The 68,394-nt window shown below is 38.4% G+C and overlaps 11 protein-coding genes, 1 non-coding gene and 1 pseudogene across 12 annotated transcripts; 9 read left to right on the top strand and 4 right to left on the bottom strand.

Annotated features, from left to right (window-relative positions):
• The first annotated feature begins 2,268 nt into the window (after positions 1–2,268).
• Positions 2,269–2,375, top strand: LOC125602356. Its single transcript, XR_007334800.1, has one exon. It is a non-coding gene; the product is annotated as a small nucleolar RNA R71 (small nucleolar RNA).
• Positions 2,376–19,160: 16,785 nt separating this feature from the next.
• LOC106350339 lies at positions 19,161–20,147 on the top strand. Its single transcript, XM_013790240.3, has one exon. It carries the CDS (start codon positions 19,161–19,163, stop codon positions 20,145–20,147), a length of 987 nt encoding a protein of 328 aa, XP_013645694.1.
• A 6,056-nt stretch (positions 20,148–26,203) lies between these two features.
• LOC125602350 lies at positions 26,204–27,511 on the top strand. The gene has a single exon (XM_048774032.1). It carries the CDS (start codon positions 26,204–26,206, stop codon positions 27,509–27,511), a length of 1,308 nt encoding a protein of 435 aa, XP_048629989.1.
• Positions 27,512–29,943: 2,432 nt separating this feature from the next.
• LOC125602344 (OVARIAN TUMOR DOMAIN-containing deubiquitinating enzyme 11-like) lies at positions 29,944–32,724 on the top strand. The gene is made up of 10 exons (XM_048774025.1): positions 29,944–30,196; positions 30,466–30,686; positions 30,855–30,928; positions 31,125–31,179; positions 31,273–31,347; positions 31,750–31,823; positions 31,907–31,955; positions 32,167–32,251; positions 32,334–32,390; positions 32,517–32,724. Exons 2-10 carry the CDS (start codon positions 30,483–30,485, stop codon positions 32,558–32,560), a joined length of 717 nt encoding a protein of 238 aa, XP_048629982.1. The 5' UTR covers positions 29,944–30,196; positions 30,466–30,482; the 3' UTR covers positions 32,561–32,724.
• Positions 32,725–33,624: 900 nt separating this feature from the next.
• LOC125602345 (protein PAT1 homolog 1-like) lies at positions 33,625–35,526 on the top strand. Its single transcript, XM_048774026.1, has 5 exons — positions 33,625–33,937; positions 34,346–34,512; positions 34,577–34,633; positions 34,799–34,874; positions 34,955–35,526. Exons 1-5 carry the CDS (start codon positions 33,886–33,888, stop codon positions 35,509–35,511), a joined length of 909 nt encoding a protein of 302 aa, XP_048629983.1. The 5' UTR covers positions 33,625–33,885; the 3' UTR covers positions 35,512–35,526.
• Positions 35,527–38,853: 3,327 nt separating this feature from the next.
• LOC125602346 (OVARIAN TUMOR DOMAIN-containing deubiquitinating enzyme 11-like) lies at positions 38,854–41,641 on the top strand. Its single transcript, XM_048774028.1, has 10 exons — positions 38,854–39,112; positions 39,380–39,600; positions 39,771–39,844; positions 40,041–40,095; positions 40,189–40,263; positions 40,666–40,739; positions 40,823–40,871; positions 41,084–41,168; positions 41,251–41,307; positions 41,434–41,641. The coding sequence occupies exons 2-10, from the start codon at positions 39,397–39,399 to the stop codon at positions 41,475–41,477; spliced, it is 717 nt and encodes a 238-aa protein (XP_048629985.1). The 5' UTR covers positions 38,854–39,112; positions 39,380–39,396; the 3' UTR covers positions 41,478–41,641.
• Positions 41,642–46,292: 4,651 nt separating this feature from the next.
• On the bottom strand, positions 46,293–46,775 carry LOC125602349. Its single transcript, XM_048774031.1, has one exon. The coding sequence runs from the start codon at positions 46,773–46,775 to the stop codon at positions 46,293–46,295; it is 483 nt and encodes a 160-aa protein (XP_048629988.1).
• Positions 46,776–47,198: 423 nt separating this feature from the next.
• On the top strand, positions 47,199–50,799 carry LOC125602342 (protein PAT1 homolog 1-like). The gene is made up of 5 exons (XM_048774023.1): positions 47,199–47,511; positions 47,923–48,089; positions 48,154–48,210; positions 48,375–48,450; positions 48,531–50,799. The coding sequence occupies exons 1-5, from the start codon at positions 47,460–47,462 to the stop codon at positions 50,534–50,536; spliced, it is 2,358 nt and encodes a 785-aa protein (XP_048629980.1). The 5' UTR covers positions 47,199–47,459; the 3' UTR covers positions 50,537–50,799.
• LOC125602343 (protein JAZ13-like) lies at positions 50,691–52,238 on the bottom strand. Its single transcript, XM_048774024.1, has 3 exons — positions 52,096–52,238; positions 51,922–52,009; positions 50,691–51,828 (listed from the first exon to the last, which is right to left on the bottom strand). Exons 1-3 carry the CDS (start codon positions 52,167–52,169, stop codon positions 51,619–51,621), a joined length of 372 nt encoding a protein of 123 aa, XP_048629981.1. The 5' UTR covers positions 52,170–52,238; the 3' UTR covers positions 50,691–51,618.
• Positions 52,239–58,003: 5,765 nt separating this feature from the next.
• Positions 58,004–60,676, bottom strand: LOC125602348 (putative nuclease HARBI1). The gene is made up of 2 exons (XM_048774030.1): positions 59,400–60,676; positions 58,004–58,009 (listed from the first exon to the last, which is right to left on the bottom strand). The coding sequence occupies exons 1-2, from the start codon at positions 60,528–60,530 to the stop codon at positions 58,004–58,006; spliced, it is 1,137 nt and encodes a 378-aa protein (XP_048629987.1). The 5' UTR covers positions 60,531–60,676.
• Positions 60,677–61,343: 667 nt separating this feature from the next.
• Positions 61,344–62,488, bottom strand: LOC125602347 (glutathione S-transferase T3-like). Its single transcript, XM_048774029.1, has 3 exons — positions 61,841–62,488; positions 61,515–61,592; positions 61,344–61,430 (listed from the first exon to the last, which is right to left on the bottom strand). The coding sequence occupies exons 1-3, from the start codon at positions 62,486–62,488 to the stop codon at positions 61,344–61,346; spliced, it is 813 nt and encodes a 270-aa protein (XP_048629986.1).
• A 1,944-nt stretch (positions 62,489–64,432) lies between these two features.
• LOC125602341 (endoplasmic reticulum-Golgi intermediate compartment protein 3-like) lies at positions 64,433–67,067 on the top strand. The gene is made up of 11 exons (XM_048774022.1): positions 64,433–64,559; positions 64,874–64,969; positions 65,064–65,146; positions 65,254–65,329; positions 65,418–65,485; positions 65,591–65,681; positions 65,859–65,968; positions 66,068–66,151; positions 66,451–66,597; positions 66,790–66,898; positions 66,975–67,067. Exons 3-11 carry the CDS (start codon positions 65,087–65,089, stop codon positions 67,046–67,048), a joined length of 819 nt encoding a protein of 272 aa, XP_048629979.1. The 5' UTR covers positions 64,433–64,559; positions 64,874–64,969; positions 65,064–65,086; the 3' UTR covers positions 67,049–67,067.
• A 568-nt stretch (positions 67,068–67,635) lies between these two features.
• Positions 67,636–68,361, top strand: LOC125602340 (annotated as a pseudogene).
• The last annotated feature ends 33 nt before the right edge of the window (positions 68,362–68,394 follow it).

The raw sequence follows: 68,394 nt of genomic DNA, 5'->3' as shown, positions 1-68,394 counted from the left end.
CTAAGCAAGAAGCATTAAGTTCATTCATTTCTAATAAGGTTGTAGTTGGCTTCAAAGACTGAGTTTCAGCAATCAACAAGTTTCAGGAAGAGTTTTCAAGGCTCGAAACATACAAGTCTTTTTGAGAGGTGCAAAAGCTAGTCAAGTGCAACGTAGTGTTCTTTACAAGGCATTCAAATCATTGCTCCCAATGCAAGTGAATGCAACCTATATGCTCTAGACTCTCCTAAAAATGCAAATGATGCAAACTAAATGATTGATTTTTTTTTTTTATCTATGCAAATAGGTATGCCATGCATGACTCAATGAAACAACATCAAAGCAAACATGATCAAATACTTGGTACCTCCCCCAAACTTGAGTGACACAGTCTCTGTGTCGTCAAGTAGAGAGAGAGATACCGAAAAGAAGACTAATATGCAAAAATGAAATGGTATATACAAGGGAGTGTGGTGGGTTACCTTCTATAGGGAATGAGTAGAGGGAGATGCTCCCTCCTCGTCGTCCTCAGGTGGTAACTCTTCAAGGTGCTCATCAGCAGGGGTGTCCATCTCTTCAATGTAGAAGGCTTGCCCGAACACAGTTGGTTTCCTCATTTTCCTCTTGATGTCAAAGTGGAGGATGTTCTCTTTACCCAAATGGAGATCAATCGTGCCTTCCTTCACATTAACAATAGCTCCTGCTGTAGCTAAGAATGGCCTTCCTAGAATCAATGGATCTTGAGCCTCCTCACCCATCTCAAGCACCACAAAATCTGTAGGTATCTCATACCTTCCAATCTTCACAGGGAGGTCCTCTAAGATGCCCACAGGGTACTTCACTGAACGATCAGCTAACACCAGAGAGAGTCTACACTTCTTGTACTGAGTGAATCCAAGCTTCTTTGCAACAGACAAAGGCATCAAGCTGACACTAGCTCCCAAATCGCAGAGACTTTTCTCAAATACCATAGGTCCAAGAGCACAAGGTAGTGTGAAGCTTCCTGGATCCTCTAATTTCTCTGGAACATCAAGCCTCTGGATGATGGCATTGCACTCATGGGTAAGATTCATCATGCTTTCCATCTCCTTCTTCTTTGCAGCTACAACATCTTTCAGGAAATTGTTGTATTGAGGAATCAACATGAAAGCATCGATGATGGGCATTGCAACCTGAGCTTCACTCATTTGCTTCTCAAACAGAGCTTTGTATTTCTCTAGCAGCTGCTTCTTGAATCTACCAGGGAATGGAAGTTTGGGTTCATAGGGAGGAGGAACAAAAGAACTTTCACTTGCTGGAGTAACAACTTCACCATCCTTTACTGTCTTCTTCTCCTCTCCAACCTTTCCTTTACCTTTGGCTTCCACTATCTTCTCCAAGATCTCGTCATTGATCTTCTCATCAACAATCACCACTTCATCATCTATGTTGATGGCAACCCCCTCACCTAATTTCTCAGCATCCTTGGTGAGGGTTCTAGGAGGTAACTGCTTACCACTCCTAAGGGTGATAGCTTTGGCCTCCTTGGGATTTTGGTCAGACTTTCCAGGTAGAGATCCTTGCTGGCGATTCTGGTGAGTGTTCATGGAAGCAAATTGATTCTCTAAATTCCTGACTGTAGAAGCAAGGTGTGAGAATTTGTTGTTGAGCTCATTGTAGCTCCCATCAATCTTGGAATGAAGGTTCTTCAACTCATAACCAACTTGCTTCTCACTTCTAGTCTGAGACTCCAAGATTTGCTTCAGTAAGGTATCAGTGCTGCTCTCTTGAGGAGCAGAGGAACCAGACGAGGGGTTTTGCTGAGGCTGATAGCTGCCTTGCTGGTTGTTTCTTGGCGGATAGCCACTCTGCTGGTTGTTGGAATAGGACTTCTGTTGGTAGTTGTTGTACTGAAAGTTGGGTTCTTTCTTGTACCAGCTACCATTGTTGTTGATGAAACACAGCTCTTCCTGACCTTCCAAACCCTCAACTTCATGGACAATAGCTGGTGTCTCTTGGCTTGGGTTGCCGACAAAGTGCAGCTGCTCTTGGGTAGCTTTATCAGCAAGGAGGATGTCTATCTTATCCTGTAGAGCTTTCAACTCCTTCCTCGTTTGCTTATCCTCAGTTCTACTGCTTCTGTCGTGGTCTCCACTGTAGACTGCATCACTCTTTACCATGTTGTCAACCAGTTCTTCTGCATCCTCCTCAGTTCTCCCCAAGAAGAACCCATTGCTAGCTGTATCCAGTCTGGCTCTGTACTTAGGAAGAGCACCACGGTAGAATGTGCTCAGCAAGCTCTCCTTAGAAAAGCCATGGTGTGGGCATTGAGCTTGGTAGCCCTTGAATCTCTCCCAGGCTTCACTGAAGCCTTCCAAGTTCTTCTGTTGAAAGCTGGAAATCTCGTTTCTCAGCTTAGCAGTTCTTGAAGTAGAGAAGAACTTCTCCAAGAATGCTTTCTTGCAGTCATCCCAAGTAGTGATGGAGTCGCTGGGTAGAGACTTCTCCCACTGACGTGCCTTATCCCCCAAAGAGAAAGGGAATAGCTTGAGCTTTAAGGCATCTTCGGACACACCATTGGTTTTTGACAACCCACAGTAGCTGTCGAACCTGTCCAAGTGATCAAATGGATCCTCTAGAGCCAAGCCATGATACTTGTTGTTCTCGATCACGTTGAGGAGTCCTGATTTGATCTCAAAGTTGTTGGCTGCCACAGCGGGTGCTCGGATTCCCAATCTATGACCATGAATGTTGGGGCGGTCGTAAGTGCCAATGGGTCGAGCTGCTCGCTGTTGGTTTTGAGGTATGTCTCCCATATCAGTACTCAATCTCTGCAAGTGAGCCTGTTGCTCTTCTTCTCTTCTATTTCTAGCACACTCTCTCTCTAAAGCTCTGATGTCTGCAGCTATTGGAACTAGGTTTGATGGACCCCTGCTCCTCAAGTTCATACACCTGTAGATTAAAGGGAGGTGAAGAAAGAGAATCAGTAACAAAAGAAAATAAAAATGACTTAGTCTCAAGCAAGTGACTAAATCTCAATGTTCAAATCTACTCAGAATTTGGCAACGGCGCCAATTTGATGTTAGGAGTTTTCAAGGCTCCTAAGACAAATGTTGTAGTATAAAAGATTGTCGAACCAGTTCTGAGGGATATCAAAGCACTGAGAATGCAAGTACTCACTTAATCTAAGTGCAACCAATGATTTAGAAGGGTTTTAAACTATGACTAAAACTAGAAAGCAATAACAGAATGATACTTTCTTGACTAAAGGAAAAGAGAACTCATGGGTATAGGGATTAGACCTTGGGTGATCAAGTATCGAACTAAGGATGGCAGATGATCAATCAAACTATCAACCTTAAGCCTAGACACAATTCTAAGCAAGCTCTATGTCTAGATGAATGCTCATTTGCTAACATATCTCAAACATCAAATGTCTTTGGTTGAATAATATGAAAGCAATCATTACTAACAAGTCTATTAGCTATCTTAGTACCTTTAACAACAAATGTCTTTGGCAAAGTATACTAAAAGCCTAGGAGAGTTGTCTCGGGCATTTCATCGAACACCTTTCGGGTGAGAAATGCCTAAGGATCAACAACTGAGTGGCCAACTCAGAAGATGCATTATGATTACTCTACTAGCAAGGAAATATGAATGATCTACACTAAAACATCCTAGCTCTAACCTAATCACCCTTAATCTCCCTAACCCATGAATTCAAAAGGTGATTACTCACTAATCTCCATGATTCCTCTTAAACCCATATTGGATTTCAGATTAATCATGTAGAGAAATAGATAAGAAATCAACAAGAACACAAGAACATAACAATCAAAACCCAAGAGATGAACTTCTCAAGAGAGTTCTTGTGTCTTTCTCAATAGATCAAAGATAAAAGATAATCTGCCACTGGTGGCTACAAAAGATGTTTAAAACATAGGTTTTTCCAAGTGCAAAACGTCCAAAATAAATTGCAAAAAGGTCCTTAAGAAATCATGATTTTCGGCAGCAAAATAACGCGGAGCGACTTGCAGGTGTCGCTCCGGGAAGTCGCTCCAGGGCCGATTTTTGGTGTGTCCGGGCGAGAGGTCGCGAGCGACTTTGGTGTGTCGCTCCAACGGGTCGCTCTGGATCGGGAGCGACCTTGGTAGGTCGCTCTGAGAGGTCGCTCCAGGCTTCGCTTCGTGTCGTCTCGCCATAGAGACGCGAGCGACCTCGGGGTGTCGCTTTGGGAGGTCGCTCCGAGAAGGGTGTGAGATGCGAGCGACCTCGGTGCGTCGCTCTGGGCAAGTCGCTCTGGGCTTCCTACGGGATGAATATGGCGAGCGACTTCACGGGGTCGCTCTAGCTAGGTCGCTCTGAGAGGTGCTTTGGAGCGACCTCATGACGTCGCTGCGGAACCTCGCTCCCATGCTCTGCTCGTCCAATGATCACCTGTTTCACGTCCTTTAAGCTCCAAATGCATCCAAATGTCCCCAAGAACTCCATGTGGCACTCCAACACCTAATGAGGACAATGAATGCAAAATGCAACCTAGACATGGCTAAATCCTAATCTATATGATGAAAATGCTAATGGATGAATGGATAAAACAATGCAAATATGCAAGATATCAATGACAAAGTCACCGATTTGAAGGTCATGTGCTGTGGTGAAATCTTTCCAACCTCCGGTGAGTGTCCTGCCTTCTTGTATCACTTCCCAAGTTTGATCTGAAGCGTCCGATCTTAGTTTCCATATTTTCTGGTTCGTCTTCCCTTCTATGTGCTTTGAGAAGAAGCCAAGTGGTATTGTCTGCAAGAAAATGCAAAGTTAATCAAACAAGAAATACATCTAATCAAGAAACGAATGTAAACAAATAGAGAGAGTGAGGTTCTCATGACGCCACTGTGGAAACCAGGAAGCAGAGGCTTAAAAAAATGAGGTTCATATGGATTCGCCATCTGCAAACAAGAAACGAATGTAAACAATATCAACAATGAGTTTCCAAGCAGACGAAAACCCTAATTCAATTTTTATCCCCAATTCGATTTTAAACCCAAAATCTATTTGATCCCCACAATCTCGAACCGTAAATCGATTTACAACTAAATCGAAAAACTTTATAATAACGACGACAACAACAACGAAGCGAATCGAGATGAAGAAAAACTAATCAATTTAGAACCCAATCCCAAAACCTCAATCGATTTAAGACTTAATCCCAAAACCTCAATCGATTTAAGACTCAATCCCGAACCCTAAATCGATTTACAACTCAATCCCAAACCTTAAATGTTGTAGGCACAGGGGGGGTAACCCACGAATTGATAAAATGGTGGAACCAAGGTTTAAACCTGAAAACCAAGAGAGCCGATTTTTATGAGTTTTTAGAGTTTTATAATGCAAACAGAAATAATTATGAAAACGGATGAGATGATAATGATAATGATAATAAAATAAGATAAATAAACAAAGAGAACGGATAGATATGGCGGAATCAAGCTGCTGGATGTGTATCACTCTCAGCTTGATTAGAAGATGAACTGAAGTGGATTTGCGGAGGAAGGTTTGATTGAATCTCTCAATCTGATGGAATGATGGATCGAAGTGATCGACTCTCTCAATCTGTGTACTGAGCTTGTTTGATTTGTACAAATAATCTAGACTCACGAAATCAATAAGACAACAAAGAATCTCTCTTTGAATCCTAAAGACCGATATTTTATACAAAGAACAACTTTGATAAAACTGAATAAACTTTTTATTAACTTGGTGATTAAGTGTGATCTTTACAATGGACGTCTAGGAGCTTATATAATGCTCAGAGACAAAGGTCCTAACATTCTAAAACAAATAGAAAAGGAAACAAATCAAAACTAAGAAAGAAATCGAAAACTAGCCGTTGGAGCCTTTTTTGGGATTTTGGCTCCAAGTAAAGAATCTGATCTTTCTTGAACCTGGATGGTTTAAGGGGATAATAGAGCTTCTTTGGGATCTTCCGGGTGGCTTGGAAGGTTCTGATGTCGTGCATAAGCTCAAAGAAAAAGAGCTGTTGGAGTTTGAATGCAAGAGCTTCCAAATAAGGCAAGTTGAAGTTAATGAGGATCCTTTTGATCCTATGTTGGCTGGTGCAAGGTATGGACTTGTAGAACTCCTCTTGGGCGTGTATGATGTCTCCTGATTGGTTGAAATGCTCTCCTGGTCGCCAATGTCTGGTTTGAAGCTGATTGAACCGGCTAGCTTCCAATTGAGGCAAGTGTAAAAGTGGTTTGGCCGGTTTTGGAGATTGGATCATAACTTCATAATTCCGTGGCCATTTCTCCTGATATTGGGCTTTCTGGAAAGCTGAGAGATTCCTCTTGAATCCTATGATGGGCTTTGATTCAGGCCGCTCCTTCCTTTGGCTGGAATCTCCTTCTAAAGTCGGGTACTCGCAGATGGACGGACTGGAAAACTTCTGACTTGTAAAATTCATAACTTCTTTCTCTGTTAATATTTTGGCTCGATTCCAATTGGCCTGAACTAATTCTTGAGTGTCAAATCCATAAAGATTAGCCTCGTGATTTAAACCCTTCTGGTTTGTAAGATATGGTATTGTTAGTGCACGTATGTCCTGGTTTGCGCCTTGGCTGGTTGAGTAGGGCTTTGGGTTGACCTCCGGTTCAGTTGCTGATCTGATGACCACATCATCCCCTCCCTCTTGACAAGGTTTCGACCTTGAAACTGTATAATCTGCACCAAGATAGAGCAAGTCAGCTTTCATTCTCTTTTGAGATTCTAAAGCCTTATCTTGGCATTGTTTTGGTTTTGCTTCTTTAAGCAGTATGGACTGCATTGTCTCTTGAACAATCTTCTGGTCCATCACAAGAGTCATGCCTGGTGGTTCTTCTTCTTTAAATTCTTGCTCCTTAAGTCCTGTTACAACACCTTTTGACAAAGACAAGTGCATTATACAAGAATTTGGAACCAATAAATCATATTGAATAAAACTATCACTTTTCACAGATAAATCTGTTTTCTTTTCTAGTGATGTCTCTATCAATACTTGTTTACTTGGACAAACTACAGCAAAGTGTCCTCTTTCATGACATCTATAACATGTCTGATCTTTTAATTTCTTAGAGTTAGAAGACTTACATTGGCTTGTTGTCTCTTCTTTCTTTGGGCTTGGAATCTCTTTATTCCTTAAGTCATTGACAGCTTTTGATTCCAACAAGGATGTTGAGTTCGTGTCTTTCTGGACCTCAGTACCTGTATTAACATTCTTGGACAAAGACAAGTGATTCATACCAGTGGGAGATGATTTATAAACAAATTTATCAAGTATATGACTTACCTTGGCTTTTCCTTGAAGAATTGGTTTGTCTGATTTTTCTTTGTGTCTAGCCAATGCGTCTGGGCTGAAAAACTTCTTCTCCTCCATGGTCTTTGGGACCTCAATAGGTTGGTTTTGATCATAGAAAACCGTGGGCTTCTGGTTTGGCCGAATCTGGTCTTGATGGATCAAACTTCTATGACCTTCTTTTGGTACATCTTTTCTTGCTTCTTTGGAACCATGAGTTGGATACCTCCTTGGATATAGTTTCTGGATTTCAGAACTTGTAATCTTTGGTACAAACTCATATCTCATGACTTCCTTAAGAGCTCTCCATGTTTTGATAGTTGGCTCCTTGTAAAACCATCTATCACCTTCTTCTTGTACCCACCATTCAAAGGCATCATCTCTAAGTTGTTCAATGGCATAAGCAAGCCTATCTTCCTTCAAGATGTTGTTGTAGTGAAACCATTCGTCAAGGTTCCTCTCCCATATTAGATAACCTTTTTTCCTGAAAATGTAAAGAGTTTAATTTTATCAATAAAAGAGTTATAATTAAAATGAGAATTAACAACATGATGTTTGTGGGTTTGAGAAGTTGGGGTTTGATTGATCCTTGAAGGATCTGGTGACTTGGGCTCGACATAGACAGCCTCTGGAGCATCTCCAAATCTCCTTTCTCCTGGCTGTGGACGTTGGCCTTGTGCCTTTTTTCTTTTCCTCAGCTGTGCAATCAGATCAACCTCTTGCAAAGCTGTCAAATGTTGGTTCTGTTTGGCCATCTGACATTGGCCGTGTGTTTCTCCTACCATGGCTTCCTGAAAACACTCTCAAAGATCAAGTGAAGAAATGGGAAGGTCTGGTCGAACCAAAATAAATCAAGTGCACAATGCAATTTAAACTAAACCGAGAATATATGCAATTATGAACCGAAATGAAATAAAGTATGCAAAAATTATTTTTCTTTTGGTTTTCTCAATGCAAACACGAAATGAATCAATATGATATGATAATAAACATAAATGAAAAGAGAATATGGAAAGTAAACTAATGCTGATATTTGTTTTTTTTTAATTTTCTTTGATGCAAACAATTAAACCACTTATGCAAAAGATATAAACTAAGCTTGAAAATATTTTTATTTTTCTTTTCTGATGCAATCACGAAATGGACCAACTAATATGATATGAAACAATAACTAGGATGATTTCTTTTGGATTTTAAATTTATGGATGAAAATGAAAAGGAATCAAATTCAAAACAGCACTTTTTATAGAAACTAATGAATGCAAACACTTTTCTTTTGGGATTTTCGATTTTAAATGAATTAAACAAAACTTTTTCTTTTCTTTTTCGTGGCTGTTAGCAGGATGAACAGCAAGAACACAAAACAAATGCAGAAACAAAACTTGAAACAAAGAAACAGTTTTTATGGATTTTCGGTTTATGATGAAAAACAAATGCAAACAAATATGAATGATGAAAGGATAGAGTGACCTGATTCAGGAGCTTGAGCTCTGATACCAAAATGTTGTAGGCACAGGGGGGAGGGGGGGGGGGGGGGGGGGGTAACCCACGAATTGATAAAATGGTGGAACCAAGGTTTAAACCTGAAAACCAAGAGAACCGATTTTTATGAGTTTTTAGAGTTTTATAATGCAAACAGAAATAATTATAAAAACGAATGAGATGATAATGATAATGATAGTAAAATAAGATAAATAAACAAAGAGAAGGGATAGATATGGCGGAATCAAGCTGCTGGATGTGTATCACTCTCAGCTTGATTAGAAGATGAACTGAAGTGGATTTGCGGAGGAAGGTTTGATTGAATCTCTCAATCTGATGGAATGATGGATCGAAGTGATTGACTCTCTCAATCTGTGTACTGAGCTTGTTTGATTTGTACAAATAAACTAGACTCACGAAATCAATAAGACAACAAAGAATCTCTCTTTGAATCATAAAGACCGATATTTTATACAAAGAACAACTTTGATAAAACTGAAAAAACTTTTTATTAACTTGGTGATTAAGGGTGATCTTTACAATGGACGTCTAGGGGCTTATATAATGCTCAGAGACAAAGGTCCTAACGTTCTAAAACAAATAGAAAAGGAAACAAATCAAAACTAAGAAAGAAATCGAAAACTAGCCGTTGGAGCCTTTTGTGGGATTTTGGCTCCAAGTAAAGAATCTGATCTTTCTTGAACCTGGATGGTTTAAGGGGATAAGAGAGCTTCCTTGGGATCTTCCGGGTGGCTTGGAAGGTTCTGATGTCGTGCATAAGCTCAAAGAAAAAGAGCTGTTGGAGTTTGAATGCAAGAGCTTCTAAATAAGGCAAGTTGGAGTTAATGAGGATCCTTTTGATCCTATGTTGGCTGGTGCAAGGTATGGACTTGTAGAACTCCTCTTGGGCGTGTATGATGTCTCCTGATTGGTTGAAATGCTCTCCTGGTCGCCAATGTCTGGTTTGAAGCTGATTGAACCGGCTAGCTTCCAATTGAGGCAAGTGTAGAAGTGGTTTGGCCGGTTTTGGAGATTGGATCATAACTTCATAATTCCGTGGCCATTTCTCCTGGTATTGGGCTTTCTGGAAAGCTGAGAGATTCCTCTTGAATCCTATGATGGACTTTGATTCAGGCCGCTCCTTCCTTTGGCTGGAATCTCCTTCTAAAGTCGGGTACTCGCAGATGGACGGGCTGGAAAACCTCTGACTTGTAAAATTCATAACTTCTTGCTCCGTTAATATTCTGGCTCGATTCCAATTGGCCTGGACTCCTTCTTGAGTGTAGAATCCATAAATATTAGCCTCGTGATTTAAACCCTCCTGGTTTGTAAGATATGGTATTGTTAGTGCACGTATGTCCTGGTTTGCGCCTTGGCTGGTTGAGTAGGGCTTTGGGTTAACCTCCGGTTCAGTTGCTGATCTGATGACCTCATAATTAAAACCCCTCGATATAACCCTAAAAAGATATGAAATCAACATGCAACAACAAAAAATGCAAAAAGAAAAGGTGAAAGCTCCGATTTACCTTCAGCCTTCTCGGATCGCCGAATCGCCTTTTGTTTCGCGAGAGCTCGTTTTTTTTTCGTGATGGAGAAAGAAAAGGCAAAATGATTCTTTGTTTTCTCTCACGTGCAAGACACGCCCCCTCCGCCCCTATCACCGGTTGCCACGCGTCTAAGGATTAAGTCCTTAAACGCCTTAATTAGGGACTCTTTCTTAGCTAAAGTAAACATTATATTAGTATAATACTCAAATTTACCTAGGTTGGACCGCTAAGTTTCTCTCATGTTCCCGCGTTGGACGTGCTCTTACAGGTTTTTGTTTCGTTGGCCTGTTACTTTCTTTTGTCAAGCCCATCCCATGCCGTATCAACTTGGTCATGATGAAACGCCGCATTTTCTTTAAGAGTTAGCATGAGGTAGTCTTCGCATCTCCAGAGCCAAACGGCGACTTCGGTTGTGCGGCGGATCTTTCATATTCTTCCTTACGATAACCGATCTATCATCTTTAAACGCTTCATTAATCGATCACCCACGACCTAGATTCAATGCGACTTTTTTGTTATGCAAGGCGGTGGAGTTGGACTATAAAAAAGTCATCACTTCGAAAACCCATAATTCGTTCTTATCAAGCCGACTGCTCGGTATCGGCTCCTCTCTCCTCATGGACGGAACCTTCCTCATGCTTCACTCAAGCTGTTTGATCACGAAAGCCTTATTTTGTTTGGCTGGAGACGTCAGAGAAAAAGGCCATTGGAAGAATATTCTCAGTATGGAAGTTCTCGCCGGAGAAGGAGAAACACTGGAATGAAGCAGGCTCGATTAGCCATATCTCAACTGTTTACCGGCTGGACCCATCTTTGGGTTGCTTTGTTTCCATCTCTGAAGGACTTATCAGTCCATGGCTGTCAAGAAACTCCTCACGTTCCTGAACTGGATTTAACCCATACCCGTAAGTTATCGAATTGGGTTTGGAGTCAGTTTAATTAACATGAATCCAGTCAGATGATATTGTAATTAACTGGTTATGTAAGAGATGCAGAAAGCCAATGAAATGGAGTCTAGAATCATGTGGAGCCATCGGAGAAACATAGTTCTTTTGTTTGTGTCTTTAGAATCTTGGAGAGATTGAGCTTAGGACATGTAGAAGTATATTATTGATAAAGAAAAACAACCCAGTGAACTTTTTTCCTGAGTGTTAAGGTAAGCTTTTCATTGCTGATACATGAATGAATGATTTGCTTTTAACCATGACTCTGTTTTGAATATTTTTTTTTTGTTTTAATCCATATAATCAGATAATAAAGCTGTGAAAAATGTTTCAAGCGGTTATGGTTTTGAATATGACCCAGATATGTACATGTATATAATAGTTGTCTCTTTTCAAGTTAGAGTTGATTGGATTTGATGAATCATAGCGACTCATTTCTGTTTGAATTCAGGGAACTTCTCTGGATGGGCATGCTTTAATGTTAAATTTTCTGAACACAAATGGGGGGAGACGGTTGGGAAAGGTTCAGACAATTATCAACAAAAGTACGTGTGAAAAATGTAGCTGTTGAGGGAACGGAGAAAGAACTAAGACAGTCAGTCCATTTGGCAGGTAACAGCTTCTGGTCTTATGCATCATCTCGGTTTATGATTATCTTATACACAAGTTACAACAGTTACACGAGGATGTGACACTAGCCTCTGTCAGAATTAAAAGTATTGTTAGATTTACTATTCTGAAAACATCAACGGTCCCCCACTCTCTTGCTCTGTTTTCTTAACTGTGACTTTTTGCTTTGTCATGTTTTGGTAAATGGCTGCTCTCAGCTGTGTCTTTTTCGTTGTCTGCAGAGTTGAATATAGACTAGCTAATGGTCATGTAGAGCATTCTCCTGAATTCTTCTATGATGGTTCTATGTTGAAGGTATAACAAACTCACACTACAAGAAAACAGCGTAATTCTGACGAACATTCTGACGGAAAATGAGATCCTCGGAATATACCGATGAAATACCGAGGAAATCATATTCCTCGGAAAACACCGACGAATATCCGAGGATATATTATAGCCGTTAGAGAGCCGTTGGGGGATTTAAAAATTCCGAGGAAAGAGCCGTTGCCGTCGGGATTCCGTCGGAATTTCCTCGGTACTGTCAGCAGCATTTCATCTATAAATACCCGCACCCCCATCCTCTTCATTCACTCCATTTCTTCATCCTCTCATATACTATATTTACACACGAATTTGATTGAAAAAAACATGTCTTCTTCAAATTATTATCGTTCTTGGATCGATCGACCTCATTTGGATCCGAACACGAGATTGCTTACGGAAGAATACCAACGAGGTATAACCGAATTCATGGGGTTAGTTCAACGACAACCGGAAGCAGAAACGGGTATGTTAAGATGTCCTTGCTCTAATTGTAAAAATAGAAAGATTATTAAAGAGTGGGATGTTTGGACTCATCTATATTTGAATGGGTTTACACGAAGTTACAAAATTTGGTACCATCATGGAGAAACTGATTATGAATATGGTAGTGGTATTTGCCTTTGACGGAAAGGTTGCAGAGGTTGCATGTGTATTAATAACGCTTATTTACAAATTAAATAATTTTTTTAAATGTTACAAGTTTGTTATATCAAGTACCCCCGGGTTAGGAACAGAGATGATCCATGAGTCACTGTTACATCACTCAACCCGAGAGGCCGAGTTCAGGGAAGTTCTGAGCTGGAAGACCCACTACAACCAAGCACATCCGGCAACTTAAGTGCAGCAGAAGATTTAGCTGCAGTTGGCCTTGTAGTCGATTTAACCGACTTTGGAGAGGAAGCCGTCATTCACGTAGAGGATGAACCAGAATTTTTATAAACACTATTTTATTATTTTTTGTATTTATAAAAAGATGATTTCATATCTATAAAAATATTTATATTTACAAAACTAATTTTGTATTTATAAAACATTTTTTTGATTTATAAACACTAATTTATTATTTTTGTATTTATAAAAGCTATTTTGTATTTATAAAAAGATGATTTCATATTTATAAAAATATTTATATTTATAAAACTAATTTTGTATTTATAAAACATTTTTTGATTTATAAACATTATTTTATTATTTTTTGTATTTATAAAAGAGAAAAAGATTAGGATAGCACCAAACCAAGTTTTTGTTCCCAAAGTAGCACTCAAGGCTCAAAGTCACAAAAATAAGTTTCATTAAAGAGGTAAATATACACTTATACCCCTTGGATTAATTAATCCAAATCTTAGGGTTTAGAGTTAAGGGGTGGGGTTTTGGAATTAGGGTTTAAAATTTAATAAAAAATAAATACTAAAATAAAAAATAAAAATTTAAAAACAGTTTAAAAAAGTATTTTTAAATTATAAAACGAAAATTTGAAAAAAAAAAAAAATTCGAAAAAAAAAATTTATAAAAATTTCGAATCTGAAAACATATAATCTGAAACTATAAAAAAAATTATTTTTTCATTTTTTTCATTTTTTTATTTTATTTATTTATTTTTGTTTATTTATTTAATTTTAAACCAAGGGTATTAGGGATATTTTGCCCCTTAATGAATGTCATTTTTGTGACTTTCTCTTTCTAGTGCCATTTTTGAGACATAAACTTCAAAAGGTGCTATTATTGACAATTGTCCTTTATAAAAACTATTTTGTATTTATAAAAAGATGATTTCATATTTATAAAAATATTTATATTTATAAAACTAATTTTGTATTTATAAAACATTTTTTTATTTATAAACACTATTTTTTTATTTTTTTGTATTTATAAAAACTATTTTAAAATATACAAAACATTTTTTGTATATAAATTCGATTTTTGGATTTATAAAAGATGATTTCATATTTATAAAAATATTTATATTTATTAAAACTACTTTTGTATTTATAAAAGGAGAAATTATATGTTTACCACTTTCATGGTACCACTTTTCATTTTTACCTTCACTAATGAGACATTTTTAAAAATACCTTATTCATTAATTGGTAAAAGACTATTATGCCCTTATTATTTATATATATAATAAATCATTATTTAAATAAAAATAATAATAAAATAATAATAAAAATAATAATAAAAAAAAGATAAAACAAATAAAAAAATGTAAAAAAAATTTTATGTTTTCGAATTATACTTTTTCAAATTTGAATTTTTTTTCGAATTTTTTTTTTATTTTTTTTCAAATTTCTTTTTGAAAAACAAAAATTATGTTTGAAACTATTTTTTAAATTTTTTTATATATTTTTTAAGTATTTATATATTTATTAGAATCATAAATTTTACATTCCAAAAAGAGAAAAAGACCAAAATAGCACTAAATCAAGTTTTTGTTCCCAAACTAGCACTCAAGGCCAAAAGTCACAAAATAGCACTCAAGGGGTGGGGTTTAGGGTTTAGAATTTAGGGTTTAGGGTTTAGAGTTTAGGTTTTAGGGTTTAGAGTTGAGAAGTGAGGTTTTGGGGATAAGATTTCAAATTTTGAAAAATAAAAAAACTTAAATTTTTTAAAAGATAAAATGCTATTTTGGTCATTTTAGTTTTTGAGTGCTATTTTTGTGATATACACTTAGAAAGGTGCTATTTTGGAGATTTGCCCTTCCAAAAACCCTACCCCACCCCTCAACTCTAAACCCTAAGTCTAGATTAGTTAACCCTAAGGGTATAATTGTATTTTACCCTTCATTAAAAGTGAGGGTAAAAATGGTTAGTGTAAACATGAAAAGTGGTACTATGAATGTGGTATTTGTGGCAATTTTCCTTTATAAAACATTTTTTTGATTTATAAACACTATTTTATTATTTTTTGAATTTATTAAAACTATTTTGTATTTATAAAAAGATGATTTCATATTTATAAAAATATTTATATTTATGAAACTAATTTTGTATTTATAAAACACTTTTTTGATTTATAAACACTATTTTATTATTTTTTGTATTTATAAAAACTATTTTTAAATATGTTTTTCAATTAATATTTATTAAACCAATTTTTAAATATGTTTTCTATTTCAATTTTAATTTTATATTTTCGAATTTCAATTTAAAAAAATAAATTTTTAATTTCTGAAAAAAATAATAATTTTGGAAATATTCCGAGGAAGTGTATCCCTCAGGATATTCCGACGACAACTTCTTCGGAATATTCCGAGGGACATAGGTCCTCGGAATATCCCGACAGATACACTCCCTCGGAATATTCCACGGCTAATGTTTCTCGGAATATTCCGACGGCCGAGGTTCGTCGGAATATCCTCGGAATCTTTAATTCTCGGTATTCCTTCGGAATTTTTCGAGGAAATTTTACTTTCCGACGAAAAATTTCCGACGACCATTCTCGTCGGTATGTCCTTGGAATACCGTTATTCCGAGGACATACCGACGATATTTGTCGTCGGAATCCCGGTGTTTTCTTGTAGTGTCATATCCCCTGTTTTAAAACGTGCCGCCGAGGACCGCAAAGTCGCCGGAAAATCGTTATCCGGCCATCAACCGTGGCGAACTAGAGAAATTCGCTGGAAAACTCGGATCTCACAAAAAATCTTAAGTTATTGCTTGTTTTGGCCTAAGAATCGACTAATATACATACGGTTTATGAAATTTACGAGAAAAAAACAATAAAAACGAAGAAAATCGATCTAAAACTCGTCAAAGTTACGGAGCCGTCGAGCTTGAAAACGCAGAAAGCCTAATAATGTAAAGAGGAAGACGATATATAAATGACATAATTACCCTTCATTTAAGTTAAACTTTAAATGCAATTCTGCTTTTTCCCTTATTTGAACCCGGGTTGCAAGACATAAAAGGTGAGCCTCAACCACTACACTAAGTAATCTTCTTTGTATTGTTTATAAATGTATAATATATAGCTAAAAATAAATCGCCGAATGAGAAAATCTCCGATTTTCTCATTCGGCGCTAGGCCCAAACCGAGCGCACGCGTAACGCCTAGCGAGTTTCCGAACAGGGGTCATATCTCAGTCAGCAAACTTTCTCTTTGGAAACCTTCAATGTTCAAACTTGGGTTTGATGAGACGCTTTTTAAATACCATATCCAGATTAGTATTCAGGCGTTTAATGATGAAGATACTCAAGGACACCGAACTATTGGTAACATGACTCAACTCAACGACGAAGAGATCACTTCACATTAAATTGGGTATGTTATAGCACTTAACTTGATGATCCGTTTCTGTAGGTTTGTTTCTTCACCTTCGTGAAGCAGAGATAACAGACTCAATAAGGACAAAACATGATGATCCATTTCAAAGAGGGTCTCAGTCTTCCAAAGAGGGCAGTATACAGGTTACGGTTTTTAAATATTATATATCAATCTCAGGTAAACTGGCTCGAAAAAAAAACAAGTCTAATTTGATATCTGGTTTGGTGTTAGTTTCATGTTTCTCGATCAATAAAATTCAAAGAATTTAAAATATATTTCAGTGCATTTGAGAGAATTTAAGTTTTAGTAAACATTATATAAACAAAGAAAAAATCTTAACATATCTCCACATTCAAAATAAGATCAATTTGTAATCACATTAATCTCCTTCAACCACCGATGAAAATGTTCAGAAGCAAACGAGGATGACGATGAAAACGTGTTACTACTAAACAAAAGCTAACTGGATTTCACTCTCTGTGTCCACTTAGCTTAAAAGTTTTACAAGGAGGAGACACTTGGCAAGCTCCCATCTTCTCCAATCTGAAACCACAAGTTTGAACTTGAATTCTTAAGCGTCAAAGGGTCAAACAGAGAAAAATCAAAACCAACTTTGGTGAAAATGATGAACGAAAGATAGTTTTGAACATACAACAAGCCTGAACCTGATTTGTAAGGCAGTAAAGGATCAGACAGATCAAAACCTTCACTCTTGGGAAGAAAAAGATCGACACTTTTATTGTTGAAACAGACCGAATTCTTACAATAAAGAAGATGAGACTAAGAGAGGGTTCTCTCTGAGTGGCTGGAACGAGAGAACCTATGGAGAGACCGTGCAAGTTGCAACGCAATCTCCCTTAGCTCCAACGGCCGTCTTGGGGGAAGTCGTTGATGCGTATGGCAACGATGAAGACGGTGACACCGATGACCGGAGTTAGCCCGCCCACTTGGTGTTTCCTCTGTTCTTCCTACTAGGCATTGTTTCTTCTTTGGTCGTATCTAGAACAAAACATAGATTTTTATGAATAAATAGATCAAAGACAATAGATTAAGAGTGATAACCAATAAACAGACAAACTCTGTAACCTGCAAATCTTTTTGAATTAAGAAAAAGTTAAACCGTGGAAACAATCCATTTCCCGAGTATCCTCAAAACGTTATTATCTCTAAGAACAATAATGTCAGGAGTTATGGTGGTGTGGTGGGCAAGACAGCTCCTTCAAGATGTTTTGCCTTTTATCCTCCTGATCAAAATCTCAGACCTGAGAGGAAATATATCAAACGTATGATTGATCAATTGGTATACTAATGTATTGATTTGGTTTTTAAAATATCTTAACCATACACTTCTCTAATTCAAACTCTTCTGGCAAATCAAATTCACCAGTTTTGTATACTAAGAAAACAGCTTCGGAAACATACAAACTCACTTATATCACATCTAACTCTCTTCATGTTTAGCTCTTGCAATCACTAATCACTATGTACGCATCACTTTCAATTACAAAACTAACACACAACAAACAAAACCTTAAAAAAAAAAAAAAAAAAACAAAAAAAAAAAAAAAAAAACAAAATTCTTAATAACTTAAATAACAAGTAGGTGTTACGAAAGTCAGCAACACTTTCGTGTGAGAGTTGATATGGAGCCCATATCATTTAAAACTCACAGTAACAATTGTCGAAACCTCTTCTATATAAGGAATTGTATTGCGATCATTTTATGACGCCCCTTTCGAATAATAATAATAACTTCATCCTTTCTCGTTTTGGTATTCTACTCTCTTCTTTTCTTTTCGTAGTTTTCTATATACTATAATTATGATCTTCATGCAATAGATAAGAAAGACGTTTTACGTATCTTAAAATAAACAATACATAATATAATTATAACACGTTATCAGCACGATCACTCTATTATTATAATTCTTTCTTTTGATTATTATGTTCGGAGTGGGGCCTCCATTTTATTTGTTTATGATTACCGGAGTGCGGCCCTGCCGCCCCGCCTTTTATTGTTAATTTTACAATGGTTGCTTAAGGCACCATAATGGCTGGTATACCGCCTAAACATTTAACTTGTTATTTTATATTTGAGTCCATTATCATAATTTATTATTTTACAGATTTGATCACCTTAATATTTTTGCTTTCAAATTTGACGGATAATTTCACCACCATAGATAACTAAATACATTTAAGTAGGCACATATATTTATATATGTGTTTAAATTGATAAATTTTATAATTGCTCACTGATTGTTTATGATTAATTTTTTATCTTGTGTTTTTCTTTTACCTCCAACGGTCATATATAAATTTAAAAAAAAAAAAAAAAAAAAATTACTTTCTAAACGGCTAGTTAACGGCTATGAACAGTGTTTTTATCTATAAATATACTCATTTCTTACTCATTTACTTCATCCAAAACATTTCATCTTCTCTAAAATATTTTCAAATCGCTCCATTCCGGTTTTTCATTACAAAAAAGATGATTCGCATATTTTTGGTTGTATGTGCAATTCTAATTTTTGCTTCTATGTACGGTCTTTTTATTGGAGAATTTGCTCCTGAAGAATTTACGCTCAATGTCGGTTTACTTTTCTATGCGCTGTTTCTCCTTGTAATTGCGTGTATTATTAATATAAATGGTTCATTTTAAAATTATGAAATTCTAATATATTATTTGATTTTAGAAATCCAATGGCAAACATGGAGAAGCTCCAATTCCCCGCTCTAGACATCACCGGCACCAACTACATTTCATGGGTTACAAATGTCGAACTTCATCTTGAATCTCTTGGTCTATCCGAGACCGTTAAAGAGATTAATACTTCAACGCCTCAAGAAAAGGCTAAATCGGTGATCTTCCTTAGAAGACACCTTGATGAAAGTATTATTTATGACTATGCCAACATGAGAGATCCTAAAGAGCTATGGAAGTCTCTGAAAGATCGTTTTGATCATCAGAAAGACATAACACTTCCACTTGCTCGGGATGAATGGCAGAGTCTGAGATTTCAAGATTTCGACAAAGTGATGAATTACAACTCGGCTGTGTTAGGGATTGTGGCCAAATTGAGATATTGTGGTGAAACAATCACCGAATCTCAAATGCTTGAGAAGACATACACCACATTCCATAAGAGCCACATCACCCTACAACAACAGTACAGGTTGCGGGGATATACCAAATTTTCAGAATTAATTGTGGCGCTTCTCATAGCAGAAAAAAACAACGAGCTTCTGATCAAGAATCACATGACTCGTCCAACTGGTTCAAAACCGTTTCCTGAAGCAAACGCGTTAGATGCAAAGAAACCAGTCAAGGAAAATAAAGCCTATTGGGGTCGCGGTCGTGGTCGTCAAAACTACCGTGGACGTGGACGAAAGTACAATCCACAAGATAGGAAGTCATTCCAGTGGGTCCGCTCTGAGCAAACCCCTAAGGGAAAAGAACACCAAGGAAATACCTCCCAGAAGCGAGAAGAAGCTTGTTTCAGATGCGGTACTAAGGGACATTGGTCTCGTTTATGTCGTACCCCTGCACACCTTTGCGCTCTATACAAAGAGTCCGTCAAAGGAAAAGAAAAGGAAGTAAACTTTGCGGAACATTCTGAGGGTACAACGCACCTCGATGCGTCTGACTTTGTGAATGATTTCGAGGAGACCGCTATCCCGGAAGCCTAAGTGCCCATCATGTGACTCTTGAAATTCCACAATTATACCATAAATAATTGTTGTTTGTGGAAGATTAATGTATAATTATTGTGTGCTTTTCACCTTCTTATGTATAATTATTGTGTGTTTAATGTTTGCTAATGATGTATAATATTTTATGAATAATATTATCTTATGTTAATTCTTTTTGTTTGTCTCAGAAATGGACATTACAAATGGAACATCAACCAAGATCAATGCTAGAGATATTTGTATACCAGATAGTGGAACAACGCACACTATTCTGAAGCACAGAAAATATTTTTCTGAACTAAAACCGACAAATATCACTGTTCATACAATATCGGGTCCTGCAGACTTGATCGAAGGAATTGGTAAAGCCCATTTCACGTTACCCAACGGGACAAAATTCTCGATAAATAATGCACTATTTTCTCCAAATTCTAAAAGGAATTTGTTGAGTTTTAAAGACATATATCTTCAAGGATTTGATACTCAGTCTGCAACTGAGGATGGAAAGAAGTATATGTATATTACTCTTGAGAAATCGGGAAAACAAAAGGTATTGGAAAAATTACCAAAACTCTCTTCTGGTCTACATCATACATATATAAGTGCCATTGAATCACATTTGGTGATTAAGGAAAATTCTAGTGATTTTACACTATGGCATGATCGTCTTGGTCATCCAGGCACTACAATGATGCGAAAAATCATCGAGAACTCACATGGTCATTCACTGAAACCCCAAGAAGTTTATCAAGGGAATAAAATGACATGTACTGCGTGTTCTCTTGGAAAGTTGATTATAAGACCATCGCCAACCAAAATAGATAAAGAGTTACCAAAGTTCCTTGAACGAATTCAAGGCGATATTTGTGGACCTATACATCCACCTTGTGGACCATTCTATTATTTTATGGTAATGATCGACGCGTCGAGTAGATGGTCACACGTTTGTCTATTGTCCTCTCGAAATATGGCATTTGCGAGATTTTTATCTCAGATAATCAAACTAAGAGCTCAGTTTCCTGATTATCCGATAAAGAGAGTTAGACTGGACAACGCTGGTGAATTTACCTCCCAAGCATTCAATGATTATTGTATGGTAACTGGAATTGATGTTGAACATCCTGTTGCTCATGTTCATACACAAAATGGTTTGGCCGAATCATTAATTAAACGTCTGCAACTGATTGCAAGACCATTGATTATGAAATCTAAACTCCCAACTTCTGTGTGGGGACATGCTATTTTGCATGCAGAAGCATTGATTCGAATAAGACCAAGTGCATATCACAAATACTCTCCAATACAGTTAGCCTTTGGACGAGAACCAAACATTTCTCATCTAAGAATTTTTGGTTGCGCTGTATATGTGCCGATTGCACCTCCCCAACGTACAAAGATGGGACCTCAAAGGAGGTTAGGGATATATGTTGGTTGTGACTCTCCATCAATTATACGATACCTAGAACCACAAACTGGTGACGTATTTACGGCACGTTTTGCTGATTGCCACTTTGATGAAAAAGTATTCCCAGTTCTAGGGGGAGAAAATAAACAAGTAGGAAAGGATATCAAATGGTGTGTACCATCTTTACTACACCTTGATCCTCCTACAAAACAATCAGAATTAGAGGTCCGTCGGATTATGCATTTACAAAGCATCGCAAATCAACTACCCGATGCTTTTGCAGACACCAAATTGGTTACAAAATCCCATATACCGGCTGCAAATACTCCTGCTCGCTTAGAAATGCCACATGAACGTGGAGTAGAAGATAATACACGAGAGTCTAAAATACGCTTGAAGCGTGGTAGACCTATTGGTTCTAAGGATAAGAATCCTAGAAAAAGAAAGGAGTCAGAAAAACAAAATTCTTCCAATATAGCAGAAAAGTTGGAAGAGATTAACAGCGAGGTCAATGAGAATGTTGAACATCATGATTCTGAAGAAAATCATGAGATTTCTATTAACTACATTCATAATAGAAAAATATGGAATCGAAACAAAGTGAATGGTGTTGATGATCTTTTCTCATACTTTGTTTCGAAGGAAATAGATGAAGAGAATGATGACCCTGAACCAAAATCTATCTTGGAATGTCAAAAGAGACATGATTGGATAAAATGGAAAGATGCAATACAAGTTGAACTCGATTCACTTAACAAACGAGAGGTATTTGGTCCTATTATAATCACACCTGAAGCTGTAAGGCCAGTTGGTTACAAATGGGTTTTTGTTCGGAAACGAAATGAGAAAAGCGAGATTATGAGATATAAGGCTCGTCTTGTAGCTCAAGGATTTTCTCAAAGACCTGGAATCGATTATGAAGAAACATATTCTCCTGTTATGGATGCAATCACATTTAGATTTTTGATGAGTCTTGCGGCTAATCAAAATCTAGAGATGCGTCTAATGGACGTTGTTACTGCATACTTATATGGATCTTTGGACACTGATATTTATATGAGAATCCCTGAAGGATTTAAAATGCCAGAATCATTAAGTTCTAAACCTAAAGAGTTATGTGCAATAAAATTGCAAAGATCATTATACGGTTTAAAACAGTCTGGACGCATGTGGTATAATCGTCTCAGTGAACATCTAACTAAAGAAGGATATGTAAACAATCCTATATGCCCATGTGTTTTCATCAAGAAAACATCATCTGGATTTGTTATCATTGCCGTATATGTTGATGACCTAAATATTATTGGGACTAAAGTCGAAATACAAAAGGCATCTGATTATTTAAAAGGAGAATTTGAGATGAAAGATCTCGGACAAACAAAATATTGTCTTGGCCTACAAATTGAGCATTCTCAAAAGGGTATATTTGTACACCAGTCTACATATACGAAAAGAGTGTTGAAACGATTCAACATGGACAAATCGACTCCACTTAGTACTCCTATGGTCGTCAGATCACTTAATGTCGAAAATGATCCCTTTCGACCACACGAAGAAAATGAAGATATACTTGGTCCTGAAGTGCCATATTTAAGTGCAATAGGAGCACTTATGTATCTTGCTAATTGTACTCGGCCTGATATATCATTTGCTGTTAATCTTTTGGCAAGATTTAGTTCATCCCCTACGCAAAGACATTGGAATGGGATCAAACATGTCTTTCGCTATCTCCAAGGAACGATTGATTTAGGATTATTTTATCCTAATAATACTAACGGAGAAATAGTTGGCTTTGCAGATGCAGGATATTTATCTGACCCTCATAAAGCTCGATCACAAACAGGGTACGTTTTCACGGTTGGAGGAACCGCTATATCATGGCGATCCCAGAAACAAACACTTGTAGCCACTTCCTCGAACCATGCTGAAATAATCGCTCTCCATGAAGCAAGCAGAGAATGTGTTTGGCTCAGATCAATAAGTAAACACATCCTATCAAGTAGTGGGATCAACGTCGACTCAAAACCGACCATCATATATGAAGACAATGCAGCATGTGTCGCTCAAACAAAGGAAGGATACATCAAAAGTGACCGAACCAAACATATTCCACCAAAGTTCTTCTCATATACCCAAGAACTCGAGAAGAATAAAGAAATTGAAGTGAGATATGTTCGATCCTGTGATAATGCTGCAGACCTCTTTACGAAGTCACTATCCACTACGACATTCAGAAAACATGTTTACAACATTGGAATGCGTCATCAACAAGACCTGTAACGATCGTCTATTCGAGGGGGAGCTTCTGAGTTGTACTCTTTTTGCCTTACTATGGTTTTTCCTACTGGGTTTTCCAAGAAAGGTTTTTAATGAGGCAACAAGAGATGATATACATGAGACATTAATGATACTGGTCTCCAAGGGGGAGTGTTACGAAAGTCAGCAACACTTTCGTGTGAGAGTTGATATGGAGCCCATATCATTTAAAACTCACAGTAACAATTGTCGAAACCTCTTCTATATAAGGAATTGTATTGCGATCATTTTATGACGCCCCTTTCGAATAATAATAATAACTTCATCCTTTCTCGTTTTGGTATTCTACTCTCTTCTTTTCTTTTCGTAGTTTTCTATATACTATAATTATGATCTTCATGTAATAGATAAGAAAGACGTTTTACGTATCTTAAAATAAACAATACATAATATAATTATAACAGTAGGTATATTGTAGCGCAGACCGACTACCAGAATAAACTAAATAATATTTTTTTCTTACATCTCTACCCTAGTCATTTATATAACATCACACTCTCTCTCCTCTAAAATGTTGAAATCAACGTGAAATTTTTTTGTTAATTAACCCTCAAATTAATGACTTCAAATGATTAGTTTGTGTATTAGTATCAAACAGCAAAAAAGTAAGACATATCTAAAAGTAGAGAGCAAAGAATTTTTTTTTTTGAAAGGAAAAAAAAAACGAGAGAAAATGGCGAACCCCTGGTTCCCACCCAACGGCGTCTCCGCCCTGTCTCCGCCGCGTCTCACTACTGGTGATAGCTCCAACCTCACTCCCCCAATTCCCCCTGACCCTCCCGACCCTGATTTCCCTCCCCTCGGTTATGTCCCCCCCAAATCCCCTCGATTTTCATCGCAAACTGCCAAACCCTCAATCAAACACCCCTCTACCCTTCATAAATAACCCACCCCCTGCTACCTCCACACCTTTTGACCCAACTCAATCTGCACCTCTTCCGTTTCCCACCAACACTCCTCTACTGGAGAAAATAAGAAAACTAGAGGACAAGTCTTTGAAGCGCCTTGCTCCGGTTACTATGTCGGATAAAGGAATCCCCAGAGTTCTCATTCCGGACAGTGTCTTTCAGAAAGGAGCTGAAATACACAAAGATTTCATAATCTGCTACTTTAATGGAAGGCCCCCCCCTTTCAATCAAGTTCAGAGTGTCCTCAACCATATGTGGGAAAAAGGAAAGCGTGTAGAGATTCATACTAATCCCTTATCTAGATCCATGTTGGTGAGAATACCTTCAGATTACCTAAGGCAGAAAATACTTGAGAAATCTGTGTGGTATGTCGGTGAGTCCATGTTCCATGCGGTCCAGTGGTCCTCCTCAGTCTCAGCGTCACCACCAACACTTGAATCTATCCAGATTTGGGCTCACTTGACTGGCGTTCCTTTAGACCTTCGCCACCAACAAGGATTGAGTCTGGTTGCGGGCTTGGTGGGAGAACCCAAGGAAACGGATGACTTCACCAAAAATTTGGTTAGTTTGACCCTATCACACGTAAAAGTTGCTGTAAACCTCACTAAACCGCTCCCAAGCGTAGTCGAGTTTGTGCGACAGAGTGGTGAAGTAGTTGAGGTTCAAGTGTCATATCCGTGGGTACCACCAACCTGCTCTTTCTGCAAGGAGCTTGGTCATGTAGCTCGTAATTGTCTCCACGCTCCTCCACCTCCGAAACCCTCGGATGTTCCTGCAAAGAAGACGCATCAAACTCAATCAGCTTCTCAAAAAGGGAAAAATGTGCCTTCGGAAACACCTACTTCTAAAAAACCTGGAAAAACCACCCCCACACCTTCATCAACCACTTTCTCTCAAGCTTCTACCTCCACTATCCCACCTAATCCTGACCCTCCTGTCCCACCTAATCCTGACCCTCCTGTCCCTCCCTTTCACTCTCAGCCACCTAAAACTCCTACTCAAAAAAACGCTACCCCCCTGGCCTCTTCTCACCTCCTTGCTGTCATCCCATCTCCCTCAAAAAGCCCTCCTGATACCTTTATCACCCCCTCCCTAAAAAGACCACGTTCTGATCCTGATCAAAAACCCTTTCCCTCCTTCATGGCCCAACTCTCTTACTACTCCACCAAACCCCTTGCCCTCCCCTCTTCTTCTTGTGATAATCCCTTCCCTAATACCTTTTCTGTTTTGGATCCTGATGGTCCTCTTCACCATGAAGAGACCATAGACTAATATCTATGTATAGTAAACTATTTTTTTGGAATATCCGAGGCCTAAATGACCCGGATAAGCACAAGCCATTCTCTAATTGGTTATCTACTTATCAACCACTTTTTGGTGCTATTTTGGAGACACATATTAAGGACCACAACCTAAACTATGTGATGAGCAAGGTCTGTAGAGGGTGGAATTATACCTCTAATCACTCGGAAGATGAGGATGGTCGGATCATTATAATCTGGAAGGATACAGTCTCTGTACGGGTCCTGAAGCAATCTAGCCAATCTGTCACATGTGAAGTTAAGCTCCCTGGCTCTCCTCTGTTTGTGTTCACTTCTATCTACGCATTTAACGAGAGAGTCGACCGTGCTGATCTATGGGTGGAGCTTCTTGATATCTATCAATCCCACTCCCTGGACACTGTTCCGTGGGTTCTAGGGGGAGATTTTAACCAAATCATACATCCAGCTGAGCACTCTCTTCCTGATGTTAACTCCCTTACTCCTGATATGATAGAACTCAGGGACTGCTTCACTCAAATGGGCCTCTATGACTTAAGGTACCAGGGATCTCTGTTCACATGGACCAATCGTCAACCGGAGGATCCTATTGCAAAAAAATTGGACCGCATCTTGATCAATAACCCGGTTCTCAACCTGTTTCCTAACTGTTCAGCCTTCTTCCACCCAACCCTTGTCTCTGACCACAGCCCTTGTACCCTTGACCTAGCCACAAAGATCCCAGCCTCTGGAAACCGTCCCTTTAAATTCTATAATTACCTCACAAAGCACCCGAGCTTTCACCAAGTAGTGCTTGATGCGTGGACACAGGCCGGAAACACTGTCTGGAACCTCACCGCCTTATACTGGAAACAAAAGCAGATTAAGAACGATCTTAAACACTTAAATAGAGAGAATTTTTCACAAATTCAGGTGAGAGTGAGTGAAGCTAACCGTGTGCTTTTAGATGTGCAGGTACAAGTGCTCAATAACCCAACCACTCAAACATTTGAAATGGAGAAGGAAGCGCTTCAGACATGGAACTTCTTGAGGGAAATCGAGGAGAAGTACTTTAAACAGAGATCTAGAGTCAACTGGTTGAAGGCAGGAGACCAGAATACTGTCTTTTTCTTCAGAATGGTCCAAACTCGCATGAATTTTAATTTCATAAGATCTTTTTGGTTGCCCTCTGGTGTGATAATTTCAGACCCGATCCAGATGAGCCTGCACGCAGTTACTCACTTCCAAGCGATACTGGGACCTTCCCCTGCGCCTCCCCTGGGAATTATCTCCTCTGCTCAATGGTTTCAGTCTCTCACAGAGTTCACCTGCTCACCTGACCTCTCTGCCCAGATGCTCAATGCCCCCACTGATGAAGAAATAAAGACGGTCATGTTTAAGCTCAACCAGGACAAGGCGCCAGGGCCTGACGGCCTAACTTCTGGTTTCTACAAGCTTCTTGGAGCATCATAGGGCCTGAAGTTACCGCCTCTATACGTCATTTCTTCTTCTCCTGTTTCATGCCTGCCTCCACTAACGCTGCCATCCTCTCGCTGATTCCCAAGCACTCTGGTGCTTCCTTGATCACAGACTACAGGCCCATCTCCTGCCTCAACACTATCTATAAGGTCATCTCCAGACTTCTAGTGAAGAGATTGAAGCCAATCCTCCCTGACCTGATCGTCCCAAATCAAACGGCCTTTGTCAAAGGAAGGCTTCTGGTGGAAAATACTTCTCTAGCTGGTGAACTGGTTCAAGGATATCACAAGAGCAATCAGTCAAAGAGAATTACTATCAAAGTGGATATAGCAAAAGCCTTCGATACCTTATCCTGGCCATTCTTGTTCTCGTGTTTACAGGCCATCAATGTCCCTCCCTTATTCTTGGCTTGGCTAAGGGCGTGCATCTGTCATACGAATTTTACGGTGGGTTACAATGGCTTCGTTAATGGATACTTTAAAGGTACTCGGGGCCTCAGGCAAGGGGACCCCCTCTCGCCATACCTATTCGTAATTGCCATGAATACTCTCTCCCTTATGCTGAACCAAGCTGCAAGAGATATGAAGTTCAATTACCATGAAAAATGTGAAGGTTCCAAACTAACCCATTTATGCTTTGCTGATGACTTACTTATCTTTATAGATGGTTCTTTGAGCTCGGTTCAAGCGGTCCTTCAGGTATTGCGTGAGTTTGAGCTCCGGTCGGGTCTGGCAGTCAGTGTACAGAAGTCCTCCTTCTTTGCATCTGGTCTCTCCACGCAGGAAACGGACCTGATCCAAATCTCAACAGGCATGCCGTTAGGGGCCCTTCCAGTCCGTTACCTAGGCGTTCCTCTGTGTACTAAAAAGCTCTCCTTACTCCACTGCGAGGGTTTTCTCCAGCAAATTAAGAGCAGGCTGTCTTCTTGGAGTGCAAAGTCTCTCTCATTTGCTGGTCGGCTCCTCCTCATCAAGACTGTCATTACGGGAATAACAACCTTCTGGTGTTCAACATTCATACTACCCCAAGCTTGTGTGAAGCGGATCAACTCCCTTTGTGGTGTCTTCCTTTGGAAAGGTGATATAGAGGAACACCACGCTGCCAGAGTTTCTTGGGAGGTGGTGACAAAGCCAAAGAGAGAGGGAGGGTTAGGAATTAAGAATCTAGCTATCTGGAACAAGGCGTGCTGTCTGAAGTTGGTCTGGCTACTGTTCTTCCAGGCAGGTTCGGTGTGGGTTGCTTGGTTCAAAGAGGAGGTGTTAGATGGATGCTTGAGTAACATTTGGACCACAGCTCCAAGCAGACGGTTCTCATGGCAGGTAAACAAGCTATTAAAACTGAGCCACTCCATATACGAATGGATCAAATTGCGTGTTCAAAATGGTCACTCTACTCGTTTCTGGAGTGACAATTGGTCGACATATGGATCCCTGCGTTCATACTTGAATCTAAGAGGCGACTCGGCAATGGGAATCTCCTCTGTAGCGACGCTGGCATCACTATACCGAGAGAATTACTGGAGGCTACCACCTGCAAGATCGGAAGCATTAGTAAACGTACATGCTTTACTAACAGCAACTACTCTCAACAATGCAGAAGACTACTATGAGTGGGAAATAGATGGGAGGAAAAGCAGTAAATATAGTACAGGAATAGTCTACGGGAAGCTTTGTGATGGGGGAATCCCAGTACCTTGGTTCTACTCTGTGTGGAATAAAAGTGGGATTCCTAGACACAGCTTTCTAGCTTGGCTATTTGTTTTGAATAGATGCCCAACAAAGGACAGGATTCTCGGTTGGGGCCTTCAAACTTCTCCTACATGTCTCCTTTGTAACCAAGCGGCTGAGAGTCGCAACCATCTCTTCTTTGACTGTAACTTCTCGTGGAACCTGTGGAGATCAGCTGCAAGGCGTTGTGGTCTTCAGCCAGAGAGAGATTGGGATCGAGTCATGGCTCAGCTACAATCAACAAACAGACGATCACCTACAGGTATTCTTCTTCGTATATGCTGGCAGGCTTGCATTTATTGGGCTTGGACTGAGAGGAATGGCCGATTGCATCGCCAACTTTTCCGATCCATAGACGCAATCTCTCGTCTTCTGGAAAGGCAGGTGACAGACAGAATCTCTTCACTCAGAGAATCAAATCCAGGGGCTACTTCTCGGCTTATGCAGCAATGGATGGCGTAAAGATCAAGGGCACCGTTCTCCTCCTCTCAACTTCGACATCTTCGCTCTGTGATCATCGCTCAAGACCTTTCATTTTTTGTTAATGGGCTTCCAAGTTCGGGTTCTTAAATATGTGTCATCCTAAACTGAGGGCTAATGGGCTCATAAACACTAGCTAATGGCTTGTATCTTTTTCTTTCTTTTGCAATTTTAATATGAAAGCTAAGTTCAAAAAAAAAAAAAACAGCAAAAAAGTAATTAGAAAAACGTAGAGAGACGAGACACACACGCGGATTACACGTACCGTACGACTCAGCCAAATAAAGGAGGCTGACGTATCCTTTGACCGCCGAAGAAAGACGAAAACGAGTCTTTGAGAGGAACACTCACGAAGAATCAGAAGATTACCTCACCTCCCCTGGCCCTGAGAGAAGACGAATCATAGAATCTTATTTATCTGATCGAGCCAACGGATTTAGTGTACTTTCCGCCTTAGCTTTCTCAACTTTCGGTAAAAAATTCTCAACTTTTGTTTGCTGTTCGATCAATTTTTGAATTTTGGGGTGTGATCTTTGGTCCGTGATGCGATTGAGAATGGGAAAGTATCATCCTCCGTTACGGATTTCAATATTTTAACATTTGGATTTTTGGTTTGGTTGGGTACTTGATGCTAGTAGTCTCTCACGATTAGGGATTTTGTTTTGTTGGGTTGGGCTTTAGATCCATAAGAAAGCTTATGAGCTCTTAAAGATATGTTTTTGATACACTTTTTTTTTTTAGTGTGGAATCCAAACACCATGGATGAACGCAATAGGAATACATTTGCAAGTGCAAGTGGAGGAGCAGGGGGCAGTACAAGTGCGAGCTCCAACTCCAGTTTTAGTAGCAGTGTGGCGGATACAGAGGATGATCAGACCATTGCACGTATATTAGTTGAAGATGAGAGCTTAAGAAGAGATGGCATGCTTGGGAAGAGACTCTCTCATTTAGATTCTATCCCTGTATGATAAGCTTCTTCTTTTTTTTTACCTACTCATACTTCATTCATATATAAAGCTTGAATGTGTTGGTAGTTAGCTATTCGTCGCTTTTCTTTGAATGTCCTACTGGTACTTTTGAGAGTAACCTTTTGCTTTTTTTTTTATTGTATGGAATTTCGTATTTGGCAGCACATTCCTCGTGTTAACAATCAAATACCCGATATAAATGATGCAACATTAGACCATGATCTGCTCTCTGTGAGGTTCTTATCTTTCTTTCTTTTTTTTTATCTGACATTCCTTGTTTTCTTTCATATACCTCACTGCAATCTTCATTTGATGCTGGTTAGATTATTCATTTGTCAAACGCCTTAGATGGAATATTAGTTTCCTTCTTCCATCTATATAGCTGTGTATAAACAAATCGGTTTTATTTGATGGTCTCTTATTTTTCTTCAGGTTGGCCACATATGGTTTAGCTGAACTACAGATGGAGGGGGATGGAAATTGCCAGGTACGCCAGAAGCTTGTTTGGACTCTTCACTTTCTTTTTTTTAATTAATGATTTTGAGTTTTTAGGCTCTCATATGTTATACTTGTTTGCCAGTTCCGAGCTCTAGCAGACCAGCTTTTCCGCAATCCAGATTACCATAAGCATGTTAGGAAGCATATCGTAAAGCAGGTACTGTCTCAGAACCACAGTGCAACTCTGTTTCATGTTCACAAATTTAGAGTCGGTGCCCCAGGGATGCATGCTTAGTTGTATGTATAGCCAATGACTTCAGGGATGAATTTAGTCCGTGCCACCAGTGATTAATGGTTAATTGTATGTATTTGAATTGTCCATTGACTCTTGCTTCTTCACCCCTCAAGCTGTGTTTTTCTCTCTGGTGACTTCGTTTTCAGTCTCTGAAACTTTTTTTTTTGGCTTTAGCACTCAAGCCTCATGTCCTGAAGTTGTTTTTAAACACTAATCCCATTAGTTGTGAACTCCGCGGACTTGGTTTATCTCAAACTTGTTGACCGCATACTACTTAATAGTTAATACTTCCATTGTTCTGATTTAGCATGTGCTTTTCTCCAGTTGAAAAAGCAACGAAAGTTATACGAAGGATATGTACCGATGAAATACAGACACTACAGCAGGAAGATGAAAAAGTGAGTCATCTTTTGTTCTTACTTTTGTATTTGTACCAGGGAGGGATAAAATTATTATCTGATTCATTCTTGGATGTCATTAGACCGGGTGAATGGGGAGATCACGTTACTCTTCAAGCTGCTGCAGATCGTGTAAGTTTTCTTTTTAGAAAAAATAACATCATGTTTTGGGTTTACTATAAGACTGCCGCAGTTTATAAATACACCTCTGAGATTCTGTCTTCTCTTGAGTAACTGCATCTTGAAGAATCATTGCAAAGTTTACCTTTGATCCACTCACATTTTTCGTTCTTTTTTTTTTTACTTGAATGAATGACTGGCTGCTGATTCAGCATTAGTGTAGTTTGAAGCGAAGATCTGCTTAGTCACATCATTTCGGGAACAATCCTACATCGAGATACTTCCCCATAACAAGAATCCTCTTAGAGGTACAAAGCCTCTCTTTCTGCCTTGTTCGCTCTCTAAGACAACTTTACTCTGTGTCTTGAATCCGTCTGCTCTGTTCTGCAGAGGCTTGGCCTAGCTTCTGGAGCGAAGTTCATTACAATTCTCTATACTCTAGCGGAGGTAACAACTCAAGTCTCTTCTGTCAACTCTTGTTTTTAAATAACTAATCGTCTTTAGTTATCTCCATGGCTTCATTGGATCTTGAAATCTCCAACTTTCTGAATTAGTAGTTCCTTACTCTTCCAGATGTTCCCACAAGACAATACAGGAAGAAGCAATGGCTCTTCTAGGATTGGATTCATATGTATGTATAGTATACTCAGATTGTGTGTCAACTTTGTAATAACCTCACTCTGTTACATTGGTTTCATGATTGTTTCCATCTCAACACTTGCATCGTAAAAGAACCGAGTAAACGTAGATATGTTATTTATATAATCATCTGATTTTTTTTTTTGACAGATTCTTTTTTAAAGAGTTTACTTGGAATATTCTGGATCATAACGAAAATACAACTAAGTAACAGCAAATAGTGTTAATAGTTTAAAGAAGTGGACCAATTTGAACGGCCGGGCTAAAATACATTCACATGGGCCAATCGATAACGTGTCGTACAGTTTTATATATTTTGTTGAAATGTTTTTTTATATTTGGGTTGAGTTTCAAACAAGTAACGCAGTGGCCCTTAAATCACAAGGAATAAAAGAATTAGTGGGATCTGGAGAGAGAGCATCATTTGCTTTGACTCATAGAAGCATCATTAACCAAAGTGATGAGTGCTCACCATATTTAGTCCTCGTCTGAGTTGGTTCCAGATTAACTTTTCTAGTCTGCTAACTATTTAGATGAGTCGATGATTGTAGTCTAGTTTGATTATTACCCTCTCTATCAGTGGTAAACAATTTAGGCTAAACATGAAAAAATTCGTTCCAAAAACAATTATTGATTAAATGGATGAACGATCAAGTGTATTTCTAATTACTAATTTTCTTAAAAAAATATACTAGTATATATGAAGATTATTCATTTAATACATGGAAATCATATGAAGATTATTCATTTAATACATGGAAATCAAATTTAAAACCTTGAGATATGTTTAAACAACAATGAAAAAGATAATATTGATTAGTTAATTTTAAAATATAGAATCAAATAAATTCTCTTTAATTATATTTATGTACATTACATATGTCTGATTTGTGTTTCTTTTTTAAACCATTGAAAATGATTTTTTCTTAACAACCATTTAAGACTAATGAATTTATCAAGTAACAAAAGTGAAATAAAAATAAAAGTAAAAAAAGGAGTGTGGATTTAGGCAATAAGAAGGTCATGTGTCGATGAAACACAACACACGGCGAAGAAAACAGAAGAAGATATCAACAAAGGCCACAGCTTTCTTCTTTCCTTTCATTCACCTCTCTCTCTCTCTTGATTAACGAACGCGGAGAGAGAGATCTTCCTTCAAAATTGAAAACCCTAAACCAATCTAATCTAATCTAATCTCATCTCTCTCCGCGTCCCCAAACCCTAGCGCGAGGGAATACGATTTCTCTTCCTTCTCTGGCCTCCTCTAGTTTCGATCTTTTTATCCTTAACCTCTTCTCCGATCATGGAGAGATCCGATTCCAGGGACCTGTACAACTTTGTTCGCTCTTCCTCAGGTCAAGGATGTTTCTTTCTTCTCTTTGTGTTGTTAGCTGAGATCCGTGGTGCTTTGTGGTTCGTTTTACGAGTGACGAAAGCACATAAAGGGATGCATTTTTTTTTGCTAAGTAGGGCTTATTAGTCGGTATATTTTGATGAATTTGAAAATCCAAACTAAATTTAGTGTTCTTCAATCATATGTTAAAATACAAAGACTCAAATCGTAGGTCCGGATTTGTAATTCGAAAAAACTTGAAAATTTGTATATTTTAGTTGGATTTATAAATAATATATGGATTTCTAGTAAGCTGAGATTATCTCGTCTTTTTTTTTTTTTTGAGATTTGGTTTTGTTTAATCATGTGGTTGTTGGTATCCCTTTGATTAAACAATGTTGCTGAAACTGGCTGTGTTTTGTATCTGCAGATTCAAATAGTAAGCTCTTTGACGCATCTCAGTATGAGTTTTTTGGGCAAAATCTTGACGAAATGTCATTGGGAGGTATTGACGATGACGATGTGGTCGCTCCTGTTCTTGGACATTCTGCTACTGATGATGATGATGAGTATCACTTGTTTAATAAAGCAGGAGAGGTAATGTGTTTTCTCTTTTGAAAGCTACCTACCTTTTACTAAATACATATGTTGATTATTGCAGGGTGCAGGTTTAGGGTCATTATCTGACATGGATGATCTTGCCACGACTTTTGCAAAGGTTTGTTTAACTCCTTTTTTGCAGAAAAAAAAACTGCTATGATAGTGATCTTAATATCTTTAACTGCCATGTTATTATATGGTCATATACCTCTTCTTCTTCTTCTTCAGCTTTGAACTGTTGTTTTTTTTAGTGATTCTAAATCTACTTATTTTCTTTGTGTAGCTAAATAGAAATGTCACGGGACCCAAACCCCTTGGCGTTATTGGTGACAGAGGATCTGGTTCCTTTTCAAGAGAGAGTGAGTTTAATACTTAAACTTGTTTACTACTGTATACCTTTATTAGGGTTCTTCTTAACCTGAATGTACTTTATCTTTAGGTTCTTCTGCCACCGATTGGACTCACGATACAGAGCTCACAAACTGGTTGGACGAGCAAGATCAAGAGGCTAACAGATGGTCCTCGCAGCCACAGTCATCTGCTCATTCACAACCTTTATACAGGACATCCTCTTACCCTCAGCAGCCACCACCGTTGCAACACTACAATAGTGAACCGATCATTGTACCAGAATCAACTTTCACCTCCTTTCCCCCGCCAGGCAGCAGATCTCAGCAGACTTCACCTGGAAGCCTCCACCGCGCTCCTTCTCTTCCCACCGGTTCTCAGATGAATTTCACCGCACCTTCCCCGCTGTCAAACTCTAGATTTCATCTTTCAGGACCCTCACACGGGCCTCACTATGGTGGTAATTTGGCTAGATATGCCTCCTGTGGTCCTACCCTTGGTAACGTTGTGCAACCTCATTGGGCCACTGATCCTGGTCTTCTCCACGGAGATCATTCTGGCTTATTACATAGTCTGGCGCAACAACAACAGTTACCTCCTCGAAATGATCTTATGACTGCTTCACTCAAATGGGCCTCTATGACTTAAGGTACCAGGGATCTCTGTTCACATGGACCAATCGTCAACCGGAGGATCCTATTGCAAAAAAATTGGACCGCATCTTGATCAATAACCCGGTTCTCAACCTGTTTCCTAACTGTTCAGCCTTCTTCCACCCAACCCTTGTCTCTGACCACAGCCCTTGTACCCTTGACCTAGCCACAAAGATCCCAGCCTCTGGAAACCGTCCCTTTAAATTCTATAATTACCTCACAAAGCACCCGAGCTTTCACCAAGTAGTGCTTGATGCGTGGACACAGGCCGGAAACACTGTCTGGAACCTCACCGCCTTATACTGGAAACAAAAGCAGATTAAGAACGATCTTAAACACTTAAATAGAGAGAATTTTTCACAAATTCAGGTGAGAGTGAGTGAAGCTAACCGTGTGCTTTTAGATGTGCAGGTACAAGTGCTCAATAACCCAACCACTCAAACATTTGAAATGGAGAAGGAAGCGCTTCAGACATGGAACTTCTTGAGGGAAATCGAGGAGAAGTACTTTAAACAGAGATCTAGAGTCAACTGGTTGAAGGCAGGAGACCAGAATACTGTCTTTTTCTTCAGAATGGTCCAAACTCGCATGAATTTTAATTTCATAAGATCTTTTTGGTTGCCCTCTGGTGTGATAATTTCAGACCCGATCCAGATGAGCCTGCACGCAGTTACTCACTTCCAAGCGATACTGGGACCTTCCCCTGCGCCTCCCCTGGGAATTATCTCCTCTGCTCAATGGTTTCAGTCTCTCACAGAGTTCACCTGCTCACCTGACCTCTCTGCCCAGATGCTCAATGCCCCCACTGATGAAGAAATAAAGACGGTCATGTTTAAGCTCAACCAGGACAAGGCGCCAGGGCCTGACGGCCTAACTTCTGGTTTCTACAAAGCTTCTTGGAGCATCATAGGGCCTGAAGTTACCGCCTCTATACGTCATTTCTTCTTCTCCTGTTTCATGCCTGCCTCCACTAACGCTGCCATCCTCTCGCTGATTCCCAAGCACTCTGGTGCTTCCTTGATCACAGACTACAGGCCCATCTCCTGCCTCAACACTATCTATAAGGTCATCTCCAGACTTCTAGTGAAGAGATTGAAGCCAATCCTCCCTGACCTGATCGTCCCAAATCAAACGGCCTTTGTCAAAGGAAGGCTTCTGGTGGAAAATACTTCTCTAGCTGGTGAACTGGTTCAAGGATATCACAAGAGCAATCAGTCAAAGAGAATTACTATCAAAGTGGATATAGCAAAAGCCTTCGATACCTTATCCTGGCCATTCTTGTTCTCGTGTTTACAGGCCATCAATGTCCCTCCCTTATTCTTGGCTTGGCTAAGGGCGTGCATCTGTCATACGAATTTTACGGTGGGTTACAATGGCTTCGTTAATGGATACTTTAAAGGTACTCGGGACCTCAGGCAAGGGGACCCCCTCTCGCCATACCTATTCGTAATTGCCATGAATACTCTCTCCCTTATGCTGAACCAAGCTGCAAGAGATATGAAGTTCAATTACCATGAAAAATGTGAAGGTTCCAAACTAACCCATTTATGCTTTGCTGATGACTTACTTATCTTTATAGATGGTTCTTTGAGCTCGGTTCAAGCGGTCCTTCAGGTATTGCGTGAGTTTGAGCTCCGGTCGGGTCTGGCAGTCAGTGTACAGAAGTCCTCCTTCTTTGCATCTGGTCTCTCCACGCAGGAAACGGACCTGATCCAAATCTCAACAGGCATGCCGTTAGGGGCCCTTCCAGTCCGTTACCTAGGCGTTCCTCTGTGTACTAAAAAGCTCTCCTTACTCCACTGCGAGGGTCTTCTCCAGCAAATTAAGAGCAGGCTGTCTTCTTGGAGTGCAAAGTCTCTCTCATTTGCTGGTCGGCTCCTCCTCATCAAGACTGTCATTACGGGAATAACAACCTTCTGGTGTTCAACATTCATACTACCCCAAGCTTGTGTGAAGCGGATCAACTCCCTTTGTGGTGTCTTCCTTTGGAAAGGTGATATAGAGGAACACCACGCTGCCAGAGTTTCTTGGGAGGTGGTGACAAAGCCAAAGAGAGAGGGAGGGTTAGGAATTAAGAATCTAGCTATCTGGAACAAGGCGTGCTGTCTGAAGTTGGTCTGGCTACTGTTCTTCCAGGCAGGTTCGGTGTGGGTTGCTTGGTTCAAAGAGGAGGTGTTAGATGGATGCTTGAGTAACATTTGGACCACAGCTCCAAGCAGACGGTTCTCATGGCAGGTAAACAAGCTATTAAAACTGAGCCACTCCATATACGAATGGATCAAATTGCGTGTTCAAAATGGTCACTCTACTCGTTTCTGGAGTGACAATTGGTCGACATATGGATCCCTGCGTTCATACTTGAATCTAAGAGGCGACTCGGCAATGGGAATCTCCTCTGTAGCGACGCTGGCATCACTATACCGAGAGAATTACTGGAGGCTACCACCTGCAAGATCGGAAGCATTAGTAAACGTACATGCTTTACTAACAGCAACTACTCTCAACAATGCAGAAGACTACTATGAGTGGGAAATAGATGGGAGGAAAAGCAGTAAATATAGTACAGGAATAGTCTACGGGAAGCTTTGTGATGGGGGAATCCCAGTACCTTGGTTCTACTCTGTGTGGAATAAAAGTGGGATTCCTAGACACAGCTTTCTAGCTTGGCTATTTGTTTTGAATAGATGCCCAACAAAGGACAGGATTCTCGGTTGGGGCCTTCAAACTTCTCCTACATGTCTCCTTTGTAACCAAGCGGCTGAGAGTCGCAACCATCTCTTCTTTGACTGTAACTTCTCGTGGAACCTGTGGAGATCAGCTGCAAGGCGTTGTGGTCTTCAGCCAGAGAGAGATTGGGATCGAGTCATGGCTCAGCTACAATCAACAAACAGACGATCACCTACAGGTATTCTTCTTCGTATATGCTGGCAGGCTTGCATTTATTGGGCTTGGACTGAGAGGAATGGCCGATTGCATCGCCAACTTTTCCGATCCATAGACGCAATCTCTCGTCTTCTGGAAAGGCAGGTGACAGACAGAATCTCTTCACTCAGAGAATCAAATCCAGGGGCTACTTCTCGGCTTATGCAGCAATGGATGGCGTAAAGATCAAGGGCACCGTTCTCCTCCTCTCAACTTCGACATCTTCGCTCTGTGATCATCGCTCAAGACCTTTCATTTTTTGTTAATGGGCTTCCAAGTTCGGGTTCTTAAATATGTGTCATCCTAAACTGAGGGCTAATGGGCTCATAAACACTAGCTAATGGCTTGTATCTTTTTCTTTCTTTTGCAATTTTAATATGAAAGCTAAGTTCAAAAAAAAAAAAAAACAGCAAAAAAGTAATTAGAAAAACGTAGAGAGACGAGACACACACGCGGATTACACGTACCGTACGACTCAGCCAAATAAAGGAGGCTGACGTATCCTTTGACCGCCGAAGAAAGACGAAAACGAGTCTTTGAGAGGAACACTCACGAAGAATCAGAAGATTACCTCACCTCCCCTGGCCCTGAGAGAAGACGAATCATAGAATCTTATTTATCTGATCGAGCCAACGGATTTAGTGTACTTTCCGCCTTAGCTTTCTCAACTTTCGGTAAAAATTCTCAACTTTTGTTTGCTGTTCGATCAATTTTTGAATTTTGGGGTGTGATCTTTGGTCCGTGATGCGATTGAGAATGGGAAAGTATCATCCTCCGTTACGGATTTCAATATTTTAACATTTGGATTTTTGGTTTGGTTGGGTACTTGATGCTAGTAGTCTCTCACGATTAGGGATTTTGTTTTGTTGGGTTGGGCTTTAGATCCATAAGAAAGCTTATGAGCTCTTAAAGATATGTTTTTGATACACTTTTTTTTTTAGTGTGGAATCCAAACACCATGGATGAACGCAATAGGAATACATTTGCAAGTGCAAGTGGAGGAGCAGGGGGCAGTACAAGTGCGAGCTCCAACTCCAGTTTTAGTAGCAGTGTGGCGGATACAGAGGATGATCAGACCATTGCACGTATATTAGTTGAAGATGAGAGCTTAAGAAGAGATGGCATGCTTGGGAAGAGACTCTCTCATTTAGATTCTATCCCTGTATGATAAGCTTCTTCTTTTTTTTTACCTACTCATACTTCATTCATATATATAAAGCTTGAATGTGTTGGTAGTTAGCTATTCGTCGCTTTTCTTTGAATGTCCTACTGGTACTTTTGAGAGTAACCTTTTGCTTTTTTTTTTATTGTATGGAATTTCGTATTTGGCAGCACATTCCTCGTGTTAACAATCAAATACCCGATATAAATGATGCAACATTAGACCATGATCTGCTCTCTGTGAGGTTCTTATCTTTCTTTCTTTTTTTTTATCTGACATTCCTTGTTTTCTTTCATATACCTCACTGCAATCTTCATTTGATGCTGGTTAGATTATTCATTTGTCAAACGCCTTAGATGGAATATTAGTTTCCTTCTTCCATCTATATAGCTGTGTATAAACAAATCGGTTTTATTTGATGGTCTCTTATTTTTCTTCAGGTTGGCCACATATGGTTTAGCTGAACTACAGATGGAGGGGGATGGAAATTGCCAGGTACGCCAGAAGCTTGTTTGGACTCTTCACTTTCTTTTTTTTAATTAATGATTTTGAGTTTTTAGGCTCTCATATGTTATACTTGTTTGCCAGTTCCGAGCTCTAGCAGACCAGCTTTTCCGCAATCCAGATTACCATAAGCATGTTAGGAAGCATATCGTAAAGCAGGTACTGTCTCAGAACCACAGTGCAACTCTGTTTCATGTTCACAAATTTAGAGTCGGTGCCCCAGGGATGCATGCTTAGTTGTATGTATAGCCAATGACTTCAGGGATGAATTTAGTCCGTGCCACCAGTGATTAATGGTTAATTGTATGTATTTGAATTGTCCATTGACTCTTGCTTCTTCACCCCTCAAGCTGTGTTTTTCTCTCTGGTGACTTCGTTTTCAGTCTCTGAAACTTTTTTTTTTGGCTTTAGCACTCAAGCCTCATGTCCTGAAGTTGTTTTTAAACACTAATCCCATTAGTTGTGAACTCCGCGGACTTGGTTTATCTCAAACTTGTTGACCGCATACTACTTAATAGTTAATACTTCCATTGTTCTGATTTAGCATGTGCTTTTCTCCAGTTGAAAAAGCAACGAAAGTTATACGAAGGATATGTACCGATGAAATACAGACACTACAGCAGGAAGATGAAAAAGTGAGTCATCTTTTGTTCTTACTTTTGTATTTGTACCAGGGAGGGATAAAATTATTATCTGATTCATTCTTGGATGTCATTAGACCGGGTGAATGGGGAGATCACGTTACTCTTCAAGCTGCTGCAGATCGTGTAAGTTTTCTTTTTAGAAAAAATAACATCATGTTTTGGGTTTACTATAAGACTGCCGCAGTTTATAAATACACCTCTGAGATTCTGTCTTCTCTTGAGTAACTGCATCTTGAAGAATCATTGCAAAGTTTACCTTTGATCCACTCACATTTTTCGTTCTTTTTTTTTTTTACTTGAATGAATGACTGGCTGCTGATTCAGCATTAGTGTAGTTTGAAGCGAAGATCTGCTTAGTCACATCATTTCGGGAACAATCCTACATCGAGATACTTCCCCATAACAAGAATCCTCTTAGAGGTACAAAGCCTCTCTTTCTGCCTTGTTCGCTCTCTAAGACAACTTTACTCTGTGTCTTGAATCCGTCTGCTCTGTTCTGCAGAGGCTTGGCCTAGCTTCTGGAGCGAAGTTCATTACAATTCTCTATACTCTAGCGGAGGTAACAACTCAAGTCTCTTCTGTCAACTCTTGTTTTTAAATAACTAATCGTCTTTAGTTATCTCCATGGCTTCATTGGATCTTGAAATCTCCAACTTTCTGAATTAGTAGTTCCTTACTCTTCCAGATGTTCCCACAAGACAATACAGGAAGAAGCAATGGCTCTTCTAGGATTGGATTCATATGTATGTATAGTATACTCAGATTGTGTGTCAACTTTGTAATAACCTCACTCTGTTACATTGGTTTCATGATTGTTTCCATCTCAACACTTGCATCGTAAAAGAACCGAGTAAACGTAGATATGTTATTTATATAATCATCTGATTTTTTTTTTTGACAGATTCTTTTTTAAAGAGTTTACTTGGAATATTCTGGATCATAACGAAAATACAACTAAGTAACAGCAAATAGTGTTAATAGTTTAAAGAAGTGGACCAATTTGAACGGCCGGGCTAAAATACATTCACATGGGCCAATCGATAACGTGTCGTACAGTTTTATATATTTTGTTGAAATGTTTTTTTATATTTGGGTTGAGTTTCAAACAAGTAACGCAGTGGCCCTTAAATCACAAGGAATAAAAGAATTAGTGGGATCTGGAGAGAGAGCATCATTTGCTTTGACTCATAGAAGCATCATTAACCAAAGTGATGAGTGCTCACCATATTTAGTCCTCGTCTGAGTTGGTTCCAGATTAACTTTTCTAGTCTGCTAACTATTTAGATGAGTCGATGATTGTAGTCTAGTTTGATTATTACCCTCTCTATCAGTGGTAAACAATTTAGGCTAAACATGAAAAAATTCGTTCCAAAAACAATTATTGATTAAATGGATGAACGATCAAGTGTATTTCTAATTACTAATTTTCTTAAAAAAATATACTAGTATATATGAAGATTATTCATTTAATACATGGAAATCATATGAAGATTATTCATTTAATACATGGAAATCAAATTTAAAACCTTGAGATATGTTTAAACAACAATGAAAAAGATAATATTGATTAGTTAATTTTAAAATATAGAATCAAATAAATTCTCTTTAATTATATTTATGTACATTACATATGTCTGATTTGTGTTTCTTTTTTAAACCATTGAAAATGATTTTTTCTTAACAACCATTTAAGACTAATGAATTTAGGGAAAATTCCTGAAAAATACCCAGACTAATTTTGCTTTGCTAAATAAATACACGAACTTTTTAGGCTTCCCAAAAAATACACAGACTAATTATAGTTGTTCCAAAAATACATGAACTATTGAATTTTGGAGGTTTCACACCTCGATTTTGACGGTGTTAAACTCTGATTAACAGAAAATTAAGAAGTCGTTAGTGAGTTACTGAACACGTGCCTAATCAGTGAAAGCTCGGTTAACTCCTACCCTCCTAAAATCCCCAAATCGAAAGAAGAACAAACCCTAATTCCATTTAGCCCCAAATCGAATTTGTTCTAGATTCTCTTCTTCTCTAAACCTAGTTCTTCTTCTTCATGCCGCTTTGAAGTCTTGGATTTCCATATTCTATAAGAGACGAAAAAGATGAGGTAATTTCTCTTCGATTTCATAATCCGAGTTTGTGTTTTTCTTCTTCTTCTTCTTCATGTTCTGAGTTTCTAAATCCTAATCTTCGGTTTGATTGTAGTGATCTAGGGTTGATGAAGATTAGGCTACACTATGGAGGCGTTATGGAGCGTAAAGATAACAATTTTTTTTACCGGGGAGGATTAGTGAATAAAGACATTGCTATCGATCCAGACTACATGACATGGTCAATGTTTGAAGGATTCTGTGAAGACAATGGGTCAAACGGTGTGGTGAAACATGTCTGGTACAAGCTTCCACAAGAATCTATCGATTTGGTGAAAGTGATATCCGAAGTCACTTCAGATGCTTCTATTAATCAGATGTGTTGTGAAGCTATGAAAGTAGGAGGCGTTGATATCTACATTGAGCAGAGTGTTGGTGAGGAGGTTGATGATCAAGTACCAAAGGTTGGGGAAGAAAATAGAGGTGAAGAAGACAGAGTTGAAGAAGATGCTGGTGAAGAAGACAAAGGTGATGAAGACAGCGATGAAGAAGACAAAGACGATGAAGGTCAGAACAATGGAGAATCGTCAAATGCTCGTGATGAGGGTGAGGAGGAAATCATCAAAGAAGCAGGAGATGATATTCCATTTCAGTCACTCTTTGGGGATATCGGTGATGAGGAAGTTAGAGGTGGCTGTAGTGAGGAAGTTAGAGGTGGTGCTAGTGAAGAAATTAGAGGTGGAGCTGAGGATGATGAAGACGAATCTGAGAGGCAACTAAAAGATGATGAACATCCGGCTCCTGCTGTTGACACTGATGATGAATGGGAAGACTTCAATAGAAAAGAAAAAACGATTTCGAGAACTACATACAGCAACGAGAAGCCTCCTTACCTGTGGTTAATGCAGACATTCAAGAGTGGAGAAGAGTTCAAAGACCAGCTGTTGTGCTACGTTCTGAAGACAAATTATGATGTGAAGCTTTGCAGATGGGAGAAAACAAAGCTGGGAGCCATTTGTACAAAAGAAAGATGCGAATGGAAGATTTATTGCTCAGTTGAGAAGCCAAAAGGAAAGTGGATGGTGAAGTCTTATGTGGATAAACATAACCATCTCAAGAGCAGCAAAGCAAGAATGCTGAAGCAGGGTACAATTGCAAGGCTATATAAAGATGAAGCAAGAAGAAGGCCTGGTATTAAGTGGACTGACATCAAGGATGAGATAATGATGAGGTACAATCTCTCTGTTTCTAAGTGGATATGCACGAAAGCAAGAAGAATGGCTCTAGATTTGGTTATAGAAACGCAGAGGGAACAATTCGCCAAACTGTGGGACTATGAGAGGGAGCTTCAGCGTTCAAATGATAATACCACGACTGAGATTGTGACTATTCCTCGTGAAGATGGTAGGTTTGTCTTTGATAGATTCTACATCTGTTTTGAGAATCTGAGGACCACATGGAAGCGTTGTTGCCGGCCTATTATTGGTCTTGATGGAGCATTTATGAAATGGGAGTTAAAGGGTGAGATTCTTGCAGCTGTTGGACGGGACGCGGATAATAGGATTTATCCTATAGCTTGGGCAATAGTTAGAGTTGAAGATAATGCCTCATGGGCTTGGTTTGTTGATAAGTTGAAGTCTGATTTGGATTTGGGTTTAGGAAATGGATTCACTATCATATCCGACAAGCAGAAAGGTTTGATTAATGCTGTTGCAGACCTCCTTCCGGCCGCAGAGCATAGACATTGTGCTAGACACATTTTTGCAAATTGGAAGAAGGTCTATGGAGCGTCAGAGTATGAAGATTATTTCTGGGCAATTGCGTACAGCTTCACTAAAGGTGATTATCAGTTCAATTTGCACGCCTTAGAAGTGTTCGATGCAAAGGCACACGAGGACTTACTGAAAACAGAACCGAAGACATGGTGTAGAGCGTTTTTCAGTACACACGCACGATGCGAGGATGTGTGTAACAACCTCTCCGAAAGTTACAACAGAACAATCAGAGAAGCTCGTAAGTTGCCATTGATTAACATGCTCGAGGAGATTAGGAGGCTTGCAATGAAGCGTAACTCTCGAAGGCGTGACAAAACAAGTGGTTGTTCAACTCCATTTCCACCGAACATCATGGAGATCTTTGAGCAAAACCGCAAAGCAAGTGACCACTGCACGGTGATCAAAAGTAGTGAAAGCTTATATGAAGTCAGTGAGTTCGATTGTAGCTACGAAGTATGTCTTCCATATAAGCATTGTGCTTGTAATCGATGGGACATCACGGGGATACCCTGCCAACATGCTATCTATGTCATAAATGAGCATAACAAGGAGCCTGAAGAGTGAGTGCCTTGACTTCTCAAATCATAGTATTTTTTTAGTGTTATATATGCTCTAACTCTGTCTATCTTGTGTGTACTTTGTAGCTATGTTGATCCTTACTATCTGACAACAAGGTGGCAAGAAACCTACGAAAACAACATAAAACCTGTCAACGGAGAGAGACTGTGGGAGAAGACATTCAAAGATCCTATACAAATTCCTGACAAAAGAAAAATGCCAGGACGTCCAAAAAATTATGATAGGATCAAGGAGGCACATGAGTCCAAGACAAACCCGACGAAGGCCACGAGAGAAGGTAGACGCATGACATGTAGCAACTGTAAGCAAACTGGTCATAACTGTGGAACTTGTACTCGACAAGCTGTTCCTGATGTTCCGAAAGGCAAAAGAGGACGACCAAAAAAGACACCAACTCCGGTAAGTAACAAGTAGATTGATGATATATTCTTTGATGAGCTGTTCCTGACTTGTATATATGTGACTTGTCTTAATAAGGATGATCCGTGGAGCATTCAAAATGCACCGAAGAGGAGGAGGAATGCTCAAAGCCAGTCAACACCAAACCCGGTTAGCACACAACCTTGTATTGATCCACAACCTTCAACTGCTCCACAGCCTTCAAATGCTCAAAATATTAGAGGACGTGGTCGTCCCCGCGGAAGAGGGAGAGGGCGTGGTCGAGCTCGTGGAAGTGAGCGTGAGCCTCATACTCCAAGAGAGTCTGGTTGCTATATTGCTCCCTTCTCTGGTCGTGTGTTTGATGTATGGGGGCCTGCTCCACAAGGTTCTCAAGACCAACCACCTCAAGACTCTTAGGATTTATCTCTTTCTTTATCTTCTTGTCTCACTTCTCTAAAACTTTGTAGGATGATGTTATTTTGGTTGGATGTTTTCTTAGACTTCATAACTTTCTGTGACGATTTTAAGATTATTATGCTTTATTGATAAGAAAGATGACAGGAAGAAGAAATAACATATAACAACAATCCACATACATTGATGAAAATGATGCAACTACAACAATCACAAACCAGCACACACCCACCGAAACGTACAAACCAAGACACAACCACAATGAAACATGAAAACATGAAAACATAAGACACAACGCAGAACTACTTCTTTAACATGGCAAAGACGATGATGATTGTGATAACAATGAAGCCTCCCCATGAAAGAATAAGAAATTGCCTTAGCAATTTCTCCTTTTCAACCGATGTTATAAGCGCAATTTCTAGTTTTTTCTTCTCCTCTGCGAGTCTGTCCCCTTCCTCCAACAATAATGCAGTTGAATCTTCAATAGTGGCTTGTTGAGAAGTTGTCCAAGGTGACTGTTTAAGGACTTTGATTTCTTCTCTCAGACGATCCATCACATCTCGCGCCTCCAGTAAACTCTGTTTCTGCCAACCATTTTGCTCCTCTAAATCAATCCAAGCCACGAACCCATGAGGATTACACAACCAAAACCTTCGACCCGGATTATCGTTTGTCCACGCTTTTGCCATACTCGTTCGTCTCTTGCAGTGGCATAAAGGACCTTCGTTCTTCTTCTTAGAGGATGATATTGCACCTGAACTCGAGCCTTCACTCTTACCCATCTCTTTCGATTTGTTCTGGAGATTTCTCAGATAAAAGGAGAAGAGAGAAAATTAGGGTTTGTTCGTAATCGATTTGGGGATTTTATGAAGCCAACGAGTTTTTCACGGCTTAGGCACGTGTTCAGTTAACTCACTAACGGCTTCTTAATCTTCTGTTAATCAGAGTTTAACACCGTCAAAATCGAGGTGTGAAACCTCCAAAATTCAAAAGTTCATGTATTTTTGGAACAACCATAATTAGTCTGTGTATTTTTTGGGAAGCCTAAAAAGTTCGTGTATTTATTTAGCAAAGCAAAATTAGTCTGGGTATTTTTCAGGAATTTTCCCATGAATTTATCAAGTAACAAAAGTGAAATAAAAATAAAAGTAAAAAAAGGAGTGTGGATTTAGGCAATAAGAAGGTCATGTGTCGATGAAACACAACACACGGCGAAGAAAACAGAAGAAGATATCAACAAAGGCCACAGCTTTCTTCTTTCCTTTCATTCACCTCTCTCTCTCTCTTGATTAACGAACGCGGAGAGAGAGATCTTCCTTCAAAATTGAAAACCCTAAACCAATCTAATCTAATCTAATCTCATCTCTCTCCGCGTCCCCAAACCCTAGCGCGAGGGAATACGATTTCTCTTCCTTCTCTGGCCTCCTCTAGTTTCGATCTTTTTATCCTTAACCTCTTCTCCGATCATGGAGAGATCCGATTCCAGGGACCTGTACAACTTTGTTCGCTCTTCCTCAGGTCAAGGATGTTTCTTTCTTCTCTTTGTGTTGTTAGCTGAGATCCGTGGTGCTTTGTGGTTCGTTTTACGAGTGACGAAAGCACATAAAGGGATGCATTTTTTTTTTGCTAAGTAGGGCTTATTAGTCGGTATATTTTGATGAATTTGAAAATCCAAACTAAATTTAGTGTTCTTCAATCATATGTTAAAATACAAAGACTCAAATCGTAGGTCCGGATTTGTAATTCGAAAAAAACTTGAAAATTTGTATATTTTAGTTGGATTTATAAATAATATATGGATTTCTAGTAAGCTGAGATTATCTCGTCTTTTTTTTTTTTTTTGAGATTTGGTTTTGTTTAATCATGTGGTTGTTGGTATCCCTTTGATTAAACAATGTTGCTGAAACTGGCTGTGTTTTGTATCTGCAGATTCAAATAGTAAGCTCTTTGACGCATCTCAGTATGAGTTTTTTGGGCAAAATCTTGACGAAATGTCATTGGGAGGTATTGACGATGACGATGTGGTCGCTCCTGTTCTTGGACATTCTGCTACTGATGATGATGATGAGTATCACTTGTTTAATAAAGCAGGAGAGGTAATGTGTTTTCTCTTTTGAAAGCTACCTACCTTTTACTAAATACATATGTTGATTATTGCAGGGTGCAGGTTTAGGGTCATTATCTGACATGGATGATCTTGCCACGACTTTTGCAAAGGTTTGTTTAACTCCTTTTTTGCAGAAAAAAAACTGCTATGATAGTGATCTTAATATCTTTAACTGCCATGTTATTATATGGTCATATACCTCTTCTTCTTCTTCTTCAGCTTTGAACTGTTGTTTTTTTTAGTGATTCTAAATCTACTTATTTTCTTTGTGTAGCTAAATAGAAATGTCACGGGACCCAAACCCCTTGGCGTTATTGGTGACAGAGGATCTGGTTCCTTTTCAAGAGAGAGTGAGTTTAATACTTAAACTTGTTTACTACTGTATACCTTTATTAGGGTTCTTCTTAACCTGAATGTACTTTATCTTTAGGTTCTTCTGCCACCGATTGGACTCACGATACAGAGCTCACAAACTGGTTGGACGAGCAAGATCAAGAGGCTAACAGATGGTCCTCGCAGCCACAGTCATCTGCTCATTCACAACCTTTATACAGGACATCCTCTTACCCTCAGCAGCCACCACCGTTGCAACACTACAATAGTGAACCGATCATTGTACCAGAATCAACTTTCACCTCCTTTCCCCCGCCAGGCAGCAGCTCTCAGCAGACTTCACCTGGAAGCCTCCACCGCGCTCCTTCTCTTCCCACCGGTTCTCAGATGAATTTCACCGCACCTTCCCCGCTGTCAAACTCTAGATTTCATCTTTCAGGACCCTCACACGGGCCTCACTATGGTGGTAATTTGGCTAGATATGCCTCCTGTGGTCCTACCCTTGGTAACGTTGTGCAACCTCATTGGGCCACTGATCCTGGTCTTCTCCACGGAGATCATTCTGGTTTATTACATAGTCTGGCGCAACAACAACAGTTACCTCCTCGAAATGATCTTATGTCGCAACATATGATGGCTCTCCAGCAGAGGCAATCGTATGCTCAGCTTGCAGCGCTACAGTCTCAGCTGTACAGGTCTTATCCATCACCATCACGTAAAGTCTCTTTTGGGGGTGGTGAAGTTAGGGAACAACACAAGCATAAGTCTTCTCATAGGAGTCGAAAGAACAAAGGCATATCTCAACAGGCATCAGACGCAGCTAGTCAGAAAAGCGAGAGTGGATTGCAGTTTAGATCAAAGTACATGACTTCAGAGGAAATAGAGAGTATACTCAAGATGCAGCACTCTAATTCACACAGCAACGATCCTTATGTCAATGATTATTACCACCAAGCTCGCCTTGCCAAGAAGTCTTCTGGATCTAGAGCAATCACTCACTTCTACCCTTCTCAGTTGAAAGACCACCACCACCAACCTAAGTCCCGTAATAATAGTTCTGAACAGCATCAACAACAAGTTCATGTAGATGCTCTTGGGAAGATCACGCTTCCTTACATTCGCAGGCCACGTGCCTTGCTTGAGGTTGACTCTTCTTCTCCTGGTCTTAATGATCAAAAGGGCTCAGGGAAACATTTGGAGCAGGAACCACTTGTGGCAGCTAGGGTTACAATTGAAGATGCTCTTGGAGTTCTCATCGATATAGTTGACATTGACAGGACTCTCCAATCCACAAGGCCACAGGACGGAGGTGCTCAGGTCAAGCGAAAACGCCAGATCCTCCTAGAAGGATTAGCGACAGCACTTCAGCTTGCTGATCCCTTCAGCAAAACCGGGCAGAAGTCAGGGCTGACTGCTAAGGATGATGTTGTCTTTCTACGTATAGCTACTCTTCCAAAGGGTCGAAAAATGCTTACAAAGTACATACAGCTTCTAGTTCCAGGCACTGAGATTACTCGAGCTGTCTGTATGGCTATATTCCGCCACTTGAGGTTTCTCTTCGGCGGCTTGCCTTCGGATACTCTAGCAGCAGAGACGATTGCTAATCTTGCCAAGACAGTCACGGTCTGTGTTCAAGCTATGGACCTCCGAGCGCTGAGTGCTTGCCTTGCAGCTGTGGTTTGTTCTTCGGAGCAGCCACCTCTGCGTCCTATTGGAAGCTCTTCAGGCGATGGTGCTTCAGTTGTGTTGATAGCTCTTCTCGAGAGAGCTGCTGAAGTAGTGGTGGTTCCTCGAGCCGTCCATGGGAGCTCTAATGATGGTCTATGGAGAGCCTCGTTTAATGAGTTCTTCAACCTTCTTACGAAATACTGCAGGAGCAAGTATGAGACGATCCGTAGCCAGAACCAAGGGAGTGCAGCGGATGTTTTGGAGCTGGCGATAAAGAGAGAAATGCCCGCTGAGCTTTTACGTGCGAGCCTCCGTCATACCAATGACGACCAGAGGAACTATTTGTTAAACTTTGGTCGTAAACCGTCGGCCGTTAGTGAGTCTGCGTCGCATGCAAGGGGTGGTCAGATCAACTCTGAATCTGTGATGGGTTGATCAAAAGGAGAGAGAGAGAGAGAAGTGTGAAACAGTGAAGGGATGTGTGTGGTGGACTCAGGAGCCAAACTTGTAAGTAACTTGGTGGAGGTGTAGGAATCTTTTTTCACAAGGGTTCCAGGTGGTGACAAGTGCTTTTAAATTCTGATCTCTCTTTTTTTTTTTTTAACTTTGAACTCTTTTTTATTGTGTTATTATATGGTGGACAAATGCAAACTCTGCTTGGTTTGTGTATTAATGATGATGGGAAAGAATGTGAAACATGGAGTAGGGAGCTATATGTTGTTGCTCTCTTTATGTTGAAAACTCCATATTGTTAGGGGAATGATATTAGTACTTGTGTGTAGAATGATGATGAACCCCTTTATCCGGTGAGATTGGAGCTAGAGCAGGATTAGGCGCTAGCCATCTCTTGGATTTAACAGGTTTTAGGTTGTGGAAGCAGCTCTGGGAAAAGGAGTTAGAAGTTTGTTTTTCTGACATGTTTCCCATAAAGTCCTCTTTTGAAAACTCTTGGATCCATCTCTTTCTTTCTTACTTAATATTGTTGCCTCTCTCGCTTGGTTGTTACAAAATTTCGTTTTATGTGCTCCTCTCTTACTTTTTTTTGTGATGGGAGTTGAGTGTACACTTTATATAGAGCTGGTTTAGTATTTTTCTTTGGTTTTACCAAGTATTGTTTGGCATATACAGAATCTTGAAAGTACCTATCTTATTAGAAATGACTTTCTCGTTTCTTATACTGATACAATACGACAAAGTTTCTGTAATGGTGAATGACTAAGCGCAGATGGTGAACGACGTGTAATCTGCAAGTTCACTATGCTAGTTATATACTCTGTTAGTGCTACTCGCTGGTGTATCCGCCTAGCTTCATTTTCGCATTCTCTCATTAATAATAATTTGTTTGCTAAAAGTGTGCATTTTCGTATTTTGCTAAATGATATGCTATTATAGATACAAGCGATCCAAATGATCCGAGTTTTATACAAATGAAACATCTTGATTTAAAAACAAGATTGAAAAAAAAACTCGAAGTTCATCGTTGAGTATACGGAAAAATGACAAAAATAAGAGGGGTTTTAGAAATGATGGGAAGAGGAGGAAGACGTGGAGCTGCAAGTGTAACTGTAAGGTGTAGCAACATATTTGCTTCTCTTCTTTCTCTTCTCCAAAAACCTCTCCACTGATCTCTTCACCGAAAACACTAACGGCGATTCTAGTCTAACCGGTGCTAACTCTAACGCCGTTATGTCACGCTCCTTGCTCGCCATCTCTATTACCGCCCTTATCTTCGTATGTTCATCAATGTATTTATCAAAATCATTAATAAAAAAAAATGAATAAATCGACAACATATGTACAAGAGCAGATAGAGAGGCTACCTGGATCTCTACGAGATCGTATTCTCGTACTCTCCCACTATAGAATGCATTGATCTCCTTAGTTCTCGTGGCTAAAGATTGACTAACCCTGTATATAGCAAAACGAGTTAAGAAGAGAGGTTTAAATGGAGGCAATATATATAATGAAGTTGGAACTGAACAAGAAAAACTCACTTGGAATCTCGGCGACAAGATTGAAGTGAAGAAGTCACTGAAGATAGGCAGAGATCTAAGCTGCAATTCTCCATATGATCCTCTCTGCGTAAAGATTCTTCTTGCTTTGGTCAGTTGATGGAAGTCAAGTTATAGAAATACTTGCATATAAAGTCTGAATAAGAACGTGCTATAAACTTTTATTTTTTTTTAGGGAAAAAAAACAAATATCTGCAAATCTGGTCACGTGCTTCATGTTTTCAACACGAAGGAAAAGGTATTTTAAAGGAAAAAGTAGGCGGAACCGGTAAGAATGCATATATCAATCAAAGTGTCTGAGGAAGTATCTTGAGTTACGTACAGGTAATAATAACATTGTAATCTATATGTTTAGGATTGATTCGATCAGTTTTATAAGAATACGTTTAGGACTGTCATATCGCTTGATTCGAGTGGAATGCTTCCCGATTAACGTCAGAATAGTCAAACCATGTAAATGTATTATTGAACTATCATGTAAACTATATGTACCTAAATTCAAGTCCAAACTTTCTATAGGTGTAAATTTTGTTCTAAGAAAGACGAGAATTAAAAAAAAAAAGTTTTAGAACATTCACAAGTTTTATCTATCATTTACAGGTTTTCATCTGACCAAAGACTTAAGGACCAAAGCGAGTCTCTCTGATCTTGTATTCGGTTTGTGCTCAAATCGTCTTCGGGGGACTCTGAGCAGAGTTCGTTCTTTTGAAGCGTCGTCGGGAGTAGGTGCGGATCAAAAAAAATTTCTAATGTGTGGCACAATAAATAAAATTAAATTATTAAATAATTAACGGAACTGAAGTTTTTTTTTTTTACAAAAATTTACACTAGGGACATGAGTTTTACATCTTATTTTTAAATGAACCATGTAAACTTGTATCATCTTCATTTTTATTAATGAATATTTACCTTTTAGCAACAAAAAAAATGCATACCTTTTAATTGTAATTTGGTCGTTTGTGGTATGTTTTAGTGTTTGTAATTAATTTTACATAAATTTGTGTATTTAATGAATTAATAATTCTATTTGTTGATCGTCAGGTTGTATGTATTACTATTAATAACTCCATTTACATAATTCTGTGTATTAATATTGTGTGCTACAAATTATTTATTATTTGTTGTTATAAGGTTTAGTTGTTCAATATATACATGTTCAAAGTATATTCAACTATAACTATATGAGTTAGCATAGTATATATATATATATATATATATATATGTATATATGCAAATGCATAACACATACTGATATACGTTAATGTTGCATCAGTGTTGTGTTTTATCAAATTAAAATAATTCTTTTGAACTATCAGTATATAAACTGTTTCAAAAGAATATCAAGGCAAAATTAAGAGCTTGACTTTTATGTTTGGAGAAATATTGGCCACATGCAGTGTTTGTACCATGTGGAGTTTGGAGAAGTTTGGTTTAATACACTTCCCACAAATAGAAAGTCGATTCCTAAAAGAGGCTGGTGATCAGTTCCTTTCTCGGTGTTAAAAAAAAAAGAAGAAGATCAGTTCCTTTCTTTTTATTTTTCTTTTGTTGTATCACTTTATTGCATTACAGAAAGCATTTCTTTTTTTCGCTCACTTATTTATTTTGATAACTGGAAAATTGTATAATTTATGTTAATTAATGGACTCAGTTTACCATATCTCACTAGCTAGTTTACCAGTACCACTCAAAAATCTATAACATAATTCATCTATATGTAGTTCATAGTTCACACATCAAACACGAGCTGGTTTAATCGAAATGACTAAAAAAAATAAATGAAAACTAAATTTAAGAGAAAATGTGTCATAACTGAATGCAAGTGAGGATTGAAGTGGGAAAAGCAAGACTAAAGTTAAAGGTAGGTATAGAGAAGTTGACATTAGTGGATGAATTAACACACGTGAAGCATGCATTTTGCAAGTTTTGCAAACTGTTCACGTTTCACAAGTCACGTGATCTCATTTTTCTTTTATTTTATTTTTTAATTAAGAATAAGAACACAAGAACATGATTATTAAGTTGAGAAGTGGACGCATGGGAAATTAATGTGACTTTGATCGAAATATGTAAGTGAAAAGATGTGGCCAGTGTTTTGATGTTTATCTACTTTTACGACACAGACCATTTGACCCGCGACATTATGGCATGACCTTTATGAGGAAGTACACAACACTAATTATTTACTCTCTCTATTTTTTAATATTACATATTCTAAAAAAAAATTGTTTTAAAAAGATTTATTTTTTACATTTTCAAGACATGTTTTATTAACTAATTGCAAATTTCAAAAAACTTAATTGTATTTACTGAATTTTTATTGGCTTAAAATTATAGAACAAAGATAAACACAAAAAATTATACAAATTTAATGTGTTTTATTAAAATGTGTGAAAAATCTAGAATATGTGACATTAAGAAACATAGGGAGTATTAAGAGAAGATGATTAATCTAAGAGATACAATTTCCGAAAGGTTTATTCAACCCAAAAATTAACTAGAGGGCTGTAATTAGCAAGAGTTTATCTGTATATATTATCAGTGTGCTTACTCTCAGCTACATTTATTAACATATAATCTTTATGGATTTTTTTTAAACTGGCTTTCATAATTAAACATTTACAAAATAGTTTACAGAGGTGAATAAAGGAAATAAAATACAAAGCTTGCAGGAGATAAATTAAAACACAAGAAACAGAAAAAGATGGGAGAGGTCAGAGAGGAAAAATATCACTCTGGAAAGTAGGAATCAGAAGAAGGAAATTTAGGTTGAAGACCAACGACTTGCCAATTGCACCAATTGTCAAACCACAGTTCTTCAAAGCTGTTGATTTTATCTTTTGCAAGCTTTATAGACTTGAGTATACTTTTTTAATGTCTATAGAGATGAACCAGTGCAATTAAAGTAATCCCACCAAATACCAATCTACTAACAGTGAGTTGGTTTAATGGATAAATTTCCTTAGTTATCAAAATGTAAAAGCTTTCTTTTCTAAAAAAAGAGTTAAAACATATGGTTTAGATCTTGTTTTTAAAGATGTTCATGCACATAACTTCCTAACTGATTCCATCAATCTATTTGTTTTGGGGATGAACCAATGCAACTAGAGCAATACCACCAATGTATATGTTTTGTTGTCTGGAAGTCATGTAAAACGTGAAGTTGCTTTGTATAACAAAGCATCCTTTTGGGTGTTAGTTTATGGCGGGGAGTTTATGTTTGGGCTTATGGGTCCCAAACTCCCAATCTCTCAAATCAAATGACGTTATTAACTCGGCCCAATCAATTTTGTTTTTGGTTTTTTTCTTTCTTGTCAGTCTCTAACTCTTAAGGCTGGGCAAATAAACCGAATCTAAAAATCCGAACCGAATCCGATCCGTTAAAAATGAATCCGAACCGATCCGAACCCGACGTAAATACCGAATGAATCTTGTTTTGTGGTATTTCGGGTTATGGGTATTATTCGAACCGAACCCGAATCTAAATAGATATCCGATAGAACCCGAAACATTCAAAACCTCGAAAAGATCTTGTACCAAACATGATCTCAATTCCTAATATTTATCCAAAATACTCTAAGAAATATTGAAAATCTAAAACACTTATTTATTACATGAAGATTGGTGGTTCTATTACATGAAGGTTGATGGTTGAAAATGACCGTTAAATCTTGAAGTATTTAGATTTAGATTTTGTTTTCGTTAAACAATGTTTCTCATTACATGAGAACTTGGTTTTCGTTTTAGGCTTTTATTTATTTTGTTTTCTTTTTATCAGTAAATATGTTTATTTTTCGTTTGATTTTGAATGATCACGGTTGATGTTCCTTATTTTTGAATCGATTTTACTTAAGTTTTGGTTACAAAATAGGTACAAATCAGATATTTTAAAACTGAAGAACCGATTTTACTCATGTTTTGGTTATAAAATAAGTAAAAATCAGGTACTTTTAAACCGAAAAATCGATTGAGACCCGAACCCAAAAATATATTGGGTTGTACCAGTTCTTTGAAGATTTACTAAACCCGACCCGAACCCGAACCGAATTTTCATATAATCCGAATGGGGCTGATTTTGATAAACCCGAAAACTCAAAACCCGATTGGATAAAACCGAAAGCCGATTGGGACCCAGATGCCCAGGCCTACTAACTCTCATCAACAACCAAAACCCCGCCATGTGGAAATCGCACATCATGATTAATGTTAGCAGATGATTGTCTTTATACTTGCTTTATAGTGTTGCTTGAAGCTGGTCCACTTTCCATCACTTGCACATACATGTGATGGCATATTTTTTTCACAGTCGTTGGCGATAATGAGCAACAACAGTCGATTAAATTATATTCAGTTTTAAGAATGTATCGTAACCTATTACAAAACAAACAATAATGTTATCTTTATATACAACAAGACTTATTCTTAGGTCCACCCCCTAGGGTGAACCTCTAGGTTCACCAAACAATATGATTGTTTTATTTTATATTCAATATCTTTTAAAAAAGAAACAAAATATTGTCAAATTATATTATGTTTTTAAAATTAAAAGGTAAAAAAAATAGTAATAATTACAAAAAAAAATATTTTACGTCGTCAGCATAACATTAAACCCTAAACCCTAAATTATAATCCCTAAACCTTTAATCCTAAACCCTTGGATAAACTCTAAACTCTAGGATAAATCCTAAACTCTAGGATAAATCCTAAACTCTAAATCAAAATCACTATACACTAAAACATTCAAGCGTTTAGGGTTTAGGGTTTTAGTGTTTTTTATTTAGAGTTTAGGATTTATCCAAGGGTTTAGGGTTTACCCAAGGGTTTAGGGTTTACCCAAGGGTTTAGGGTTTATCCAAAGGTTTAGGGTTTAGGATTTAGGGTTTAGAGATTAGGATTTAGAGTTTAGTGTTTTGTTGAGAATATTAAAAATATATATTTTTTAATTCTTTTTTCTGTAACCATTATCTTTTTTTACTTTTTTATTTTAAAAACATAATATAATTTGAGAATATTTTGTTTCCTTTTTTAAAAGATATCGAATTTGAAATAATGAAATCCTATTGGTTGGTGAACCTAGAGGTTCACCCTAGGGGGTGAACCCAAGAATGACTCTTAAAACAATGGTGAAGAGGTGCCGCATGTTTGTATAGAAAACGATCATCATCTAAGAATCTTCATCACAAAAATGTTTTTTTTTTTGCCAAAGTATTTAATTATTCCTATATGTGTCTTCTAAGGGTGAATGACGAATCTGTTGATACAGTTGGCAGCATGATTTTTTTATTAAGAACTAATTGTAGTTTCTTTCATAATTTGTATTTTTAAATAAAAAAACATATTTTACTAATAATGTTTATATTTGTTTTATCAGAGTTTTGTAACTATAAAATGAATAAAAATATCTTTATTTAGTACTTATATAAAATTATATAGATATAGATTATTAATTTATGATTATGATGGGACTATATATTAATTTGGAACAAATATTAAGCAATTCAATTAGATTCTTGCAAACCGGGGGAAAAGGAGTGGCCGGTCATGTCGTCTGTATTTTTACCTTTTCCCAAGTTTTTAAAACGTTTCGTAGCAATAAACAAAAATCAAAACGTAGCATTTCATTTACATATTTGGAATCTTATCAAATAAGATGTAACTTTTTTTTTTGTGCACTTCAAATTTAATAAGATGTAAATAGTCAAAAATATATATATATATAAAACATAATTTGTATTTTATATTTGTTTTATTAAAGTTTTGGATTAAAGTATTAAATTAATATATCAATACTAATAATGTTTTTGATTCAAAAATGTACTTGTAAATTCAAAATTCCTCCCATAAGCGGAGGATCTTTGGCGGTTGGTTTGACCATGGTATTGAGGAACAATCAATCCTTAAACAAAGGAAAGAATATTTAAATGTTAGGCAAAGTGAAATGGTTGATAATAAAACATAGTGAAAAAAGTCTCAACGGATAAAATGGAACCATGAGATTAATTACAAACTAAAATCTTATAAAGCCAAAAAAAAACTAAATATTTTATATGACCGATAGATGTGAACTACAATTGTAGTAGCTTAGCAGGCAGGAACTATTATATTAAATCAATTTTTTTTGGCGGAGACCAATAGCTAAAGACGGAAGATTGTCGGTCTATGTTTAATCTTAACCAACTAAAATCTTATACGTTTGTTCGCACAGATTATCAATATTAATCTATTATTAAAACAATTGAAAATAAACAGTGGAAGGTGAGCCAAACCCCACGTCCCCAACCGCATACGGACTTAACTATCCAACTCTTAAACATATCACTTATGCCAAGAAATTGACAAAATTGTGACATTCAAATATTGACTTACACAAAATCTTGAACGGTTGGCGGTGGTGGTTTTTTTCAGAGTGAGAGGGGATGAATATATGGTCTTCAGATTAGAGTTCTTGATCCTAATGGTAGAATATATGTTATTTAATTTTCAATGAATACAGTAGGCATTTTTGGCATGAAATATAACGATTTCCTAAATTAAATTGTTCACAAGCTATAAGAATATTAAGTATGGGGCAAGTTAAAGTTTGTAAAAATCGATTTTGATTTAGGATGGCAAAGATGTGGTAGCTAGAAGACTAATAATCAACAATCAATGCATGCATTGTTTTATTATGATGTAACTGGAGTTGAACTGGGTTAAACCGTGACTCTTCGCATATTTTAATGGTTGGTTTTTTTTTTTTAAGTCCAGTCCAGAATGACATGGCATAATGGTTGGTTCTGATTATTTTGTTCATGTGGCAAGGCTTGGGAGGCTAGGATTTAGCTCCTTTTATATAGTAGGATTACAACTAAAAATCTTAGAGCATGAGCATTGGTGAACCCCCATTGGGGTTCACCCAATTTTTTAAATATTTTTTGGTGGGGCCATAAATAGTTATGAACCTGTATTTGTTGTTTTCTGCATTAGTGAACCCGAAGAAGGAGTTCATAGGAATAAAATAAAAATATAAATTAAAAAAAAAGAAAATTTCGAAATAATTCAGAATACATGAATAAAATAGTAAAATATATTATAAAATTATGAAAAATTTTTATTCAATACATTAAGAGTAGATTACATAAATAGAGAAATTCAAAAACATACAAAGCTTATTCATCTTCATCACCAAACTTTTGCCAAATATTTTCCACTAAATCAGCTTTCAATCGAGCATGCGTCTCTAAATCTCGAACTTCTCTGCGGATGCCTAACATATCACCGACATGAATACTATCTCTCGTTCTCACCCTTGAACTTCTGCTGGACTCTCCTGACTCAAACTCAGACGTATTAATTTGAGCGTATCCGTGTCGTTCGTTCTCTACTATCATATTGTGCAATATGACACAAGTTTTCATTATCTTTCCTATCTTTGCCTTGTCCCATTGTTTAGCTGGGTTTTTAACAATTGCAAACCTCGATTGTAATACTCCAAAAGCCCGTTCGACATCTTTTCTGGCGGATTCTTGTTTTTCAGCAAATTTCTCGGCTTTACGACCTTGAGGAAGTGGGATGGATTGGATAAATGTTGCCCAATTTGGATAAATTCCGTCAGTAAGATAGTAGGCCATACGATAAGTGTGGTTGTTGACCTTGAACTTAACTTTAGGTGCTCGACCATGTAAGATGTCATCAAAAACATGTGACCGATCTAGAACATTGATATCGTTGAGGGTACCTGGTAAGCCGAAAAATGCGTGCCATATCCAAAGATCTTGTGATGCAACAGCTTCTAAGACAATTGTCGGCTTTCCTGAACCACGTGTGAACTGACCTTTCCAAGCCGTTGGGCAGTTTTTCCACTCCCAGTGCATACAGTCGATGCTGCCTATCATCCCCGGAAACCCCCGTACCTCTCCAACATCGAGTAATCGTTGAAGATCCTCGGGTGTAGGCTTGCGTAGATACTCATCTCCAAACAACTGTATTATTGCATCAGTGAAATTTGCCAAACATAAACGTGATGTACTGTCACCAAGTCGGAGATATTCGTCATATGTATCTCCCGACTGACCATATGCGAGCATACGTATAGCTGCCGTACACTTTTGAAGGGGAGAAAGCCCGTACCTTCCCGCAGCATCTCTTGTTTGCTGAAAGTATGGAACTTCACTACTTAGACGCTCGACAATGCGAAGGAACAGTGGTTTGTTCATTCGAAAACGCCTCCTAAACATTTCAGGTGGGTATGTAGGATTTTCCATGAAATAGTCTTTCCATAGTTGATTGTGTCCTCGCTCTCGATCTCTTTCGATATAAGCTCGTTTCTTCCGGTAGTTGGTTTGACCATCAACTACTGTGTCTATGAAATTATCAACAACTTCGTCGACCATTTCATCAAAAGCTTTATCTGCTTCATCGCTTGATGAGGAAGACATTGTTGATGATATTTATTGATCTTTTTCTTGCTACAAAAGAAGAACTTATAGTTAAATTTTTTTAAATGGTGGTCATTTTTTTTCTTTTCTATATGGTATGTTTATCTTTTTAATAATTGTTTTTTGGATTTTAAAGTTATAGTTCGATTTTTTTTTCATAAACTATAGGGAGTATAATATTTTTTCATATAATCCATCTTTTTTCTTTTCTATATGGTATGTTTATCTTTTTAATAATTGTTTTTTGGATTTTGAAGTTATAGTTCATTTTTTTTTCATAAACTATAGGGAGTATAATATTTTTTCATATAATCCATCTTTTTTCTTTTCTATATGGTATGTTTATCTTTTTAAACTATAGGGAGTTTGTATAAAGTTATAGAAATGGAATTCATTTTTTCATTGTTTCATTGCCTCATAAACTATAGGGAGTTTGTATAAGTTATAGAATGGAATTCATTTTTTCATTGTTTCATTGCCTCATAAAAACAAAAGAAAAGTTTGTATTTTACCTCTATGGATTGGTTTTTGACAAGTAGAGGTGGTGATGTCGATGCAATCGTGGTGAACCCCCGTGGTGATGGATGAGAAGTGGTGAAGTTTTGGTGAAGTTTTGGTGAAGTTTGGTGAAGTGGTGAAGTTTTGGTGAAGTTTTTGACAAGTAGAAGTTTATCAACGAAGTTTACAAGTTTAGAAGTTTTGGCTTTCAAGTTTACAACTATTGTGAAACACTTTGATGCACAAAAATAATAGAAAGACATAGTTTATATATATAGAGATACATGAGTCAAGTTGCTCGGGTACATACACCCGTCAGTTGAAAAGGCAAGTCGTGGGGACATACACCCGTGACTTGAAAACACATCCTCTGGGTACATACACCCATATTAACCGAAGGTCCTAAAACGAGTGTAGAAACATACAAAATACTACACTCTCCCGTGATTCAATCTGACATAATACTACAACAACCATCAACCTTACCCGTGACTTGATATGATACATAAAGATACCGAGACCTACAACCACGTCCACACGCATCCTCCTCCTTGAACCCGTGACCTACAAAGAAAAATGGATACATATCAATAATCTAGATACCAAATCATATACCAACATTATCAATATACAGAAACCAAAACATATTCAAAAAAGCAACTGATAAATGCACAAAAAAGCTTCCACTCACCACGTTAAAGCATTTCTGAAATGAGTTTGTTTTTTAGAGCTCTTTCTTGATCAGATAGAGTTTCTTCATTTTTTACTAGCAACCTATCTAGGAGTTTTTTTTTGGATAAGTTATTCTTTGCCTCTAAAATGCTCTCTATCTGATCAAACGCTGGTTCATTCAAGTGTTTCTTGCGTTTTGCTGCTTTGGAAGCCTTCACACCGGGAGGCCTAACATCTTCCTCGCGACCCACCTCCTCTGCAGGTTCCTTCCTCTTCTCCTTTGCACCATCTCGTGTCGAAGTGTGGGATCTCCATTTTTGATCAAACCGAAGCTCCCTCCAACAATGTTCAAGAACGAACTTGGAATTGTAATCATTAAAGAAGATGTCATGAGCCGCCTTCATGACATCATTCTCAGTTTGTCCACTGGCTTGCTTCTTCAAAGCAGCTTCGTGACATCCCACGAACTTGCAAACCTGTTCGTTAACCCTACCCCACCTCTGCTTACACTGACTCCACTCCCTAGGAACGGAGCCAACGAGCAGAGGGCTTGCATTCAAAAACTCCTCTATGCGCTTCCAAAATGAGCCAGCCTTCTGCTCATTACTCACGATTGGATCCTTGCTGGTGTTCAACCAAGCACTGATCAGCACCACATCTTCTTTGGTTGTCCATTTCCGCCTTTCCGCAGATTTTGGAACCTCAGAACAACCAATATCTATTGGTTGACTGCTCTGGGAGGCAAGGAGGTTAACGAACCCGTGAGAGTTAAGGGAAATTGGTTCCATTTAGTTTTAGATAGAAGTTTTAAAAGTTTGGTGTGTTTTGAGATGTGGATCATGCCTATGTTTTAATACTAGTTTTAGTGTTAGAAAGTACAACAAATTGATTACGTGTGTGTGTTTGTCTAACTACCAAGCATTGATTAAACTAGTTTAAGTATGGTGTGTGTTTTTGGTTATAATTACTATATACTAGTTTTAGTGTTTGGTGTGTGTGTGTTTTAATGACTCTACAACAAGTACAACATAGGTATAACTACACAGATTTCATTGAATGAACATCAAATAAATTTTAAAAACTCAACTACACCGATTTGAAAGACAACCACTCACTACCATTGAATTCGCAACTACCTATAATTTTTAAAACTCAACTAAGTGTGGTTAAACTCTAGCTAGCTACCACTGTAGTTAACCAGTGTAGAGTAAGGGTTACCTTTTGTTTTCAGTCGAAGCAGAGCTTCTCCAAGACCTCAACCTGCACAGAGAGGTTGTAAACCTGCCCAGTGAGGTTATCAACCTCCCGAGTGAGGTCTTTCACCTCTGCCTGTACAAGAAAGAACAATCATACAGTGTTAGTCAATGCATAAAAAATTAAGAATCTAGTTAATGCACAGAATTGAAATCAAATTAGAATCTAGTTACCTCCAGTCTCTGAATGTGGTTATTGACCTCCGGCACCCAGTTTATCACCTCCTCCACCTCCTCCAGACGCTTAGTGAGGCGTTCGATCTGCTCCTCCACACCAATGACCCAAGGCTGACGATAATGAAACCCATCAGCCTTGGTACCAAAAAAAAAAAAAATTTGAATCAATACTCTATCTCGTTTAAAAACAGAAATTTCAAACTGCAATTAACAACAACCGTACCTCGTAGTTTTTGCAGGTGAAGAACCGCTTCCCAGGAAGAGTGTCGTAGTCGTCCTTCCCACGAACCTCGTGAATGATACTGCCACCGCAGGGACACCTCGTCGGAATCCCGTACTCTGAATCAGCCACAGAAGAGAGCATGTTGATGTACTCCTTAGTCCTCTTTGAATCTCTTATCTCTGTTGCGGGATCCATCTGCATCACAAAATACGATTCCTTTTAGAACCCTGACTATAAACTAAATCGATTTTACAATAAACGAACCCGCATGACGATTTTAAACCACAAATCTATACCCCCTTTTTGATTTCGAACCCTACGACAAACCCCCAAAATCATAAATCAAAACCCCCAAATCGAATTTTAACCTAAAACGCTTTCGACCCCAAACGATTGAATCAATCGGTGAAACTAGTGGATACTCACCTCAGATCGTCTACGAGAGAGTACGACGTTGATTAGATCGAAGAAAGAACAGAAAATGATCCGGCTACCGCGTCGCAGGAAAAATCGCCAGAGAGAGAACAAAAACCCTAGCTTTAGAAGAGAGAACTGAAAATGAATGATCTATCGCGCAACCCTTTTTTTCTCCGTCTACACGCGGACTCGCGTGTCCACTCTGCTTTCGACGCGTGGATTGACCCCGTATCATACGGGTTCACCCGCAAGAGACGGATCACGATATTAAACCCAATAAACATTTTCTTTTAATCGAATGGGCCTAGGATCCCGAGCCCGTGATCCGGTTAAAACCGTCGATGCGGCTGCTCTTACCTAAGAACGAATTATCAAACAGATTGAAAACCTCAGGCTAACTATCAAGAAAAAAATGCGGTAAAGTAGTTAAATATGCTTATTATTTACACCAAAATAAAAAAATAAAAATAGAAAATGCATCTTATATTTAGCAAAAAAAAAAAAGAAGCATCTTATATATGTACATTATGATCGAAAACATTTTCACTGCCCAAAATGATCAGTTCTGAGAATATGAGGGGTTGATTCGTAAATAATAAGATTAATAATGCTAAATTGAAATTTGTAATAAGTTAGGGAGCAATAAATAAATAATGAGAGGACGGAAAAAGAGCGACGCCGTTCAAACATCGATTTTGTCTCCCCGGACCTGGAGATCTCTCTCTTCTTCCCCAATCCTTTCTCTCGTCGCACGCACACGCGCTTCATCCTCATCAGCCTCGATTCAAGGTACCATCTCCGTTTCAAATGATCTCCCTTTAGAATATCTTTGATTCGTGCCATTGTTATTGCCATTCTACGCATACGTTTCTTCAAAAAGATGATAACTTTTAAACCTAGATCATGCTAAGATTCTTAAATTTCGAATAATTAGTTGTGGGTTTCGAGATTAATTCTCGAAAATCCATCCCCTTTAATCTTATCTTACCCTGCATATCTGCTTGGTTGATTTTGAGCTAGAGACCCCCTTTAACTTAAAACCGCCATAGAAGAAGCTCTCTGCTTGTTTCGTCTATTTAGTGCCACATTGGTTGGGTTTGTAGTTTGGTAGGATGGGTGTGAAGCAGGCTCTAAGGAGCATCGATGCGTTCCCAAGAGCTGAGGATCATCTCCTTCAGAAACTCAATCTGGTGCCGTTGGTAATGCTTTCTTCTTCTTCACCCCCTTCTCCTTTAATGCTTGCTTGACTGTGTGTCTGCTTGTTTTTCTAACATTTTTATTGGTTATTTGTAGTATCCATTGTTGGGCTCCTTATAATGGTTACCTTGTTCTTGAGCGAGCTCAGTTACTACCTTAACACACTTACAGTGCATCAGGTATGTCTTTTGGTTCCATCTAAACCTGATGATTGGCTTGTAAGGGTCTTCTCCTTATATATATAACCATTGTAATCAAAATGTAATCTGGATCATGTTTTTTGTAGATGTCAGTGGACTTAAAGCGTGGAGAAACGCTTCCAATTCATGTAAATATGACGTTCCCATCTTTGCCTTGTGATGGTAACTCGAATCCATTCATCTCATACATACTTCATACTTTCAGGAATACTAATGGTTGTAAACTTTGATCTTTATTTGTTATTTGTAGTATTGAGCATGGATGCTATCGACATGTCAGGGAAGCATGAAGTTGATCTTGATACAAACATTTGGAAGGTTAGATGAATCAAGATGCTAATGAAAAAAATCACAAAGTCTTTTTTCTCTAGTGTACTGGTTTATAATAGACTTTATTTGCTAACTAACTACGAGTATATGCAGCTCCGTCTCAACAGTCACGGTCATATCATTGGCACAGAATATATATCTGATCTTGTTGAAAAGGAGCATGATCACTCATCTCACAAGCACGGTAACCATTCTTAATTAAACTAGCATGTGTATTTTCTTAAATACATTATAAGAATCTAACAAGTTTAATTGAGGCCTATTATTATATGAGAGTCCACCAGTGATAGCCGACTCTGGTTTGTGTATAAGGTTAGAGACTTAATCACTTCAATTTGGTTTCTTTTGTGCTTTGCTGAAGATGAACACAAGAATGAGACGGACGCGTTGAATTTACTTGGCTTTGATGAAGCTGCTGAGACGATGATTAAGAAGGTGAAGCAAGCATTGGCAGATGGAGAAGGGTGTCGGGTATTAACTTCTGAAATAGACAAACTAGAGATGTTGTCTTATTGGCGTTGTCAGAAACCAGAGACTTTAATATATGTTTGGCTGTTTTCCAACACACAGGTTTATGGTGTCCTAGATGTACAAAGGGTTGCTGGAAACTTCCACATTTCAGTTCACGGGCTGAACATCTACGTTGCTCAAATGGTTGGTATCACATTATCTCGCTTTACAAAACCATCTTAAGTTCAAAAGTGTCTGAAACCATTAACCAAGAACATACAACTCAACATTCGGTTACTTTAGTTTTTGATTAAGTACCATGTGACCATAATTGATGTTGAATTCCATTGATATGTCAATGTGAAATCCATAAAAAGATTGATAATCGCTAAATTACTCTCATCAATTGCATTTGCACCTCATTTACTGACTTACTATCTGATATTTTGACTTACGAAGATCATGATATAGTATCTAGCTAATCTCTTTTACTCTCTCAACAGATATTTGGAGGGTCCAAAAACGTAAACGTGAGCCATATGATACATGATCTATCGTTTGGGCCCAAGTACCCCGGAATACACAATCCACTTGATGGCACAAACCGAATCCTGCATGACACCAGTGGAACCTTCAAATACTACATTAAGGTGTTTTTATCTAAATCCATCACTGTTTTTTTCACTCACCTCTCTCTGCATGGCTGTATATCTTCTAGTATACCTCCATTATTTGTTACTTCCAAGCCACTTACTGGTCTGGCTAGTAGCTTTATGATCCATTTCGTGAGATGTGAAAACATTATTTGTAGTTGATGTCTTTCTGTGTGGTATGGCTTGCAGATTGTTCCAACAGAATATAGATATCTATCAAAAGACATACTGACAACGAATCAGTACTCTGTAACGGAATATTACACACCAATGAACGAGTTTGACCGGACATGGCCAGGTTAGTCGATCAAACTTCATTTCCAGTGGTTGTTATTACTCTGTTTGTTGATGGCATCTGCTTTCTTCATTTTCAGCTGTCTACTTCTTATATGACCTGTCACCAATCACTGTGACGATCAAGAAGAACGCCGTAGTTTTCTCCACTTGATCACACGGCTTGCGCTGTGTTAGGCGGTACCTTTGCTTTGACAGGTTCCATCCCATCTATATATCTAGTCCTCTCAATAGTCATTTTTCAAAAAATCTTGGCCTAATATAGTGTGTTATGTCATGGTCATAAACAGGAATGTTTAGATCGTTGGATGTTCCGTATCATAGAATCTTTCACCAAGAAACCGAGCACAAGAAGCATACACAAGTGAACCAGAGAGAAAGAAAAAGAGCAAAGGAAGGAAGAAGAAAGAAGAAATCTCTCAAACCCCAAAGCGTGTATGTATCTACCTTCTGAGACAATACCCACCGGAGATTCCAGGGCATTTGATACATGGATGTAGTTTTTTGCATGTTCTCAAGTCTTTTTGATCGCTTTTTCTCTCTTATGTATTACTACCCTGATCTCTCTGGTCATCATCATCATCATCATCTAGTAGAGAATTATATGTAATTTTATAAACACTTTGCATCTTGGCCTTTAGCATCTTCTAACTTCACTGAGAAAATTGCCATGATTACAAATAAAAGAATAGAAACAGGCAAACAGACTTTGTATATACTTATCAAACGTGTCGCGCGTGCATGTGTAAAGCGTACACTCGTCACAGGCGATTCTGACTTAAACCCTAGTTGGGAACAAGTTTTTTTTTAATTTCCTTCTTCTCTCCCTGTCTCATTTCTCGTCTTCGTCGCCGTCGAATCTGAAATGATCGGAGTACTCGCAGATCTTCCTTGCCGTCGAGGCAGGCTCTCTCTCCGCCGCTTGACCTCCTTTGATTCGGTTACCTCACACCATTTCACTTCATCCCGCCACCGGAGCCTCCGTGAAGCTGAATCTGATTGGGAATGGATCTACTCTCTCCTCGCATCGTCTCCGAGCTCGTTTGGTAACATAGCGAGAGACTTCTACATTATGGTTTCCCCCGCGGGGATCTCGTTTCAAGTTACGCCACAGGGAGTGAAAGCAGCATCGGAGATTCAAAGAAGATCAAATCTCTCCAGAGAATGTGAGCAAGAAGGTCACCGTTTCCTTCCATTCAATCTCTAAAACTCGTTCGTAGATGATCCACATACAGTTATGAACCGTTGCTTCTTGTGTGTTGTGGATTTGAATTAGAAGAAAGAAGGAGGAGAAAAGCACATCAAAGATCAAAGACGAGGATCTGCATAGCGATCCGTTCATTCGATAACCCGGAGAAGGAAGCTTGGTGTCTTCCTCCTCACAGTCGCTACGCGCGCCATGCCCGACACAAGGACCCTGTACACGGTGCTTTCGTTCCCCTCACGTCGACAAGAAGTCAGAGAGCAGTTCGATGATGCGGCGGTTTCGTCTTTTGTTCA

This window comes from Brassica napus, unplaced genomic scaffold (assembly GCF_020379485.1).
Source record: "Brassica napus cultivar Da-Ae unplaced genomic scaffold, Da-Ae ScsIHWf_2810;HRSCAF=3587, whole genome shotgun sequence".
Lineage (NCBI taxonomy): Eukaryota > Viridiplantae > Streptophyta > Magnoliopsida > Brassicales > Brassicaceae > Brassica > Brassica napus.
The sequence above is the reverse complement of the archived record's forward strand: the minus strand, read 5'-3'. Positions and strand labels throughout refer to the sequence as shown.

Coding starts and splice junctions, on each gene's coding strand:
- LOC106350339 (XM_013790240.3), top strand. CDS start 19,161: ATGGCAAACATGGAGAAGCTCCAATTCCCCGCTCTAGACATCACCGGC.
- LOC125602350 (XM_048774032.1), top strand. CDS start 26,204: ATGAGCAAGGTCTGTAGAGGGTGGAATTATACCTCTAATCACTCGGAA.
- LOC125602344 (XM_048774025.1), top strand. CDS start 30,483: ATGGATGAACGCAATAGGAATACATTTGCAAGTGCAAGTGGAGGAGCA. Junction 30,687..30,854: donor CTCATTTAGATTCTATCCCT/GTATGATAAGCT, acceptor CGTATTTGGCAG/CACATTCCTCGTGTTAACAA. Junction 32,391..32,516: donor TTCTCTATACTCTAGCGGAG/GTAACAACTCAA, acceptor TTACTCTTCCAG/ATGTTCCCACAAGACAATAC.
- LOC125602345 (XM_048774026.1), top strand. CDS start 33,886: ATGGAGAGATCCGATTCCAGGGACCTGTACAACTTTGTTCGCTCTTCC. Junction 33,938..34,345: donor CTTTGTTCGCTCTTCCTCAG/GTCAAGGATGTT, acceptor TTGTATCTGCAG/ATTCAAATAGTAAGCTCTTT. Junction 34,513..34,576: donor TGTTTAATAAAGCAGGAGAG/GTAATGTGTTTT, acceptor TGATTATTGCAG/GGTGCAGGTTTAGGGTCATT.
- LOC125602346 (XM_048774028.1), top strand. CDS start 39,397: ATGGATGAACGCAATAGGAATACATTTGCAAGTGCAAGTGGAGGAGCA. Junction 39,601..39,770: donor CTCATTTAGATTCTATCCCT/GTATGATAAGCT, acceptor CGTATTTGGCAG/CACATTCCTCGTGTTAACAA. Junction 41,308..41,433: donor TTCTCTATACTCTAGCGGAG/GTAACAACTCAA, acceptor TTACTCTTCCAG/ATGTTCCCACAAGACAATAC.
- LOC125602349 (XM_048774031.1), bottom strand. CDS start 46,775: ATGGGTAAGAGTGAAGGCTCGAGTTCAGGTGCAATATCATCCTCTAAG.
- LOC125602342 (XM_048774023.1), top strand. CDS start 47,460: ATGGAGAGATCCGATTCCAGGGACCTGTACAACTTTGTTCGCTCTTCC. Junction 47,512..47,922: donor CTTTGTTCGCTCTTCCTCAG/GTCAAGGATGTT, acceptor TTGTATCTGCAG/ATTCAAATAGTAAGCTCTTT. Junction 48,451..48,530: donor TGGTTCCTTTTCAAGAGAGA/GTGAGTTTAATA, acceptor CTTTATCTTTAG/GTTCTTCTGCCACCGATTGG.
- LOC125602343 (XM_048774024.1), bottom strand. CDS start 52,169: ATGGAGAATTGCAGCTTAGATCTCTGCCTATCTTCAGTGACTTCTTCA. Junction 52,010..52,095: donor TCTTGTCGCCGAGATTCCAA/GTGAGTTTTTCT, acceptor TGCTATATACAG/GGTTAGTCAATCTTTAGCCA. Junction 51,829..51,921: donor ACGATCTCGTAGAGATCCAG/GTAGCCTCTCTA, acceptor GAACATACGAAG/ATAAGGGCGGTAATAGAGAT.
- LOC125602348 (XM_048774030.1), bottom strand. CDS start 60,530: ATGTCTTCCTCATCAAGCGATGAAGCAGATAAAGCTTTTGATGAAATG.
- LOC125602347 (XM_048774029.1), bottom strand. CDS start 62,488: ATGGAACCAATTTCCCTTAACTCTCACGGGTTCGTTAACCTCCTTGCC. Junction 61,593..61,840: donor AGATAGAGAGCATTTTAGAG/GCAAAGAATAAC, acceptor TTTTCTTTGTAG/GTCACGGGTTCAAGGAGGAG. Junction 61,431..61,514: donor TGTATCATATCAAGTCACGG/GTAAGGTTGATG, acceptor CACTCGTTTTAG/GACCTTCGGTTAATATGGGT.
- LOC125602341 (XM_048774022.1), top strand. CDS start 65,087: ATGGTTACCTTGTTCTTGAGCGAGCTCAGTTACTACCTTAACACACTT. Junction 65,682..65,858: donor TCACTCATCTCACAAGCACG/GTAACCATTCTT, acceptor GCTTTGCTGAAG/ATGAACACAAGAATGAGACG. Junction 66,152..66,450: donor ACATCTACGTTGCTCAAATG/GTTGGTATCACA, acceptor CTCTCTCAACAG/ATATTTGGAGGGTCCAAAAA.